Consider the following 72089-nt stretch of genomic DNA (forward strand, 5'->3'; position numbering starts at 1 on the left):
CACCTGGCTGGTGAAAGTTGGAGTTTCGCGTTTTCTTTTTTCCCGAAGGAGTCTTCTTCCAGGATTTTGCTGCTTGGTACTTATTTTGAGCCTGATCGATCTCAACTTCTTCAGCAAGCACCCCCCAGCTGTGTAGGGTCACAGCCACGCAGGCATTGTAAAGGTCATCATTCAACCTACCTTTGAAACAGCTGGTAAGGATGTCTTCTGGCCAATCATAGCGGCATGCCAGATCATGGAATTCCTCAGTGTATTCCACCACAGCTCTATGGTGCTGCCTCACGGTCTTAATGCAGTCTTTGGCTTTCTCTTCAGCCAGGAGGTCCACAAACCACGGTGGAGCATGGTCATAAAATGATTAAATTTAGGGTGGTTCGCGCCGGTGATGGTGGCTACTTTGTAGCCGTCCTCCTGGGAGAAGCATGAAAACCGCGGAGAACAGCAGACATCAGCTGTTCAGCGGTTTAAAATCTCCCTCCTGGGTGAAGGGGGGGAGAGGAGTATCACCTGAATAGAGGTAGAACCTCTTAACCCCCCCAGAATTTTTTTAGGGGGGGTGAAAAGAGAGTTCCCTCGGAGTTCGGGTGTCTCCGCCTCCCAGCTGTCTTTGATCCTTCGGGATCAAAGCAAAACGCTGCGGCCACCTCCGCGCTTAAAGGAGCCTGGTGAGTTATTTTAAAAGCGGACAGAGCTGGATAAAGGATTGGATTTATTGGACTTTAATTGGACTTTAGTTTGAAATGTGATCTTTTTACTTTTTTTGTCTTTTTTCTTTGTCTGGAGAGTGAAAGTAAAATGGCGATTTGAAGTGTTTTTTTTTTTTCTTTCCGGAAGAAAGTGACTGAAACGTTATGGATTAAACAGTTTTCTTTTAAAAAAAACTTTTTTTTTGAAGCTGGATTTGTGTTTGGTGTTTTTTTTTTCCTTTTAAACTCTCCTTTGTTTTTTTTTGAGGATTACTTTACTTTTATTTTTAAGAAGGAAGAAAGAAGAAATAAGACCTATTTGAAAATGGCTTCAAAGAGGCAAGCAGCTGCTACAGTTTCTAAGGTGGCCTCTTCTCCAGCGATCCTACCGGTACAACAACCTAAAGCTACATCACCACCTTCTCCTCCTCTGCCAGCAGTAACGGTACAAGATATGAAAGATATAATGGGAAGTGCTGTATCTCAAATCAGAGAGGAAGTGAAGGGGCTTTTAGATCAGAATAAAACTGAAATCAGGGGGGAAATGAAGGAGCTCTTAGATCAGAATAAAACTCAAATCAGAGGAGAAATGAAGAATCTTTTAGAACAGAATAATACTATTTTGAGGCAGGATATAGTTATGGCCTTAACAGGACTTGCTTCTGTGGTTGAGAAATTAGACTCTAGAGTTGAAGAAGTGGCAGAGAAGGCGGATATGTTGGAAGAAAAGTTTGAAGGCATGGAGAGAAAGATGGAAATGTCACAAGAGGATATTCTTATGTCCCAGTATAGAGAGATGGAACATGCATTAAGAATCAGGGACCTGAAAGAGGACAAGCAAGATCTGATTGAGATTCTTGTAAATGACTTTGCTGTTATTTTGAATAGAGAGAAAGAGGAAATATTCAGAGAAGTTGAAAAAATTTATAGAGTTAACTCCTGGATTGCTAAACAAAAAAATTTACCAAGAGATATGGTGATTTACTTTGCAAAGAGATCTCTGTGTAATGAAATCATACAAGCCTTCTATAATAAGAGGTTCCAGATTGCTGCCCAAGATGTCATTATTTTAAAGGAGATCCCATCTAAAATTTTAAGAAAGAGAAAAGAGTTTGCTTTTTTAGCTAATGAGCTTAAAAAAAGATTGATTCCATTTAGATGGGAAATTCCGATGGGTATTGTTGTGAGCCATGCGGGGACCCGTTACAGACTAAATAAAGTTTCTAAAGCAAAAGAATTTTATAGCTCGGTCCTGGGAGCAGGCTCACCATCATCCATGATGCAGAAAGTTTTGGATGGCAAAGAGGTGGAACAGCAGTCTGAAGGAGCAGGAGTGATGGTTGCTGGAAAGCTACAGCCACAGTGGTTGCAACAAACAGATCAAAGATCAAAGAATGACTCGTGCAGCACATAGACGCAAGGAAAAGGAACAACAGAAGAAAGAAGATAAAGAATCTCTTCAAGAAATTGTTTCGTTACCGGTGGGAGGAGCAAGACCCAAGAGTTCTGCAGTACATTCTTCAATGGCAGACCTCCAAGCAGTCTTCTCCAGGCTTCTGGTCAAGGGAGATGGTAAAGCTCCTGACTTGGAATGCTAATGGCCTCAATTCTCCCCAAAAGAGAAAGAAAATTTTCCATTATTTAAAGCAACATAATAATGATATTATTTGGTTGCAGGAAACACATATTATACCTAAAGATCAAAAATTTTCAATCCTTGTTTGGGATCGCATTTTGTATCTTCAGCTCCTGGGAAAAAAGGGGGAGTAGTTATCTATGTTAAGCAAAATTTAGTAGCCAGTTTTGTGGAATCTGATTCTCAAGGGAGATTTGTTATGATTGAAGTTGGTTTGTATGGAAAGAAAGTACTTATAGCGGGACTTTATGCACCAACAAACAACAGGGACAATTCTATAGATTGCTACATCAAAAATTAACTTTGTTGGATTATAGATCTGTTATATTAATGGGAGATTGGAATGGTGTTTTAGATACACAAAGGGACAAAAAAGGATCTTCTATTTCCTTTAAACAGGCTAAACTACCTAAAGCTTTTTTTGATTTGAAGGAAGACTGGGAGCTACGAGATTATTGGTGTGAACATAACCAGGAGGAGAGAGACTTCACCTTTTTTTCAGATAGACATAAATCTTTTTCAAGAATTGATTTTTTCTTGATTACAACTGATTTATACTTTAGGTAAAGAATGTTAAAATTTTTCCCAGGACATTGACAGATCACAGTCCAGTTTGAATGGAACTGGTTGGTGAAAAAGAGGAGAGGAGATCGTGGAGGATGAACGAAAATTTATTTAGACAAGAAAAGAATGTTCAAAAGTTAAAAGAGCATTTAAAGGATTATTTTGTTTTAAATATGCATAAGGGAACTTCAATGTCAATGGTATGGGATGCAGGTAAAGCTTTCATGCGAGGGATTTTGATACAAATGAATAATATTCATAGACAGAAGCAGACTCAGAAATGTAATGGATTGGAAGGCGAGATTAAATTAAAAGAAAAAATTTTGATTTCAAATCCTACAGATGAGAAGGTTAAAGAATCTATAAAATTGCTTAAATCACAATTTAATATGTTGATGGCTGATCAAACTGCAACTAATTTATTATATATGAAACAAAATACATTTTGTAATGCTAATAAACCAGGGAGATGATTGGCTTATCAATTGAGAAAGAAACAGAGACAGAGAATTATAGATAAAATAAACTATAATGGTAAATTGGTTTACCAGAAGAATTTGATTAAGAAATCTTTTTTAGAATATTATCAAAAATTATACAAGAGTACTAAGGTGCAGATTTTAGATATAGATAACTACTTAAATGGAGCCAATTTCCCCAAATTAACAGAACTTCAAAAACAAGAAATTAATGGTTTGATTACCAGTGCGGAAATTGAGAAGGTGATTAAAGAATTAAAATTAGGTAAAGCACCAGGTACAGATGGTTTGACATCTACTTTTTATAAAATTCCGGTACAAGAAATGATTCAACCTTTAACCGAGCTTTTTAATAACATACTACAGGGTTCTCAGATTCCCCCGTCACGGGGCAGAGCTTTTATATCTTTAATTCCAAAAGAGGATCAAGATCTTACCTTACCAAAGAATTACAGACCTATATCTCTCTTAAATGTAGATTACAAGATCTTTGCAAAAATTTTAGCTAATAGGCTTATGAGGGTTTTGCATCATGTTATACATACAGATCAAACAGGTTTTATAACTGGAAGGTATATGAAGAATAATGTTAGGCAAATTATTAATTTATTAGAATATTTAGACAAAAATAATCAAATTCCTGCAGGATTGATATTTTTAGATGCTGAAAAAGCTTTTGATCAATTGAATTGGAAATTTATGTTAAGATTAGTTGAGAAAATGAATTTTGGAGAAAACTTTTTACAAGCTCTCGGTGTTATTTATCAAAAACAAACGGCACAACTTATAGTCAATGGGGGTTTGTCAGAGGTGTTTACAATAGAGAAGGGGACTAGACAGGGTTGTCCACTGTCACCGTTGCTGTTTGTTTTAACTTTGGAAATATTGCTGATTAAAATTCGAGATTCACAGCAAATAAAAGGAATAGGAGTTAATAAAAAAGAATATAAACTAAGGGCTTTTGCAGATGATTTGGTGGTTACCTTATCTCAACCTACTTATTCTGTAATAGAGTTATTACAATTGATATATCAATATGGACGAGTTTCGGGTTTCAAAATTAATAATAATAAGACTAAAATATTGCCTAAAAATATGACTGATCTGGATAAGCAGATGTTGGTTAATCTGACAGATTTTGAGGTTGTTAATAAGGTAAAGTACCTGGAGGTTACTTTATCTGTTTCTAATGCAAAACTGTATAAAAATAATTATGAAAGGCTGTGGGTCAATATACAAAGAGACATGAAAAATTGGGAAAAGTTGCAATTATCTCTTTTGGGAAGAATTGCAGCGATTAAAATGAATGTGTTGCCAAAGTTTCTTTTTTTATTTCAAATGATACCCATTTTAAAGAATGAGGTTAACTTAGATGAATGGCAGAAAGGTATTAACAAATTTATCTGGGCAGGGAGGAAACCTAGAATAAAACTTAAAATTATACAAGATATTCGTGAGAGAGGTGGACTCAAGGTACCGAATTTGAAGTTGTATTATGATGCTGTGGTTTTAACATTAATAAGTATTGGGTTAATTTAACAAATGTGGAAATACTCCTCTTGGAGGGTTGGGATTTACTTTTTGGATGGCATGCCTATCTAATTTTTAATAAAAAGGTTGATAGGGCTTTTAAATCTCATATTATGAGGACTTCTTTACTTCGGGTTTGGAGGAAATATTATAGAAATGATTTTAAAATTCCATTATGGGCTATTCCATGGCATGCGATAGAAGGGATAAGGAGAGGGGTTAGGATGGATAGTTTCTTATGCACAATTACTTAGATGGGATGGTAAAAATTGGCAGTTAAAATCTATGGAAGATTTAGCACAGGAAAATATTATATATTCATGGTTTCAGTATAGACAAATAGTGGATAGGTGGAAGATAGATCGGAAGGTGGGTTTGCTTAGAGAAAATGAGAATTTGTTTAAACAAATAAAAGATCAAAGACGAACTCACATTAAGAGAATTTATGGGGTCCTAGTAGAATTGAACTCAGAAGCAGAGTTAGTCAAAGAATGTATGATCAAATGGGCACAAAACTTTGATGAACCGGTTCTACTAGATACCTGGAAACTATTTGGGTGAGGAATGTTAAATTTACGCAAGCCCAAAATTTAAGGGAGAATTTTTATAAAATGTTTTATAGATGGCACCTTGATCCACAAAAAATGTCTCGTATGTATCCCGATCTACAGCCTAAATGTTGGAGGTGCGGATGTTTGGATGCTACATACTATCATATCTGGTGGTTGTGTAAAAATATAAAAGTTTTTTGGATTAAGATATGGTGGAATATTCAAAGAATTTTTAGAAGAAGGGTAAAATTTACCCCACAATTGTTTTTATTAGGTATTGTTACTGATTGTGATACTAAAGATATTACATTGATGTTAAACTTAATTACAGCTGCAAGGTTGTTAGTAGCACAATGTTGGAAGAAGGAATCTTTGCCTACTTTGCAAGAGTGGCTTTTTAAAGTTTCTTATTTGGCAGAAATGGCAAAGATTTCGGCCTTCCTGAAGGATCAATCACAAGAGAAGTATGTTGTGGTATGGAGGAAATGGATAGACTTTATACAACATAAGATGGATATTAAAAAATATTATTTAGCTTTTTAATAATTTATATTGAAAAGTTAACTTTCTTGAAAAGCCAAATTTTTTTCTTTCTTATTTTTTTTTCTTCTTTCCCTTTTTCTATTTTTTTTCCTTTTTTTGTTTTTGTACTTATCTTTTTTATATATATATTTTACTCTTAATTATTTTATAATTTGTTTAAGTAATGTATTTAGATTTGTTTACAGTTTTATAACTTACATTGAAAAGTTAATCTCTTTCTTATGTTTTTCATGTATTTCTTTTTTTTTCCTTTTTTTTCTGGTATTTATGTTTTTTTTTGCTATATATATATTGTTGTTAATTATTTTGTAATTTGTTTAAGTAATGTATCTAGATTTACTTATATTTTATATTTTTCTTAAGACTTTTTGAAGAAATTTTAATTAAGCCTATATCCAGCTCTGGGATAGTCGGGGGAGGGAGGGGGAGGGTTGGGGAGGGATGGGGAAAATTGTTTTGTTTTTGTTATTGTAAAATCTTAAAAATTTTCAATAAAAAAAATGATTAAATTTACTCAGCTTGGAATCATTTGCATTGTGGAGGGTTACCATCCAGTGGGCAGCTGCCCCATCCAATGCCAGCATGACACACTTCACTTTAGTGCCTTTAGTGGGGTTGTCTGACCTCTACTCCTGCATGTAAGTTAGGATGTGGCCAGGAAAAATCCCAGCTACTGGGAATCCCCATCAAACATCACCCCTAGGGGCCTTCCTTCTATGGGCACCTCCTTTGCCACCTCCTGTTACATTGGTGGGATCCCTTTGTGTGGGTCCTGCCATTGCCTCTGCCCCAGCCGGGGTTGCTGGCATTCCTGCGGTGGTGTTTAATGGAGAAGCTCTCATGCTGTCATCTTCTTGGGTTTGATGAGCCTCCGCCGAGGTTTTCTTTGCCAGGGTTCCACTAACTTTAAGGCTCTGGAACACTTCCATGATGGTGTGCATAGCTTCCTTCGAGGACCCCCTGGGTGACCAGAAAGCCAGAGACCGCATTAAGACCATGAGGCAGGGCTAAGAACTGTGATGGAGTACATCGAGGAATTCTGTGATCTGGCATGCTGCCTTGACTGGCCTGAAGATATCCTCATCATGGTTGACCTTGCTACTTTCTTCCTCCTCAAATTGAAGTTCTTCTAGGTCTGTTTGCCATTCGCGCCCCTGGCTGCATTGGGTGAGAATCACTTTCTTAGTCCTCCCTTCCTAGTCATTCTTCCTGACATGAGTGGACCACCTGGGTTTCGATGAGTCCCCTAGGTTGGCGGCCTCTGTCCATTCGGAGAGGTCCGCTGTGGGGACTTCCCCCAGCACTCAGCTTCCTCTTGCTCTCTGCCTTGCACAGTTCCCACGGTAGAGGTAAAAGCCTCTCCATGTTGACCACTATTGCAGATTCTGGTTAATGTAGGGACCTGCCCGAGCAGCCCCCTCAGGAAACACGACTCTTGACTAGTTAATCAAAATAACTTTTACTGAGATGTAGTGGTTGCAGTAGAGCCAAGTGGAATCTAACATTCCCACACAAAGCAACAAGCTATTCTTCCCACAATGAAACCCTCACCAGTCCACCAGCAGCCAATACAGTGTTGCAAGGTTGTTTTGAGAACACCCAAGTACAGGATAGATAGTGGTTCATCTTCAGGGCAAAGCAACCTTCGTAGCATACTGAAACTAGGTGGGAAGGAGTCCGTCCCATCTCTGAAGGCGATCCCCCTCCCCATTTCCCAAATAAGTACAGCACTACAACAGAAGCAAATGTATGCAAAGAATGCCTCCCCAAAGTGGACCTCCTCCCCCTCCACCAGAATGGCAGGACACCTGAAAAAGGGGACCTGACAAGAACAAGCTGGATTTTACCCCCAAATGTGATTGTAGCAATCAAGTCATTGTATTAACTTCCTACCTGGAGAATGGATTCCAAGACAAAATGAAAAATGTCACTGTTTTTCTTGATGTCTCGTTGGCCTACAATACTGTCTGGAGAGAAGGACTTCTCCTCAAACTAATCAAGGTACCTTGTCGTAACTCCATTGCCTAGATTGACATGTTGAATAATAGGTTCTTTCAAGTTTTTCACAGAATTCAGTAGACATAGATATTTTCAGTTGAATAACACGACCTGCTTGAAACCGTTTCTTGGAAATTTATTTATGCCGATGATATCAATCTCACAGTCCAAAGAACAAACTTCAGTGATGCCGAGGACATCCTTTCTCAAGTTCTCCAGAAGCTGGATGACTTCTTCAAAAAATGCTGCCTCCAATCAAGCCTAACAAAAACAAAAGTAGCTACATTCCATGTCAGCAATAGGTATGCAAATTACTATCCTTCAGTGAAATTCCAGAACTGTATTTTACAATGTAATAATTATCCAAAGTACCTGGCATAACACTGGAGAGATCTGACAACACTTAGAAAAACAGCTGCGAAATTGAAAACCTGCAACAATTTACTGAACAGACTGGCTGGAACAGTGGTTCTCAACCTTTTTAATGTCGCGACCCCCACCCGGTCGTAAATCGAGGACTACCCAACCGGTCATAAGTCGGGGACTACCCAACCGGTCGTAAGTCGAGGACTTTCCCTGCCCGGGAGCACCGTGCATGCGTGGTGCCGCCCCCTGCGTCGGCCAAGGCGTAGCTGGCAAGCGGCAAAGACGGCGCAGGCCGACCACCGGCTGGGCCACCAGCTGGCCCAGCCCAAGGGAGGTAAGGCACCCGCCGGGCCCCACGTGCACCAGCAACCCTCCCTGCACCTGCCGGCCTCCCACCCCTGGCCCTCTTTTACTTACATTTTTAGTAGTCTCTCAGCAGGGAGGGGTGGAAACTTCCAGACAGCTCGCCTTCACTGCAGACAACTTGCAGCACCGTTTGCAGAATGTGACTTTTGGTGGGCTCAACAGGGTAGAGACAGCCTGGACAATTCCTATTGGCTTTTGAAAGCCAATGTGTAAGGACCCACCCCACTTTGCATCTTAAGAAGACAGAACTCTTGGAATAATTCTTCCAACAGGCATCCTTTATTAAAAGAAAATTGTTGCAAGCGTTCTAGACAGGACTTGGGGTCCAAGCTCTCCCATTCAAGGTTTTAAGGGGTTCCCCAGTAGCCCCACCCAATCACCCCCCTCTTCCAGCGACAGTCTCAGGCATTACACTCCCACCCCCTTTTCCTTACTGCCGGCTGGATGGAGACTTCAAAGAAAACTACATAAAAGGTAATAGCCCCATTCTTATGGTTAGCTCTTTTGGCAATACACACATCCAGTTCCTTTGAAGTGTACCGAAGGAAGTGAGGGCTATAAAGCCCCTTTGTTCACCCCCTTCCCTTCATCGTATGACAGAATCCATAGAAGGCAGAAATGAGTTTTTTATAATTGATAACTAGAGATGAAATATAATTGGATTCTGACACAATGGAATTAGACTCTATTCAAGAGAGTCTATTCTATTGGCTTTCAAAAGCCAATAGAATAAAAGGGAGTAGCACAGCTAAGGAAAAGGGGGAAAAGTGGCGGACTGCATTGTTTGGTGACCCCCGTGAAATGGTCGTTCGACCCCAAATGGGGTCCCGACCCACAGGTTGAGAACCACTGGGCTGGAACATCCTGGGGTGCTGATGCTAACAGCCTACAAACAACAGCCTTGGCTTTGGTTTATTCCACAGTTGAATATTGTGCCAGCTTGTAGCTTAACTGCCCACATCCAAATGGTTGCTGTCTAATTCCACCATCTCTCATCCCACTCCTATGCACTGGTTACCAGTACTTAGCAATATTAGAAGACAAGAAGCTCTCATTCGCCTGTGGTCAAGGATGTTGAATAACAAGGCCCTTCTTATTTACCAGGACATTGCATGACCCATCATAAGATTGAAATCCTGATGTTAAGCTATTCACTTAACATCTACTCAGCTTAACCCTGAGAATGCTTGGAGAGAGTATTACATATCTTCTGACTGTTAGTGATCCCTCTACCAAACCACCTGGTTTTGACCTGCCTTGCTTTATCTGGTCGAAATTGAATGGAATTAGGTGTGATGCTGGAAGAAGTGCTTCTGCCCTGGATCAGTGGGGATGGAAAGATTCCCTTTGTTGTGATGCCAGTATACAAACTATTAAACATATCGAGCAAGATTGCCCATAACATGCATTCTCTGATTCCCTAGAAAATCTGCATAAAGCAGTGCAGAGGCAATCGCCTGGATAGCTGAATTGGACATCCAGTTATGAGGCCACTGCCATACCCCCATAGAAGTTTTATTTATATATATGTTTACTTCTGTGTATATATGTTTACTTCTCTTCTGTCATGTTCTCATCATATGCATTATTATTATTACTATTATTATTGTGGATCATCGCACAGTCAGCCAGATGTTCAGATTGGATTTGGCATTTTGTCTACCTATCGAGTCCTTACCCAGGACCTGGGATAGGCAGATGTGGATGTTTGATGGTATTACAGATATCGTCGCAGGATGGAAGCAGTTCCTAGTAAGGCCGCCTTTTGCAATTGACTAATAGAGAATTTATCAATGCCAATGGTGTTCAAGTGGTGCTCCAGTTGTTTTGGGATTGCACCCAAGGAGTCTATTACTATTGGTACTACTCTTGCTTGCTTTTGCCACAGTCTTTCTATTTCTATTTGTAGGTCTTTGTATTTTGTTATCTTCTCCAGTTCTTTCTCGTCTATTCTGCTGTCTCCAGGCACTGTCACGTCCACTATCCAGACTTTTTTGTCTTTCTTATCGACAATTGTTAAGTCTGGGGTGTTACGTTGCAGGTGCTTGTCTGTTTGAATTCTGAAATCCCAGAGCAGTTTAATTTTATCATTTTCTATGACTTTCTCTATTTTATGATCCCACCAGTTTTTGCTTACAGGCACATGATATTTTTTGCAGATCTTCCAATGCACCATTGTTGCTACTTTGTCATGCCGCTGCTTGTAATCAGTTTGTGCAATCTTCTTGCAACAGCTTACCAAGTGGTCCACTGTTTCTTCCGCTTCTTTGCATAGGCGGCACTTACTGTCTGTTGCTGTCTTCTCAATTTTGACTTTGTATGCATTTGTCCTTAAGGCTTGGTCTTGTGCAGCCAGAATTAGTCCCTCGGTCTCTTTCTTCAATTTTCCTGCTCTTAGCTATTGCCAGGTTTTATTATTATCTGCTTTCCCAGCTATTTTTTTCATGTATTGGCCATGTAGTGCTTTGTCTTCCCATGCATCTATTCTGTTCTTCATTTGGTCTTTCCTGTAGGCCAGTTTGGTCTCTCCAGTAGTTAGTAAGCCTTCCTGATATACTAATTTCAGTGCATCTTCATCATTGTTCTTCAGATATTCTTCCAAAGCCATTTTTTCTTCTTCAACCATCTGATGTACTTGTAGCATTCCACGCCCACCTATTTGCCTTGGTAGATAAAGTCTATCAATGTCACTGCGTGGATGAAGGGCATGATTCATTGTCATTATTTTTCTGGTCTGCCTATCCATTGCTTTTAGTTCTGCTTGAGTCCAGTCCACTATTCCAGCTGTGTACCTAATGACTGGGATTGCCCAGGTGTTGATTGCCTTTATGGTATTTCCTCCATTGAGTTTGGATTTTAAGATCTTCTTCACTCTCTTGATATATTCACCTCTAATCTTTTTCTTGACTTCAGTGTGCTTGATGTTGTCAGCTTGAAGGATACCCAAGTATTTGTAGTATTCTTCCTCATCCAGACTCTTAATGTTATTTTCGTGGGGCATCTTGATTCCTTCAGTTTTCACTATTTTTCCTTGTTTGATAGTAAGTGTGGCACATTTGTCCAAGCCAAACTCCATTACAATATCTTGGCTATATATACGGACAGTGTTGAGCAGCGATTCTATTTCAGATGATGTTTTTTCCATACAGCTTCAGATCATCCATATAAAGGAGATGGGATAGTCTGGCAGATGTTTTTGATGTTTGATAGCCATGTCCTGAGTTATTCAGTATTGTTGACAGAGGAAACAGTGCAATAACAAATAGTAATGGTGATAATGAATCTCCTTGAAATATTCCTCTCTTGATATTAACCTCTCCCAGTCTCTCACCCTTGATCTGCAACTGTGTCTTCCATTGTGCCATCGATCTTTGCAACTATTATTACTATTATTATTATTATTATTATTATTTCTAATTGGGGGAATTCTTTTCGCAGATTCTCCAGGCATGCTAGCTGGCATTATTAGTTCTGTTGTAGTAGCAATAGCTGGAGCTCTTTCAAGTTTTATAGCATACCAGAAGAAGAAGCTTTGCTTCAAACCAAGTGGTAAGTTACAACAAACTAGACTTGAAACCCCAAAATTTGGGGTTGTAAGATCTCCTAAAATAATTGCTTTAACTACATTGACAATGGATGATTCCCGATGTAATTGAAAGCTCACAATTTGAAATAAACTTTGGATGTAGAATGTTACTCTGTTCAAGGTTGAGCTGAATATACATAAATATAAGGTATTTTAACTGTGTTTGTTTCTACAGATCAAGAAAACATTCCTGTGGAAAGCCAGCAAGGAGCACATGCAGCTCCATCTGGTAAGGTCATAAAGAGCTTTAAAAAATTACATATACACCTTTCTTCACCTGCAAAAGTGGCTTATATTTGTGATTTTGTGCAGCTTCCCACCTAGGTAGTTTTATCAAGTCACGCCTACAGTGCCTCATTTAAGAAAAACAAAACATGGTTTCTTCAGCCTTGTTGTTGTTGTTAGTTGCAAAGTCGTATCCGACCCATCGCAACCCCATGGACAACATTACTCCAGGCCTTCCTGTCCTCTACCATCTTCTGGAGTCCATTTAAGCTCACGCCTACTGCTTCAGTGACTCCATCCAGCAACCTCATTCTATGTCGTCCCCTTCTTCTATTGCCCTCAATCTTTCCCAGCATTAGGCTCTTCTCCAGTGAGTCCTTCCTTCTCATTAGGTGGCCAAAGTATTTGAGTTTCAACTTCAGGATCTGGCCTTCTAAAGAGCAGTCAGGGTTGATCTCCTCTAGGACTGACCGGTTTGATTGCCTTGCAGTTCAGGGGACTCGCAGGAGTCTTCTCCAGCACCATAGTTCAAAGGCCTCAATTCTTTGTCGCTCAGGCTTTCTTATGGTCCAACTTTCATAGCCATACATCGCAACTGGGAAAACCATAGCCTTGACTATACGTACTTTTGTTGGCAGGGTGATATCTCTAATTTTTGGTATGCCGTCTAAATTTGCCATAGCTTTCCTCCCCAGGAGCAAGCGTCTTTTAATTTCTTGGCTGCAGTCCCCATCTGGGGTGATCTTGGAGCCCAGGAAGATAAAGTCTGTCACTGTCTTCAATTTAAGCCTAAATTTTGCAACGAGAAACTCATGATCTGAGCCACAGTCAGCTCCTGGTCTTGTTTTTACTGACTGTATAGAGTTTCTCCATCTTTGGCTGCAGAGCACATAGTCAATCTTGATTTCTGTGTTGACCGTCTGGTGACGTCCATGTGTAGAGCCATCTCTTGGGTTGTTGGAAAAGAGTGTTTGCTATGACCATCCTATTCTCTTGACAAAATTCTATCAGCCTGTGCCCTGCTTCATTTTGTACTCCAAGGCCAAACTTGCTGTTATTCCAGTTATCTTTTGGCTTCCTACTTTAGCATTCCAATCCCCCATGATGATAAGGACATCATTTTTTGGGTGTTGATTCTATAAGGTGCTGTAGGGCTTCATAGAACCAGTCAATTTCATCCTCTTCAGCACCAGTGGTTGGGGCATAGATTTGGACTACTGTGATATTGAATGGTTTGCCTTGGATTCGAATTGAGATCATTCTGTCATTTTGGGGATTGTATCCCAGTATTGCTTTTCCTATTCTTTTATTGACTATGAAGGCTACTCCATTTCTTCTGAAGGATTCTTGCCCACAGTAATATACCTTATGGTCCTCTGAATTAAATTCACCCATTCCTGTCCATTTTAGTTTGCTGATTCCTAAGATGTCGATGTTCAGTCTTGTCATCTCTTGTTTGACCACATCCAGTTTGCCTTGATTCATGGATCTTACATTCCAGGTTCCTATGGAGAAAAGATCTTTACAGCATCGGACTTTCCTTTCACCATCAGATGCATCTACAGCTGAGCATTCTTTGGCTTTGGCCCAGTCACTTCACTCTTTCTGGCGCTACTAGTACTAACCCTCTGCTCTTCCCCAATAGCATATTGTACACCTTCCGACCTGAGGGGCTCATCTTCCAGCATCATATCTTTTTGCCTTTTAGTACTGTCCATGGGGTTTTCATGGCAAAGATACTGGAGTGGGTTGCCATTTCCTTCTCCAGTGGATCACATTTTGTCAGAACTCTCTGCTATGACCTGTCCGTCTTGGGTGGCCCTGCACGGCATAGCTCATAGCTTGATTGAGTTACACAAGCCCCTTCGCCACGACAAGGCAGTAATCCATGAAGGAGTCTTCAGCCTAGTGTCTTCATTTTATTTTATTGCTAATTTTTGTATTGTAGATTAGATACAGTTAGCTCAGTCAAGAGAACTGACTGGACCAAGACCATTGAAATAAACTTTTGGAAATAGGTGGGATTTGCATGGAACCATTTTAAGTTTTTTTGAATTTGATGGTAAATACTAAGCATAGATTTACCAGACATAATTACTACATATAAAACAAAGTTCATGCTATTAGGGTTCATTTTGTTCCTTCCACAGAAGACAGCAGGAATCTTTTTTCATTAGTTTGTCACTTTACAAAGTTTCAGACAATCTTCAATACTCATAGAAAGGCCAGGTTTATATATATGCATACTTGTCCTTTATCATTTTATTTTTACTTATAGTTTTTCTCTAGCATATTAAAAAAAGTCTAATATTGTTTTCAGTGTTTAATCAGAATCCTGAAATATGTCAGAAATTAGGAAAATATAAGTCATTTTAGGATTTTTTAATGAAGAAAATTTCCAAAATAAAAAGAATAATTGCCATAAGGAAATAATAGAACTGGGATGATAATGAAGCCCAAGTGGTTACATTTAATCTAAAGAAAAGAGAGGCAAAGCTGCCCTTTCTGTCTTGACTTTTTCTTTAATTTTAACTTTATAATAAGGAAAGTACCAGCCACCATCCTCTTCATTTCCAATTATGCCTCAGACTCACAAAGAGCCTTTAAAGGAAAGTGAGTGAGAGACTTTGGCAATATTTTAAAACCCATCTGGTTGAGGAAAAAAGGAAGAGAGAGAAAACCTTAGATGAGCATTTGCTCTTTCTTTAAATACTTTCTTAGGACAATCTGTTTAAATCTGATCAGAACCAAATGTATTTAGTGATGCTTACTTCCAAGTGTGTTCAGGATTACAACTTTAACTGGAAAAATTAATACTTGTAATTATATATACAATTATAAGTTGGCTATGGGTGAAATGAGTCAGAAACTTGACAGTATGTGTCGAAGGTGCTTTTTCAAGAGGTAACTGGACTTTCTTGTGCTTTTTTGAAGATGTTTTGTTCTCATCCAAGAAACTTCTTCAGCTCTGACTGGATGGTGGGGAATGGAAGGATTTATATTCCTTGCATTTTTTTAGAGAGTTGTTGAAACCACTTGGAGGTTTATTTATGTCTCTCACTCACTTTCCTTTAAAGACTCTTTGCGAGTCTGAGGCATAATTGGAAATGAAGAGGATGGTGGCTGGTACTTTCCTTATTTTAAAGTTAAAATTAAAGAAAAAGGCAAGATAGAAAGGGCAGCTTTGCCTCTCTTTTCTTTAGTGGTGCAAATGGGTGTGGAGCCTTCTTGGAATCGCTGAAAGGACTGTGTTGTAGACTGGTGTTACATGATGTCATATCCCTCCCCTTCTATTGAGAGAGGGCTGTTCAATTTTGACATGTCAAAATTGGCTATATCCCATAAATCTTACCACATGTGACCTTGAGGACACAGATAAACCTCCAAATGCCCTCAAAAACTCTCTAAAACAATGCAGGAGGTTTTTAAGTAATATTTAGCATGAGCTATAACAACTTTCAGTTATGGACTATATGTTTTTCATTTTCTGTCTGTTCAGGTAGTATACTGTAGTAGCAGAGAATATAACTTTTCTCATTATTTTTCCCCTTTTAGTTCAACATACACTTTTGCAGAAACAATAACAGAATTTGATATGAAGAGAAGACCAGAAACTGGATTTATAGCCTGCATAATTTCCTGAAGGAGCAAGGGAATGGAATTGCAAAGTAAATCTTTAAAATAGGCCTGTTGAAACATCTTCAGAAAGGGAGTGTGATGTTTTTAACCAATGAAAAATATTTTCCTCCACTATTTACCCTTTGAAGTTCAATTGTATGCAGGGTGATTATTGTTTTAAAATGTATTTTTATGGCATTTGTTGATTGGATTAAAGTTTTTTTTCTATTTTCTATTTTTTTTTTAGCAAGAACCTTGAAAAGGGAGATAGGTGTACTTGTAAAATACTTTCAGGCAGGTTGTTCACTAAGTAAAAGTATGTTGATTATAGATATCTCTAAGAAGTACAGTTTGTCTTTACATACTGATGCATATCATACTATATGGATAAGGCCAGCTATTTAGATATTGGGGCAAAGCACAAGTTTGCTCTTACCAGATGAGTAGCTCTTAATACAGTACAATTGCTCACTTCATAATTGAGGTTATGTATTATAAATATGTATGAATCGACTTAGGACTAAGTCCCCTTGTCCCTGAATCTCTAGTTCATAAATATTAACATTTTTGCTTCTACATGTTCTTGGTCACATTTAGAAATTGGACATGGAGTAAATGCCTTATCTGACTAGCAAATCTTTTGAAATTTTATCATTGTATACAAGTACATAGGAATTGAAGGCATTAAAAATCTAAGTTGCCTTAAGTTTTGACTCAAAAATAAACTTAAAATAATCCTTATCTTGAACATGTTTGCATCTGAAAATTTATTTCTTGTATGTAGTAAGGCTATATTTCTGAGCTGCATGATGCTGGAAATAAATATGATTTTATAGAACATACACCATGCTCCTACAGGCTTTCCAATACTTTCTTGAAATGGAATCCAAAACACTTTATAGCCTTAAGATGAATCTATCATTTTTACATCAAGTTTACTTAAGGTTAGTGTGGGAAATGTTTGATATGCTCTCCTGGTTCCTATTGCCAATATCTGCCATTGGTAGGCCTTAATTAAATGTGAGAACATAGCCAAGGTATATAATGGCTTAGGTTCTTAGGCCAATTATGACCAAATATGATGTGGATATGGATCCTGGATTTCAATAACATGTTATGTGCAACAATTATATTGGGACACAGCCTCCTCCCCCCTACACTGTCAGTTCAACAAGGAACCTCTTTGTATTGGGAGGTTAAGATTTTGGAGTGGTGATGGGAGAAACTCAATGGTCTAAGCTTGCTTAGGGTTAGCATTCTGTCTGGGAAATTTGGGGAGTTGAATTCCACACAAGTTGCCAAGTCTGAAAAACATTGGTCCAAATTAATTCTTCCAATTCTGGGATTTTTTTAAGAGTGATAAAATTGCACTATAATAATTCAGAGCTACCACAAAATTTTGGTGACATTTTGAGGGAGCTACTTTGGGGGAATCATACGCAGTGGATGCTACTTGGCCATTTTAAAGTAGCTTGTCGGAGCTGTTTACTATTCCTTTCAGACGGGGGAATAAAGGTGAGGAGCAGGCACATTCCTTGCTGAACTATAAACGTAAATAAGCATGTGAATTAGTCCATAATTAGGTCTTCTTTTGCCCTTTATTCCATAATAAAGTAACTTTTCAGTAACGGAGTTGCTGCTTAAAACTATTTAAAATTGCATGTGCCTCTATTTAAGAATTTACCTTACAGTTCATAAGTGCCCTACTAGTTCTGTGCTTTGCATTTCATAAAGACTTATTTGTGCAATATTCTTCAAAAAATAGATAATAAACTTCAGTTGCAGATGCCTTATGTACAATATCTTGAAGTGCCAATATATGAATTGAGTAGGAATGTGAGCTGAGTGTTTTATATTGTTTTATTAAAAGGAGGTTTGGAAATGCTCACTGAGACCATGTAAATTGAGTTAAATATCCTACTATAATTTAAATTGGTGATAAACTGAAAACAAAAATGTGGGTATCATGTTATTTAAGGGGAACTCACATAATTTCAAGTTAAGCATCATGCCAAAGTGAATTAAGTAAATGTTTGCATAATCTGATATGTGTATACATAGCCTTCTAGAAATGAATATCAGGCCAATTTCCAATTTAAATTAGATGCAAGTTAGCTGCATAAGTGATGCCTGGATTTCTAAGTTACCCTTTGCACTTCAATAAGTAAAATATCAGTTTTCTGTCATGTGAATCTAGCATACATTCAAAACCAAATCTTAATAAATTCAACAAGAACCTGCATTTTGAAGAAAAATGTGGCATGATTTAGATCAGGGCTTTTCAACCTTTTCACAGATTGTACCACTTTTAGGACATGACAATATTTGAGTACCACCAGTGGTTAGCAAGTTGTCAAAAAGGGGTGGGGAATTTTGGGTTTTACTGATTAGATTCATTTGTTGTTATAGAAATGGCTAGTTTATAATATTATGGAAAAGTAAAAAGTTGAGGTTCAATGTTAATGCTTCCTTCTACTGCAACAGAGGAAATATGTTCTTTTTCCCTTCCCCCTCACTTTCCCCCCTTTTTCTTCACGACTGTGTCCTACTATTTGCTTTTGTATTGTTGTATTTTATTCTATAATCTAATAAAATATTACAAACTGTAGAAAAAAAGTACCAATTTTAATTCCTTTTGTGGCTGTTCCTTTGCTGAATCACTTTCCCTTTGCAGTGACAAATGTATGATGAATTCAAACTTGGCACTTTTATGACTTGTGGACTTCAACTCCCAAAATTCCTCAGCCCTTATGGCTGGTTGAGGAATTCTGGGAGTTGAAGTCCACAGGTCTTAAAGTTGCTAAGTTTGTAGACTCCTGAGCTAGCTGGTTGGCCCTTCTGAGCTTTTCCAATTCCTTCCCTTAAAGACACAGGAATCAAGTGCAAAGCAAGAAAATAAAGAAACACAAACTCCAATTTTTTTTCTCTTTAAGCTGCCTCTGGTAATTGTGAAAAGCTTTAGCTTTAAATTAAGCCTGTTTACCTTCAAAGAAAACTTTCTAAAAGCCACAGACAGACTCAATTAAAGGGGGTAAAACTAATTACATTTGTTTAAAGGGATTAAACCTTTCCTGATGTCTTTTTTCCCCTTCCCCCACCCAAACCACATTCTTTTATAGCCTCTCCTCTCCTCCCCCCCCCCTTTTTTTTTTCTTCAGTTCACCTCCAGCTCCAAGCTGCTTCTGGAAGTGCCAATCAGCTGGAGCCAATCAACTGGAGCCCTGCCTGTTCCTGGGGCTTCTGCCAAGCCCAGACAGTCCTGCAGCTGCAGCTGCCTCTCCCTCAGCCTTGGCTCACTTTGGCTCATTCCCCTCCCCTGCTACACTTGGCTAGCAATCATGTACCAACTGCCATGTGTCAAAGTACCACAAGTGTACACGTATCACTGGTTGAAAAGCTCTGATTTAGATGATTGCAATTAGCAATTACAATATTTCTATATACCATGTTTCCCCGAAAATAAGATCTGGTCTTATTTATTTATTTTGCCTTCAAAAAAGGCACCAGGTCTTATTATGGGGGACTGTCTTTTCCACTCACCTCACGGCAGCAGTACTGACAGCCCCGCCCAGCCAGCACACTTCTTTTGTGACTGAAGGAGCAGCTTCATTGTGCAGCTGATAATGGAGCTCCAGCCTGCATTTTGCACTCAGAGGCCTTCTGGAAGAGCCTCTGTAGCTGAAAACCGAGCTACCAATTAAATCCATTAAAATCCATTAAATCCGGTGAGGCAAGTGTCGATCCATGGGAGGCCTGGCTGCAATGGTAAGATCCACCCACCCTCACCCTAACTTGATTTGTAGGCATGCACCTCACCCTAAAACTAGGCTTATTTTTGGGGTAGGGCTTATATTAGGCCCACCCCCAAAAATCAACCTAGGGCCTATTTCGGGGTAGGTCTTACTTTCAGGGAAACATGGTAATCCTTATTTTGTGAACCAGGACTGATGCAGAAAAAAGATTGCTATTGATAATATTGATATTTACATGTGTTACTGAACAGAAGGATTAGTTCAGACCATAAATACACTGAACTACTTGTGGCAAACTAAGCATGATTTATTGAATGAGCTGTCTTCATCTGTTTGTTCTTCCTCACCCACCAGTAGTGCAGAATTTAAATCAACAAATCCAGACATCTGTGAACTATTGAGGAAGAGAAGAATCAGCAGATGCAATAACAATACTTTAGCCAGGAGTTCTCATATTATTCCATTGTGTCCATACTTCGTTATAGAAATAATGAGAACATGTTTGGAATATGCATTTAATAGAGTATCCTATACATTTTTAAAAAATGGAATAAAGTTTCACATAGTACTGTACAGACAATTCCATGTAAATGTGCATGTGCAGAAGTGGCTGCTATTTTGCATGTATTTGGATGTAAATAACATTGAACTAGATCAGGGTAGGCAACCTTGGTTCTTTCATGCTGGCTCAGGAATTCTGGGAGTTGAAGTTCACGAGTCATAAAAGAGACAAGGTTGCCTACCCCTGAATTAGATGGTATTGTTCTTTGGGAAAAAATGCATATGATTAGGCCATTAACCTCTTTAAAGCAAATCATTACCATGGGTTGACAATATGATTCATGTACACTATATGAAATATATCATTCAATATGTTTAATTTTTAAATAGATTTATGGTTCTTTAGATTATGAGAATCTTTAAATATTTGGTAATTAAAACTTGTCATTTGTTTTTAATAAAGAAATCTAAAATTATTGTTTGCTTGATTATTTTGAGAAAATGTCATTGCAGGATAGAATTTTCTATTTTTAGAAGAGGATTTGAGATCTAGATCAAGTAGAAGTAGTTTATGAAATATGAACATCTATTTTTTGACCAGATAGATACCTGGATTCATTTTGAAGAAAAGATCAAAGGCACATAATGGAATATCCAGCACAAACATATTCCAAGATAAACACAGGCTAATTCAGATAGATTCAAGTCAAATATATTTTATAAATTCAGCTACATTAACACAATATGTTTCTTCTAGGAATGCCATATTGAACAACTTTGAACAATATTTTGTTTACAGTAGTGATTCCCTTAAGAAATTAGAAAATGGTGTTACTTCTCAAATGTATTCACACTTAGAGGATTGCAAAGGCTAAGCAATCCAAGACAAAGCAAGATATTTATTTTTCATTTGATCATCAGTTCAAGGAAATCCTCTTATAGAAGATAAAGCAATGCCATTCAAGAAAATAATTTTTGCAACAAAATGTAATGTTATATGCAAAAAAGCTAATTATATGACGATGCTTCAAATTTAGAGCTTCCAGAAAAGAAATACAAAATGGCAGCAAAGGGTTGGAACTTTCTTTACCTCTGCTGCCATTTAGTGGTCTAGGTTTCTGCAACCCAGGTGTAGTAGCCCTATTAAATTCTGCAGTTTATAAATCATGGAAACTTGGTTCATGTTTGTGCTATAAATACAAGTAGTCCTTGACATATGACCATAATTGAACCCAAAATTTCTGTTGCTCAGGAAGATGCCCCATTTCATGACCTTGCCACAGTTCTTAGCTAAATCACTGCAGTTGTTAAGTTGGTAATACAGTTGTTAAGTGACTCTGGCTTCCCCACTGACTTTGCTTCAGAAGATCACAAAAGATATCACATACCCTGGGACACTGCAATCATCATAAATACATGCCACTTGCAAGTATCCAAATTTTGATTATGTGACCATGGAAATATTGCAATGGTCATAAATGTGAAAATAGTCATAAGACATTTTTGGTGGCCATAACTTTGAATGGTCACTAAACAAATGGTTATATATCAAAGATTACTTGTACACCAAATAAGTATAAATTAGTAAAATACTGTCCGTTGTGCAGCTAAAACTGTCTATTTAACTCTGGGTTTAACTCCGGAAGCACTAACTAGGCCTGGAATCTTGCAAGTGCGGGATAATCCAGCAGCTCTGAAGTTCTATATCAAATTTCCATGGTCTGCCCTACAGATGTATGAGTCTGCAGCTGACTGGAAAGGTGGGAATTAAAAGTCTGGGAAAGATTCTGGCTTCTTGAAATTCAGCATTTTTCTTATGTATCTTTCAGCACTAATCAAACAACTTCACCTAGGGACATCCAGATATTTTACAATATTTAAAGACAGAAAATAGGTTTAATACTTGATTTAATGAATGAAAGAAGAAGCTCTTATTATTGAAGTATCAAAGTATTGAACAACACATTTCCAATAAAAACAAGAGTTTCTAATTTCCAGGGATTTGATAGCCAATAGAACATTATCCTCTTCAGGATGAATGCAAGGTATATGTATATTTTTATACCATATCAAGTTTGTCTGTATTGAGTCTTAAAAAACAAATTTGTAAAGGTTGGGAATTTTCTTTGAAGAGAGATGAGTAAAGAAAAAAATTGATCCAGGCCTCTTCAGGGCTGCCAGCAGTTTGATTCATCCCATTTTCTCAATGTAAATTCCTCTTACTACGTATTAGTTGAGGGATGATTCTTGCAACATCTATGTGTGGGTGTTGCATTAAACAGCTGCTAAATGTTGAACTAGTTTGTGACTGGATTGTGTTTTGTTCCCACCTTCCCTGTTAATTGGACATTTAAGGCATCTACAAGATTTGTGGTTGGAGAGGTACATACTTTACTAAGAATTTTTTTGTTTAATTCTAATACCTTTACTTCATGTTATAAAAATAAAAACCAAGACATGGTGAGGCTGCCAATTGCTTTTTTGTGCATTGGATACATTCTGTTAACTCTTGCAGGTAAGTTATTGGATTCTTTGGTTTTGGTGATGGATACTATGTGTAATATTGATATAATTCTAGTGTTTTTCTAAAACAAATTATTTTAGACTCAAGTTATATCAAAAGCCCACTTCTGTACTTCAGGGTTGATAGGAAACTGATGTACCAAGTCATATGTTAATTTATCTCAATAGCATATGACAATTGAACCTATGGCATGTGTTGATCACTGATCAATATTGAGCGAGACTTCAGATGTATGTATATGTTCAATTATATATAGGTGAAGCTGTGAATGAAAATCAGTAACACGAGTTATAAATTTTAAAAAGTGATCTGTCATTTGTTTCTAGTGTTTACACCATTACAGGACAATTTCTAATCTTCTAGTTCGAAGCAATTATTTAAAAAACTAGGAACTAGACAACTGCAGGTATAATTGGATGCTACTGATTTTTAAAATAGCTTTCACCTATATTTTAGATTTTTAGAATGAAAATTATCTTGGTTGCATAGACAATAAAGCTGTTCTAAAACAAAAGCCCTTCAATACTTAAAACTTTGCAACACTTTTGGTGGCAATGATCACAGTCTTGTTTCATATGAATACAATTTGCACTCATATTTTCCCCTGTAGAAATAAAAATCTCTAACCTGATGTTGGGATCATTTTATTTCCTTTTTGTACAAGTTTATTCAGGATAAGATTTTATGATGTTTTAACATGGCATGTCAGAGCATCTGCTAAATAGAAGATAAACTGAAATTATGAATATCTTTGAAATGAATTAAATCATCTTTGGAAACCTATATAGTACAGGCAATATTCATTTAGTTTTCACTGTAAACCTATCTACTGAAATATTCAAGCTGATACTGTATTTTACAATGCAAACAATCCCATCATGATATATTCATTATTTAAAATTATCAAGTTGATTCCCAAATTATAACAATACATTCATGTATAATTTACAAAATGATCTTAGTTTTTATTAGAACTTCGAAATAAAATCCAAGTTAATAGGCATAAACAAAAGTGCCAAAACAAATGTACCTTTCCAGATATTAAAGAACTTTAGTTCCCATAACTTTTACCTCAAGTAGGTGATCATGAGAGTTTTATTCAAATAATAACTTTTAACAGCTGTAGTATGTAGTATCTACATATTAATTGTAGCATCTTCTTCATTCACCAAAGCTACAGCTTTTCTACTAGCAATGATAGAAAAATAAATAATTCAAATCTGTCTTCTCTTGATTACAATTTGTAGTTATTTTTGTCAGACACGAATAACCAGGAATTCAAGCACTAAAAATTTATTACATGCTACCTATACATAAGAATCTGATCCACCAATGGTCAAGCCAAAATGGTGCTAAATAATGGTCAACGGAATTCACAGGGGGCTGGATGTAGTTTTTTTATGGGAGAGCAAAGATTCCAAACTGATGGAACTTGATTTCACTATTGGATCAGCCTGCTCATCTACAATTTTGTTAATGGAAGATATGACAAGTTTAGTAAATTATTAAAGACTCCAAAAAAGTCTCTGGATAAAAGGTAAACGCTTCTCAGTGCCCTCTGAATTTAAAAAGTGTTAACTTTGTGTAAATTTGTTGGTCTGTGACCATAATAAATATTGATAGATTGTATAAATTTGATTTCAGCATACAGCTTTGATTGGAAATCTGTCTGGTGTTTTTGATCAAATTCCTTTAACTACACAGTCTGAAACATATTTAATGACTAAGTTTAAATTACTAAAGGGTTTTGGAATTTCTTTCAACTTTTTTCTAAGTTTAAAGAAAAAAATATGGGAAAAGTATTGCAGCTGGTTCTCTTTATCTACAATGGATGAGAATGAGGAATGAGAATGTTAAAGAAAAGAAGATGGTTAATGTGAATTTGGTAAAAAGTAATCTGTGCAGCCAAATGAATCTAGATTCTTATTTCTAAATGTTTCAGCCTTTAAGCATAACACGCATTAAGTCAAGTATGTGGACTTTCTAGTTCCAAAATAATTGCATTGGGAGTTGCCTCTTTATGTAACTACAATTATGAATTTCACATGCAGAGACAGCTCTACATGCAGGCAGTGTGCTTTACAAGATGTATTCTTTGTTATACTTATTAATATAAAACATAATAAATGTTCCTTTTCTACACATGAGTCATACATCAAAAATACTTTTCATATTTGCTATATAGCTTGTATTTCCCACCCTCTATCGTTGATTCAGTCTTGACTGTAGAGATAATGCTAAAAGTATTCATTATCTCTCACAATAATACCTTAACGCAGGGTGTCAAACTGGTGGCACATGGGTCGGATGCATCATATACAGGCCACGCCCACCCTGGCTCCGCAAAGGCAAAAAAGTTGTGATATGTCACAATACATCATGTGATCAAGTTGACACCCGTGACTTTTAAAATGTTAATTATATTGTCATAAAATCACATTATTTCATTTTTATAGCTTCTATGCCATATTGATATGTTCACGACCCCTCCCCAAATCAGAATGAGGCATGACTCAGATAACATCATGCCGGTGTTATTAATAAATACTGTATGTTTAAGTATACACAGACATATTTCATTTGTGCCAAAGATTGCGCTAATAATTTCTAAATCTATTTAGAAATTTGATTTGCTTTCCCTCCAATTACACCAGTGGCCATTTATTCCTTCCACATTTCTATAATCTTTTTGAGTTTTGGTACCTGACAGCTTGATTGTTATTTTACTCCTGTTTTAATCCCACAGCTTTCTCTTAACTAAACCAATTTTTCACAGGGTCAGTGTTTTATAACAACTTTTTTTCATACTCATCATCAACTTTTTCTTCTTCCTCATTTCTTCCAGAGCCTATTATTTATTATTATTGTATTTGTCTCTCTCCATGCTGCAATTCTAGTCCATTACTGTTTTATAATAGGAAAGAACTGCACTGTTATTGGTGGTGTCCTATGCAGCAACTTTCCCCACAGTTATGAAGATTCAGTGACATTAGTTATTCATCTAACACTTTTTTCAAAGGTTCAATTCCAGATTATAGTGCTGCCCAACATTTTCTCAGTCCAGTAACCAATACTTTTTGCCTCTGCATTAGGTACAATTAAATAGGTCCCATTTTTGTCAATCCCATATTTTATGAGCTTTATTCACGCCATCTTGTGAGTGCTGTCACTTTGGTGCTGAATAAGCAGTCTAAATAGACCAATACATCATTCAACTAGCCAATAGGGGAACACTATATACATACATACATGCATGCATACATACATACATACATACATACATATCTCCAAACAGTATTTTCTTGGCCTATTTTAATCCTTGTCCTGCATTTGCTTTTGCAATAAGAAAACAATTTATTAAATAAGGACACTGGAGGAGGTAAAAAGGTAGCAAGTGTTTGGCAAATGGCAAAGAGTCAGACTGACTGGAAAAGAGGAGACAGTGGCAAAACACAATGGTGTCCTGACTTCAGTTTGGGGCAGAGGAACTTGGCAGAGGGAGTTGAAAAGAAGAGTAACTTTGACCCAATAGGATACCATCCATCCCCCAACTTCAGAAGTTTGCATTTTTTTTTTTTAGTGCAGCAGTTAACTGGCAAAGATGTTCATAGAACACTGGAGTCACACCTGACATGGTGGGGACATAGAAATAGGCCAGTCTCTGGTACAGTCTTTCTACATGTCCATAATATAACTGAAATCATTAGGCTGACAGATAACCATTGGAAATAGATATAATCTAGAATTTTAATGAGATTAAGGGATTCCCACAGAATCTTGAAAGCCTGCCAAAACCTCTCCTGACTTCAACTTATACTGTATTTAAGCCAGTTGAGAAATATTTCTTTGGAGTTTCTTTCACAAATCAGATTTTTTTTCCTTAATAGCTCTGCATACTCCTAACCTCAATAACACTGTTATTACAGAATACCATAATCTGGGTCCATTAATCATGTATATGACTTGTTACAAAAAATAAGAAATAATTCTTTTTGGAAAAACTATAGTGGATATTTGTTAGAGAACTTTAATTTCTCTAATTGGTGAAAAATAAATCAGAAGCTCTTACAGTTGACTGCATTTAGCTGATTCAAATAACTTTATATTTATATAAAAATATTTACAATACCATTCTTCTTTACAGCAACATAACTTAATGAAGATTTCTTACAGAGACAGACCAGAGATAAACCTTGAGACTGGAAATCCAGCTCCTAACTCAATACTCTTTTGCACAGACTCAGTAGCACTTTCTTCACATTGGCTGACTGAGTTACCACATGACTCTTCCTGCTCATGAATATTCCAACACTCCTCCCTTCATGACAGGAAGAGACATCAGACTTATTAACTTAATACATTTTCCATAGTGAACATTACCCAGTGGTTTAGTCATCATGTCTGCCAAATTATCCTCAGAAGAACAATGATGTAAACTAATCAATTTTCCTTTTACAGCTTCCCTGACATTACAATACTTAATGTCTACATGTTTACTTCTGTTCTTCACCCTGTCACCAGTTGCCATTTTTATACAGGCAGCATTGTCTTCAAATACCTTTACAGATTCTTTTACATTAATATTTAAATCTTGCAACAACTGTACGTACCATGTTACTTCAGAACACAATTCAGATAAAGCAATAAACTCTGCTTCCGCTGTTGAAATAGCAACAGTTGTTTGTTTTCTGGACTTCCATCCAATCAGAGTCCCTCCAAACAATATTATAATCCCAGAATTTGATTTCCTTGTGTTTATGTCATTTACATAGTCACTATTGACATAACACTTTAATTTCAATTCCTCAGTAATCTGTATTTGAAGACCCAAATTTATAGTTCCCTTTAAATATCTGAGAACCCTTTTTACACCCATCCAATGTAACTATGTAGGTGCAGCAGTAAAACGACTCAAAATGCTTACTGCGCAAGCTATGTCTGGTCTGGACCACTGTGATAGATATAACAAACTCCCTACTGCTGAGTGATATATCTCTTGATCACAAGTTTCACCTTTGTCCGCACTTAAACTATTATAAAAATCTGCACTCATGGGTGCAGTATTGCAATCTTTCATATTATATTTCTCTAATAACTTCTCAATTTTTCTCCTTTGACTGAGAATATAACCACCTTTTTCATTTTTCTGTATCCATACACCAAGATAACTTTTTTATTTCTCCCAAATTCTTTAATTCAAATTTCTTTCCTAATTTATCAGCAAATTCTTTGACTTGTGATGCATCCTTTGCGATGAAGCAAAGATCATCCACAAATGATAACAGTAGACAATTCCCTCCTTGTAACTGTCCAGTATATATACAGTTATCAGCTTTGCAACTTTTAAATCCAAGATCCTTTAAAGCAGTATCTAAACAGATATTCCAGTTTCTGGCTGACTGCTTCAGCCCATAAATAGCCTTGTTTAATTTATATACGATGTTAGGTTTTGCAATTTCATATCCTGGTGCTTGGATCATATAAATTTCTTCCTCTAACTCAGCATTGAGGAATGCAGTTGTGATATCAAAGTGCCAGATTTTATGCTTATATGCCGCTGCCAATGCCAGTGCTAATCTTATACTCTCACTTTTCACAGTTGGCGCAAATACTTCATCATAGTGCACATTCTTTAATTGTGAAAAACCTTGTGCCACTAACCTGGCCTTATACTGTATATCATTATTTGGCAATACCTTTTTCTTATATACCCATTTACAACCCACAGCTTTGGTTCCCTGTGGCAAAGTCACTGATTTAAATACTTCATGGTCTCCTATGGATTTCATCTCTTTATCCATGGCCTCCTTCCATTTTTCTTGTTCAGCTTGCCAACACTTCTTTATAACTTCTTGGCTCATACCACACATTACAAACCTTTACCTTGCTGGCAGAATACCTGTCAGGCGGAATTCCTTTATTACATCGCTCTGACCTACGAGGTATTAACTGCTCCTGTGTCTCAAGACTTTCTGGTTTCATGTCTTGTTCAGCCTCTCCTCCCTGAACATTGACATCTTCTATACTCATTTTTTCATCATTAGATGAATTATTGTCACTAAACAGATCACCGTCATTAAATGAGACATACCCAGAATTTGCATTAATTCTGTCCCAATTTTGTTCTGTTATTTCAAATTGTTGAAATAACAATTATTTTACTTCTATCGCTAAAGCAATACCCTTTTGACCCTGGCTCATAGCCCACAAACCTGAGCTTTCTTGCCTTTTGCTGTCCCTTTCTTCTGATTGCTTTCGGAATATGTACCCATGCAGTACTTCCAAAAATTCTCAAATGTGCCAGTGATGGCTTTCTCCCATATAGAATGACATATGGAGTATTATTAATGGAGGAACTCCACAGCCTGTTAACTATATAATTGGCAGTCAATATGGCTTCTCCCCAATATGAACTGCTCATACCAGAATCCTCTAATAATGAATCTTTCATTGTTTGCAAAACACCATTCCTTCTTTCAGCTCCACCATTCTCTGCTGCTGTGTAAGGATTTGTACGTCTGTGTCTTATCCCCAACTGCCCCAACCATTGTTGGAATTTAGTTGACATAAATTCAGTACCTCTGTCAGTTTGCAATTGACACACTTGTTGTCTGTACCTTCTCTCTACAAACTTACCCACTGTTTGAATTGTTGTAGCACCTCTGTCTTATCTCTAAGCAAGTAGCAAAACGAATACCTGCTATAATCATCAACAATTACCAGTGCATATTTTCCTCCTCCCAAACTGGATTGCATAGGTCCCACCAGATCTGCATGGACCAGCTCTAGAACTCTTTTTGTTTGTCTTGTGCTATATTTATTAACTGGGAATGCCTTTGACTTTGATGCTTTGCATATTGCACAGTCCAAATATGTTTTGCATCCCTTCAAATTTAACCCTTCTGCAAAATCTTGCATTTGCTGCAAAACTTTAAAGCTTGCATGGCCAAGTCTTCTATGCAGAAGATGAACACATGAATCATGCTCTGCAGCATTCTTAAATATATGGGAACATTGAACCCTTTTCCCTGCAATACATATAGATTATCTTCCTTTATGCCTTCTGCACAAATATTCCCATTCCTTTTGATGAGACACTTCCCATTTATAAAAATGATCTCAAAACCTTGTTTATCTAAATTAGACACACTTAACAAATTATGTTCCATCTCAGGTACACAAAGCACATTGGTAAACTTTGATTCCAAATATGGAATTTTTACATCGCCTTTTCCAATGACTTTTGCTTTCTGGCCATTTGCCAAAGCCACAGCTTCTTGTGCTACTGGAACAAACCTGCAACATAATTTAGAGTCATTAACAATTGTTTGACTTGCCCCACTATCAATTAGCCACTTGTCTCTGTTGTTGCTATTGCAAACTCTTGCAACACCAAAATGTTCCTTTTGCAAAGCAGTCCTTTTTCTTTGCACAAATGTCTTTTTCTGCAAATTGTAGCAAGTCTTTTCCCGCTGAGCAGCTCTCTGCTTGCAAAATCTCTCCTGTGTTGCAATTTGGTCCGGGTTTGATCTGCTTGTTTCTTCTCCTCTGGAGACTTGCAGTCTGGACCCCCTCCTCAGGAATTTCTCCTCCTCGTGGCTGCTTCTAAAATGGCATTTTTCTTCTTCATTAAGCAAACATGCCTTTAAAGCTTCAAAATTTAAGTCTTGGAGCTTCCGGTACGAGGCGACGGCGATGGCGGCTATCTTTTAGCCGTCCAGCTGGGGAAGTGTCAGAGCCGCGGAGCACAGCGCGCATCAGCTGGCCCGCGGCTCGGAATTCCCTTCCCGGGCAAAGGGAAGGGACAGAGAACGCAGGAATAGAGGTAGAACCCCTAAACCCCCTCTGGATTTATTTCTAGAGGGGGTGAAAGGAGTGTTCCCTCGGAGCTCCTGCTGATCTCCGCCTCCCAGCTGTTTTTGCTTCCTAGGAAGCAAAAGAAACCGCCGCTTCTATCTCCGTGTTTATAGTATTTTGGTGAGTAATTTTTAAACGGACGGAGCAGTTTAAAGGATTTTTGTTATATACTTTAGGTGTTTATTTTTTTTATTATTTGATTTTTACTATTTTTCCTCCTTTTCTTTGTTATATTAGTGAAAGGATTTAAGATGGCGTTTTGAAAGTGTCGGAGTTTTTTTTTCCTTTCCCTTTTGTTTTACTTTCCCTTTTTAAGGACTGGCTTTTGCTTTTGCTTTTGGCTTAGAATTTTTTCTTTTGAATTGTTTGCTCTTTTATCTTTTATTCTTTGGATTTTCTCTGGATTTTCAAGGACTATAGTTTGTCTCTTTTTAAATTCTTTTTCTTTTTCTTTCCTCCTCCCTTCTTGTGTGGAGGGGAAAGGGAAGTGAGAACTGCGCTTTTTAAAATGGCTTCAAAGAGACAGCAGCCTGCTTCAATACCTAAGGTTGTTTCTTCTCCTATAACTTCCACTGCACAATTACAACAACAATCTAAACATGTACCACCGGCTCAGCCACCACCCTCCCCCCCTCTGCCTGGACTTTCAGCACAAGAGGTCAGAGGCATAATGGGAGAGATTGTAGTTCAAATGAGAGAGGAAATGAAGCAATTTGCCTCACAGATTAAATCAGAAATTAAATCTGATCTTAAAGAAGAGATAACGGGGATAAAGACTAAATTGCAAGAAAATAATAATGATTTACGACAAGATATACTTGCAGCAGTTTCAGGCTTGGCTACTGTGGTGGTTAAGCTCGATGCAAGGCTTGAGGAAGTGGAAAACAAAGTTGATTCCTTTGATGATAAAATTCAAGATGTGGAAAGGAAGGTGGAGTCCTCACAAGAAGATATTTTGATGTTTCAGTACAGACAGATGGAGTATGCCCTGAGGATTAGAGGCCTCAAGGAAGATATGAATCAAGATTTGGTGGAGGTGGTCCTTACTGATCTGGCAGTGGCCTTGGATATGGATAAAGGAGAATTACATAGAGAAGTGGAAAAAATTTATAGACTTAACTCCTGGATTGCTAAGCAGAAGAATTTGCCTAGAGATGTGGTGATTTATTTTACAAAGAAGTCCCTGCGGAATGAGATTATACAAGCCTTTTACAATAAAAGATCTCAGATTGCTGCCCAAGATGTTATCATTCTAAAGGAAATCCCATCCAAAATTTTAAGAAGCAGGAAAGACTTCGCTTTTTTAACCAATGAGCTCAAAGCTAGATTGATGCCATTTAGATGGGAAATTCCGATGGGTATTGTTTTGAGCCATGCGGGGACACGTTATAGATTGAATACAGTTGACAAAGCTAGAGAGTTTTATACTTCGGTCCTGGGTGCAGGCTCAACTCTATCTGGTCAGAAATCTCCGAGTGGCAAGGAAGTCGAGCAGCAATCTGAGGCATTAGGTTTGGTTTCCGCTGAGATGATACAAGCTGAAAGGCAACGCCAGATGGAGGTTAAAGAGCAGAGGATGACTCGTGCAGCTTATAAGCGTAAAGAGAAGGAGCAACGTAAAAAAGAGCCTAAAGAGAATTCTTCTGGAAGTGCATCATCGCCGGTGGGAGGAGCAAGACCCAAGAGTTATGCAACACATGCAGCTCTTTCAGATCTTGATGGTGTCTTCTCCAGGCTGCGTGCCAAGGGAGATGGCAAAGTTTTTGACCTGGAATGTTAATGGATTGAATTCTCCTCAGAAACGGAAAAAAATCTTTTATTATTTGAAGCAACATACCAATGATGTTATTTGTTTACAGGAAACTCATATTTTACTTAAAGATCAGAAATATTTAGTTAATGCTCGTTTGGGATCTCATTTTATATCTTCTGCTCCTGGGAAGAAAGGGGGAGTTGTTATATATGTTAAACAAAACCTACCAGCTTGTCTGGTAGAATCAGATCCCCAGGGGAGATATGTGATGATTGAACTTGGTATATATGGTAAGAAAGTACTTATAGTGGGACTTTATGCTCCAAATCAACAACAGGAACAATTTTATAAGCAGTTACATCAAAAAATAACATTGCTTGACTATAGATCAGTGGTATTAATGGGTGATTGGAATGGCGTCTTAGATATACAAAGGGACAAGAAAGGTTCCTCTCCTTTTTTTAAACAAGCAAGGTTACCTAAAGTTTTTTTTGATATGAAGGAAGACTGGGAATTAAGGGATTATTGGCGGGAATGTAATCAAGAGGAGAGAGATTTCACTTTTTTTTCTGATAGACACCAATCTTTTTCAAGAATTGACTTTTTTTTGATTACTACGGATTTGTATAATAAAGTAAAGAATGTAAAGATTTTTCCTAGATCACTGACGGATCATAGCCCAGTTTGGATGGAGCTGACTCAAGAGAAAGAGGAAAGGAGATCCTGGAGAGTTAATGAAAATTTGTTCAGACAAGAGAAGAATGTTCAAAAGTTAAAGGAGTGTTTAAAGGACTATTTTGCTTTGAACATGTATAAGGGGACTTCAATGTCAATGGTATGGGATGCAGGTAAAGCATTTATGCGTGGTGTTTTGATAAAAATGAATAATTGTCATAAGCGGAAGCAGATGCAGAAACGTAGAGAACTTGAAGATGAAATTAAATCAAAAGAAATGGCCTTGAGTTTAAATCCTTCTGATGAAAGTATTAAAGAATCTGTAAAGTTACTAAGGTCACAATTTAATATGTTGATAGCAGATCAAGCGGCAACCAATTTATTGTTTATGAAACAAAATACATTTTGTAATGCTAATAAGCCTGGGAGATGGTTGGCTTATCAATTAAGAAAGAAACAGAGACAGAGAATAATAGAGAAAATAAATTACAAGGGTAAATTAGTTTCTCAGAAGGAATTGATTAAAAAATCTTTTTTGGATTATTATCAAAAGTTATACAAATCTACTAATGTGCAACTGCTAGATATAAATAAATATCTAGCTGAGGCAAGTTTTCCTAAACTGACTGAGGATCAGAAACATGAAATTAATGGTTTAATTACTAAGGAGGAAATTGCCTCAGCAATTCAACAATTGAAACTAGGGAAAGCACCGGGTACGGATGGGTTAACAGCTGTTTATTATAAAGCTTTAATGGAGGAGATGATCCAACCATTAAATGATCTTTTTAATGGTATCTTACAGGGTTTAGAGATTCCTCCTTCATGGCGTAGTGCTTTTATATCATTGATTCCAAAGGAGGATCAAGATCTTACTTTACCAAAAAAATTATAGGCCTATATCTCTTTTAAACGTGGATTATAAGATATTTGTAAAAATTTTGGTAAATAGGCTTATGAGGGTGGTGCATCATCTTGTGCATAAAGATCAATCAGGGTTTATAACAGGAAGGTATATGAAAAATAATGTTAGACAAATTATTAATCTATTAGAATATTTAGACAAGAACAACCAAGTTCCTGCAGGGCTCATATTTTTAGATGCTGAAAAAGCATTTGATCAATTGAATTGGCATTTTATGCTAAGAGTAATGGAAGAAATGAATTTTGGCGAAAAGATATTACAAGCTCTTACGGTAATATATCAAAAACAAATGGCACAACTTATTGTTAATGGAGGTTTGTCGGAGGTTTTTACAATAGAGAAAGGTACTAGACAGGGGTGTCCTTTATCGCCATTGTTGTTTGTTTTAACACTGGAAATATTATTGATCAAAATTCGAGAATCTCAGGAAATTAAAGGAATAGAAGTTAACAAAAAAGAATATAAGTTGAGAGCTTTTGCGGATGACTTGGTTGTTACTTTGTCGCAACCTGATTATTCTGCAGTAAACTTATTACAGTTGATTCACCATTATGGTTTGGTTTCGGGTTTCAAGATTAATGTAAATAAGACTAAAATCTTACCTAAAAATATGTCTAGTCAGGAGAAGCAGATTTTGGCTAACTTGACGGGTTTTGAGATTGTTAATAAGGTAAAATATTTGGGGGTGATGTTGTCTGTTTCTAATGTAAAATTATTTAAAAATAATTATGAAAGGTTGTGGGTCAGGGTACAGAAGGACTTGAAGAATTGGGAGAAGTTGCAATTATCCCTCATGGGAAGAATTGCAGTGATAAAAATGAATATTCTACCCAAGTTTCTTTTTTTGTTTCAAATGTTACCGATTTTGAAAAATGAGATTAATTTAAGTGAGTGGCAGAAGGGTCTTAATAAATTTATTTGGGCAGGGAAAAAGCCAAGGGTTAAGTTTAAAATTATGCAAGACTTCCGTGAGAGGGGTGGACTTAAGGTACCAAATTTGAAATTATATTACGATGCGGTGGTCTTAACACTAATCAGTGATTGGGTAAATTTGACAAATCCTGAGATACTTCATTTAGAGGGATGGGATTTACTTTATGGGTGGCATGCCTATTTAATATTTAATAAAAAAATGGACTGGGTCTTTAAATCTCATATTTTAAGAATTTCTTTACTTAGGATTTGGAGAAAATATTATAAAAGTGATTTTAAAGTTCCATTATGGGCTATACCTTGGCATGCGATAGAAGGAATAAAAAGAGGAGTAAAAATGGACATGGTGTCTTATAGTCAGTTACTTAGATGGGATGGGCAAAACTGGCAGTTAAGAATACGGGAAGATTTAGCGCAAGAAAATATTATTTATTCCTGGTTTCAATATAGGCAACTAGTAGATAAATGGAAGGTGGATTGTAAATTGGGTTTTCTTAGAGAAGATGGAAATCTTATTAAGCAAGTTAAGGATCAAAGACAAACCCATATCAAGAGAATTTATGGGGTATTAGTTGAAATGGACTCAGAAACGGAATTAATTAAAGATTGTATGATTAGATGGGCGCAGAATTTTGGTGTCCCAGTCTCATTGGACATTTGGGAAACCATTTGGGTGAGAAATGTCAAATTTACACAAGCACAGAACCTTAGGGAGAATTTTTATAAAATGTTTTATAGATGGCACCTTGATCCACAAAAAATGTCTCTTATGTACCCTGACGTGCAACCCAAATGTTGGAGATGTGGTTATAAGGATGCTTCCTATTATCATATTTGGTGGTCATGCAGAGAGATAAAAGCATTTTGGATCAAAATATGGTGGAATATCCAGAGAATTTTTAGAAGGAGGGTAAAATTTACTCCGCAATTATTTTTGTTAGGTATTGTTACAGATTGTGATACAAAGGAGGTTGTATTGATGTTAAATTTGATTACAGCCGCTAGGCTGTTAGTAGGACAATATTGGAAGAAGGAATCTTTGCCTACATTGCAGGAATGGTTTCTTAAAGTAGCTTATCTGGCGGAAATGGCAAAGATTTCGGCTTTCTTAAAGCAACAAACGCAAGAGAAGTTCCTTGCTGTTTGGGACAAATGGATAAAATTTATACAATTTAGATTGGGTATACAAAAATATCACATAGCTTTTTTATAAGTTTTATTTTTATATATATATATAGATATTTTTATATATATATATATAAATATAAATTTTTTAATTTAATTTTTTATTTTTATTTCTTAATTTTTAATTAAGCCTATATTCTGCTCTGGGAAGCTCAGGGGGGGGGAAGGGAGGGTTTTTGTGAGGGGTGGGGGATGGGTTTTTTTTTTTAATATATGTAATGTTTAGTTTCTTTTTTGTATATGTTGTCTTTTGTTTTGTATTGTTTTTGTTTTTTTGTAAAATTTATAAAACTTTCAATAAAAAAAAAATAATTATAGAAACACTAAAATTTAAGTCTTGCTCTTCTTTGCACTCAAATATTGCAGAAACTGTGTCCCAGGTTTTATCTAAACTGTTCAACACCAATAAAACCTTCTGGGACTCAGGGAATTTAATCCCACGTTGTTCTAAGTCCAAAAATAAACTTTGCATTTTATTTAAATGCTGTTCCACAGATTCACCTGGTTGCAAACAGGCTCTGTAAAGTTTTCTTGACAATTGCACTATGTTGCAAGCAGAAACATTCACGTGCACAGCTCTCAATTTCAACCATATTTCCTTTGCAGGCTTTAAATTTGCAACATTTAGAAATTGTGCATCATCTAAATTCAAGATGAGATAAGCCATAGCTTGATCATGGCTTTTCTGATCTGCAGCTGAAAATACTTGTGGTGGATTTTCAACAATATACCACAGCTCTTTAGCTTTCAGCAAACATTCCATTTTTGCAGCCCACACAATGTAATTCTTCTGGCCCAAACGAGGCACACAGCTTTCCTTAAATTCCATTGCAGACATTCTGCTAATTCTGCCTTGTTCTTATACTTTCTAAACACAGGCAATTTCTTCCAGCTTTAAATTACAATGCAGTCCTTAGTAAGTTCTGGGCCCATAACCTATTAGAGAATTTTAATTTCTCTAATTGGTGAAAAATAAATCAGAAGCTCTTACAGTTGACTGCATTTAGCTGATTCAAATAACTTTATATTTATATAAAAATATTTACAATACCATTCTTCTTTACAGCAACATAGCTTAATGAAGATTTCTTACAGAGACAGACCAGAGATAAACCTTGAGACTGGAAATCCAGCTCCTAACTCAATACTCTTTTGCACAGACTTAGTAGCACTTTCTTCACATCGGCTGACTGAGTTACTACATGACTCTTCCTGTTCATGAATATTCCAACAATATTTTCTCGCCAGCATCCATAATCAGAAAGTCTCTCTCTCTCCCTCTCTCTCTCTCTCTCTCTCTCTCTCTGCTTAGCAAAAGTGAATTTGCAGTGAATTTCAGCTGCTTATTTCAGATGTCTCAAATGTATTCTACATGATATACAGTATCTGTTCAATATTCATATAACTGAGTTGTTGGTTATTGAAAGCTCACTGAATGTGTTGTGAATTTATCTGCTATTGATCAAAAATCTTTTGGACATGAGATTTTAAGACTAGATTTTAAGATGGGCAAAAAAGGAACAGGATCCATCATAAAATATATTCAGGAACTGAGTAAACAATACATTTGCATTGTTCCTAGGATGCCGTCTCACTATGAGATATTACCATATATCATATGGTATACCATATATATACCATACAATATGGCAATATTTTTACAGGCCAGCCTAAACACAATGTTTGTGTTTCTTTTGATAGACAATGGCGATTTTGACTTAAAAGATGCTCTTGACCCAAGTAAGTATATTAGAAAATAAAAAATTCTTACTGAAAAGTCAAATGTTTTCATTAAACTGAATTTTGTTTCAGCTTATGTCAAAGGTAGGTAACATTATTCTCATGGCAACCAACAGATAGATACTTCTTTTCATGCCCACTAGACTTCCTGCATCACTTGATTTTTAAATGATTTTTTAATTTTTTTTAAAAAATGAATGGGATGTGACATGCTACAAATCCAACCCTTAGTGTTTAACATCCTAATAATTTTCAATACTGGTTCTCCACATGTGCGTCCCATAAGGATTCTTAGAAAATTAAAATGATGGATGACTACAACTAGACCTTTGTTTAAACAACGTATTCCCACCAAATCAGATATAGTAAATGGTATATACCATTAATGTGTCACAAAATTTTAAACGTGGCTGTGCATGCTGCCCTGAACAGCGAGTAATGCACTAATGCAGCCTCATAAGATTGTAAACTTTTAACATTATTATGTGATTTTAGCAATATTTATATACATTAACTTGGTTAAAGACCAGTGGAACAGCTTGCCTTCAGAAATCGTGGGAGCACCATCACTGGAGCTTTTTAAGAAGAGACTAGACCAGGGATCTCCAAACTTGGCCTTTTTATGACTTGTGGACTTCAACTCCCAGAATTCCTCAGTCAATGTGCCTGGCTGAGGAATTCTGGGAGTTCAGTCCACAAGTCATAAAAGAGCCAAGTTTGAAGACCCTGGACTAGACAGTCACTTATCTAAAATAGTATAAGTTTTCCTACTTGAGTACGGGGCTGGACTAGAAGACCTTGAAGGTCCCTTCCAGATTTCCTATTCTATTCTATTCTATTCTATTCTATTCTATTCTATTCTATTCTATTCTATTCTATTCTAATGTTTTTCAAATTTGGCAACTTTAAGCTATGTGGACTTCAGCTGCCAGAAGCCAGCTGCGGAATTCTGGGATTTGAAGTCCACACATTGTAAAATTGCCAAGTTTAGAAAACAGTGATCTAGCCTAAAGCTCTGCTTTTTCTTAGTGTGTTACCACATATGTACAGGCAAAAATGAACTATGGCTGACCCTATTTAAAATTTCAAGATCAGCCAATGTAAGCTGTACACACTTGCTTCCAAAGAATATAAATACATACCTCTTTATTAAAATATTATTTATTTATTCACGTTGTTGTTGTTATTATATTATTATTATTATTATTATTATTATTATTATTATTATTATTGATGGTGATGATGATGATGTTGGAAGTGACCTTGGAGGTCATCTAGTCCAGCCCCCTGCTCAGGCAGGAAACCCTATACCATTTCAGACAAATGGCTGTCCAATCTCTTCTTAAAGACTTCCAGTGTTGGAGCATTCACAGCTTCTGGAGGCACGTTGTTCCATTGATTAATTATTCTAACTGTCAGGAAGTTTCTCCTTAGTTCTAGGATGCTTCTCTCTTTGGTTAGTTTGCATACATTGCTTTTTGTCTTGCCTTCAGGTGCTTTGGAGAATACCTTGACTCCCTCTTCTTTGTGGCAACCCCTGAGATATTGGAAGACTGCTATCATGTCCCCCCCACTTGTCCTTCTCTTCATTAAACTAGACATACCCAATTCCAGCAACTGTTCCTTGTATGTTTTAGCTTCCAGTCCCCTAACCATCTTTGTTGCTCTTCTCTGTACTCTTTCTAGAGTCTTAACATCTTTTTTACATCGTGGTGACCAAAACTGGATGCAGTATTCCAAGTGTTCCCTTACCAAGGCATTGTAAAGTGGTATTAACACTTCACGTGATCTTGATTCTATCCCTCTATTAATGCAGCCTAGCACTGTGTTGGTTTTTTGGGCAGCTGCAGCACACTGCTGGCTTATATTTAAGTGATTGTCCACTAGGACTCTGAGATCCCCCTCACAGTTACTACTATTGAGCAAAGTACCTCCTAAGCTATACCTGTGCATTTGGTTTTTCTTGCCTAAATGTAGAACCTTACCTTTTTCACCATTGAATTTCATTTTGTTAGATCGTGCCCAATGTTCAAGTCTGTCAAGATCCTTCTGTATCTTACGCCTGTCTTCGGGAGTTCCCCATCTATCTATCCCCATATATTCATATGCATCTAATTAGAGTGTTAGCATATTTCATAACATTTTTTACTAAGCAATATTGCATACAATATATTAATTTAGAAATAATTATCAAATAAAAAAAAATATTCGTCCAGGCAATCTTAGAGGTAAAGTATTTGTGGAACTGAATATATCTTGAAGCTAAATTCCATTTGGTTGAACTTTGAGATATTCAGTATTTGTTTCTTGTCATTTTTTTAAATTGAGTCCTGAAAATTGCATCTCTTTGAAAGGAACTTTTTTCACAGGAAAATTATATAAATATTTTTAAAAACTTTATTTTTAAAAACTTTACCCAAGAGAGCAAAAGGGAACTGGCTTGATTTTCAGTCATTTTTAAGAATACTATTGATAAGTTTGTAAAGAATATTGGAAGCTTAAAATACCTCTTTTATTTTTGTTCCTCCTGAAAATAATGAATATAAATAGTATATTAATAGCAATTAGTAGACATGTGATATTGGGAATTAGGGGACCTTAAAAATGAAGAGTTCATTTGCTCAGCTTGTGCTAATTCTGAGGGTTTATAAAGAGAGGAGAAGATTGTGTTGTCAACATCACAATGAGTTTTAGAAATGACAACTAGCCTCCTTTTTGATAATCTTAATAATACAGTAATGTTCATTTACTTTGCTTAGATGATAAGAAGCCTTCTGAAGCAACCAAAAAGCCACCAGGGGGTAAGTATTAAATTGCAGCTGCTCAAATAAATACTACAGTGCTAAAGCTTTCTTTGTGCCAGATCTAAACTATAACTGAAATGTTCTCAATACTCTTTAAGGAGCTTTTCCTAATACTGTATACTGCTGGTTTGGACATTGTAACCTTTTTTGGAGTGGTTTTGTTTTTTTCCAGAGAGCAACTCCTGCTTAATTCTTAAAGATGAATGCCATTTTTTTTCCTGTCCCTTTCCATCAATTGCCCATTCCTAATGGTTATTGTAAAGAAAGATAAAAACAATCTTCCAGTATTGATAACAAGAATAATAATTGGCATTTATGGGCATTGTAATCCAAGGTGTTTTTCTGGAGAAGAATAGATTAAAGAAATGTTTATTGTTCCTAAAGAAATAAAATGTATGATAAGGAAATTTACTGTATATCTGGAAATATTTATTCTAGGTAACAAACCCCGACCTCTCTTATATCCTGACCTTAGACCATATTCAGATAATCATGGAAATGGCGGTAAGAAAGGAATATGTGTTATTTAGATCTATTCATAATATTTTTCCTTCCACTGGTTTGATTATGTTTATTGATTTGTAATATGTTGATTTAAGAAATTCCTTTAATGGTGGCAATGTCGGTGGCGGCACGATTGCAACTGGTAAGATTTGGTTTTGTTGTTAAGTTTTGAAATATTTAGCTACCTTTCTACTCTTTTCATTTAAATCAGTGGTTCTCAACCTTTTTAATGCCACGACCCCCAACTGGTCGTAAGTCGGGGACTACTCAACCGGTCGTAAGTCAAGGACTACTCAACTGGTGCAGCACTGTTTGCAGAATGGGACTTTTGGCAGGCTCAGCAGGGCAGAGACAGCCTGGATAATTCCTATCGGCTTTTGAAAGCCAATAGTATTAGACTCTATTCAAGAGAGTCTATTCTATTGGCTTTCAAAAGCCAATAGAATAAAAGGGAGTAGCACAGCTAAGGAAAAGGGGGAAAAAAATGGCCGACTGTGTTGTTTGGCGACCCCCGTGAAATGGTTGTTCGACCCCAAATAGGGTCCCGACCCACAGGTTGAGAACCACTGATTTAAATCCATGGATCAATATTACTGGAACATATTGATCAGCAGTTCTAATTTAATTTTTAGTACTTTAAAGAAAGTACTGTTCATATCATCTATATTAACTAGGCTGTAAAGTAGATGTATGTCATCAAATAAAGGGAATAGTATGTGAAATATGAATGTCTATACAAGAAAGCCTGAGTGGCAGTTGGCTGCAGGAATTTGCATGACCTTGAAAGACCAAGTTGTGTAACAAGGCCACAACAATTTCCTTTGGTGCTGCTTTCTTAATATTCCTCCTTACCTGTCTTTCATTTTAGTTATCATGCATAAGAATCTGCTTTGCTGTTCTGCATGATTGCTTAAGACTCTGCTTTTGACCATTTACATTTTTTAGATATCTGTAGTGTCAGCTCTGCCTGGCTTGGCTTGGGGGCTTCACAGGCATCCTGCCATTAAAAGAAGAGGGGGAGGAGGATGAAAGGAGGAAGAATGAAAGAACAATAAAGCTTTGTATACATGATAAGAAATTGGGGGGGGGAAATCACAGGTGAGAAGGACCAGATCCCATGGCCAGGCACCCTGAGAAATATGTGGATTACCCCCAAACATCTCAGAGTTCTCAAAACATCTTGGTGAGCTTCAGTTGGCTGGAAACGGTCTGATTATGGGGGGACTGAGGGCTGGGGCAAACCTACATCTCATTTTTGTATCCAGTGAGCATGCTAATTTCAGAGCAAGCTTGATTTTACTGCAACCAACACTCTTAGTAAAAGAACCCTTTGCTCTAACCAAATGGAGTCAAAGGCTTTTCTTTCCTAAGGGATCGGATTGGTGCAGGTCTGACAGGTAGTTTCACATCAAATACCATCAAACCATTTGCAAGACACTTCAAGATGCATTTTGGTACATCAGCTAATGTTTCAGATAGATTCTGAAATCCTCAAGATGGAGAAAATGAGAGTATGAAAGACAGGGAAAAGAGTAACAACATAATTAATTTTATTTTTTAGGTGCCTTTAATGACCTAGATCTCAATGATGGGAAATCTTTACCTCCACGCCCAGCAGGTAGCGTATAGATTCTTTTTCAGGTGATTCATGTTCCTCTACTTTAGCAATGTGGCAAAATAATTTAATTGGTAGATTTGCTTTTAACAAGCATTTTAATCCATTATAAGCAGTTTGAAATTCATACTTTAACTTTTATAGAAGTCTGTTATATAGGGGAAATTGCCAAGGTTCTCAATGTTATTTTATAGTCTACTATTTTTTTTTATTGAAATTTTTTTGAAAATTTTACAAAAAACAAAAAAAGACAACAACAAAAAACAAGACAACCCTCACCCAAACCCTCCCAAACCACCCCCCTCCCTCCCCCCGAGCTTCCCAGAGCTGAATATAGGCTTAATTAAAATTTTAAAAATTCTAAAAAAAATAATCAACTTATAAGATAATTAACAATAAAATATATATAACAATAAAAACATAAGCATTAAGAAAAAAATACTTAAAAAAGAAAAAAAAGAAAGAAAAAAAGATATAAAAGAAAAGAAAGAAAGAATACAATCTATAAAATACAAATTTAAATACAAATTATGAAAAAGCTAGATGGTATTTCTTTATAGCCAATTTGTATTGTATGAAATTTATCCATTTTTCCCATATGGCAAAAAATTTCTCTTGTGATTGATCCTTTAAGAAAGCCGAAATCTTTGCCATTTCCGCCAGATAAGAAACTTTTAAAAACCACTCTTGCAAAGTAGGCAAAGATTCCTTCTTCCAGTATTGCCCTACTAACAGCCTTGCGGCTGTAATGAAATTTAGCATCAATATAGTCTCTTGAGTATCACAATCGGTAACAATACCTAACAAAAATAATTGTGGGGTAAATTTTACCCTCCTTCTAAAAATTCTTTGAATATTCCACCATATCTTAATCCAAAAAGCTTTTATATTTTTACACGACCACCAGATATGATAGTAAGTAGCATTCAAACATCCACATCTCCAACATTTAGGCTGTAAGTCAGGAAACATACGAGACATTTTTTGTGGCTCAAGGTGCCATCTATAAAACATTTTATAAAAGTTCTCCCTTAGGTTCTGGGCTTGCGTAAATTTAACATTTCTCACCCAGATAATTTCCCAGGTGTCCAATAGAACTGGTTCACCAAAATTTTGTGCCCATTTAATCATACATTCTTTAATTAATTCTGATTCTGAATCCAGTTCCACTAGAACCCCATAAATTCTCTTAATATGAGTTCGCCTTTGATCTCTTACTTGTTTAAAGAGATTCTCATCTTCTCTAAGCAAGCCTGTACTATTATCCATCTTCCATCTATCCTGTCTATATTGAAACCATGAATAAGTAATATTTTCATATACTAAATCTTCCGAAGATTTTAACTGCCAATTTTGACCATCCCATTTAAGTAATTGTGTATAAGAAACCCTATCCATTTTAACTCCTCTCCTTATCCTCTCTATTGCATGCCCAGGTATAGCCCATAGTGGTATTTTAAAATCACTTTTATAATATTTCCTCCAAACCCGAAGTAGAGGAGTCCTTATAATATGAGATTTAAAAACCTGATCCACTTTTTTATTAAAAATTAGATAGGCATGCCATCCAAAAAGTAAGTCCCAACCCTCCAAGTGGAGTATTTCTACATTTGTTAAGTTTACCCAATCACTAATTAGTGTTAAAACCACGGCATCATAATATAATTTCAAATTCGGTACCTTGAGTCCACCTCTTTCATGGAAATCCTGCAAAATTTTGAGCTTTACCTTTGGTTTCTTCCCTGCCCAAATGAATTTATTAATACCTTTCTGCCATTCATTTAAATTAACCTCATTCTTTAAAATGGGTAACATTTGAAACAAAAAAAGAAATTTTGGTAAAACATTCATTTTAATCACTGCAATTCTTCCCATAAGAGATAACTGTAACTTCTCCCAATTCTTTAAGTCTTTCTGTACCCTGACCCACAGCCTTTCATAATTATATTTATACAATTTTGCATTAGAAACAGACAAAGTAACCCCCAAATATTTTGTCTTATCAACAACCTCAAAGTCAGTCAAATTAACCAAAATCTGCTTGTCCAAATTAGTCATATTTTTAGGTAATATTTTAGTCTTATTATTATTAATTTTAAAGCCCGAAACCCGTCCATATTGATAAATCAATTGTAGTAACTTTACTACAGAATAGGTAGGTTGAGACAAAGTAACCACCAAGTCATCTGCAAAAGCTCTTAACTTATATTCTTTTTTGTTTACTTCTATTCCCTTTATTTCCTGCGACTCTTGAATTTTAATCAGCAAAATTTCCAATGTTAAAACAAACAGTAACGGTGACAATGGACATCCCTGTCTTGTACCTTTTTCTATTGCAAAAACCTCTGACAAACCCCCATTGACAATAATTTGTGCCATTTGTTTTTGATATATAGAACCAAAAGCTTGTAATATTTTTTCTCTAAAGTTCATCTCCTCAATTACTCTTAACATAAACTGCCAGTTCAATTGGTCAAAAGCTTTTTCAGCATCTAAAAATATCAGCCCAGCAGAGATTTGGTTATTTTTATCTAAATATTCTAATAAATTAACAACTTGTCTAACATTATTTTTCATATACCTACCAGTTATAAAACCCGATTGATCCTTATGTATAAGCTGATACAAAACCCTCATGAGCCTATTTGCTAAAATTTTTGTAAAAATCTTATAATCTACATTTAAGAGAGATATAGGCCTATAATTCTTTGGTAAGGTAAGATCTTGATCCTCTTTTGGAATCAAAGATATAAAAGCACTGCGCCATGACGGAGGAATCTCTGAACCCTGTAATATGTTATTAAAAAGCTCACATAAAGGTTGGGTCATCTCTTCTACTAAAGTTTTGTAATAAATGGATGTCAAACCATCCGTACCCGGCACTTTGCCTAATTTTAATTGTTTAATAACTGTCACAATTTCCTCATTGGTAATTAACTCATTAATTTCTTGTTTCTGATCTTCTGTTAATTTAGGAAAATTGGCCTCACTTAAATAATTATTTATATCTAAAAATTGTACATTAGTACTCTTATATAATTTTTGGTAATAATCTAAAAAAGATTTCTTAATCAACTCCTTCTGATACACTAATTTGCCATTGTAATTTATTTTATCTATAGTTCTCCGTCTCTGTTTCTTTCTTAATTGATAGGCCAACCATCTCCCTGGTTTATTAGCATTACAAAATGTATTTTGTTTCATAAACAATAAGTTAGTTGCAGTTTGATCAGCCATCAGCATGTTAAATTGTGTTTTTAACAATTTTATAGATTCTTTAATCTTTTCATCTGTAGGATTTAGAATCAGAGACTTTTCTTTTAATTTAATCTCATCTTCCAATTCCTTATGTTTCTGGATCTGCTTTTGTCTATGGACATTATTCATTTTTATCAGAATCCCACACATAAAAGCTTTACCTGCGTCCCATACCATTGATATTGATGTTCCCTTGTGCATATTTAAAGCAAAATAATCCTTTAAACACTCCTTTAATTCTTGAACATTCCTTTCTTGTCTAAATAAGTTCTCATTCACCCTCCACGATCTCCTCTCCTCTTTTTCATGAACCAATTCCATCCAAACTGGACTATGATCCGTCAATGACCTAGGAAAGATTTTAACATTCTTTACCCTGTTATATAAATCAGTTGTAATCAAGAAAAAGTCAATTCTTGAAAAAGATTGATGTCTATCTGAGAAAAAAGTAAAGTCTCTCTCCTCTTGGTTACGTTCACGCCAGTAATCCCTCAGCTCCCAGTCCTCTTTCAGATCAAAAAAAGCTTTGGGTAATTTAGCCTGTTTAAAAAAAGTGGAAGAGCCTTTTTTGTCCCTTTGTGTATCTAAAACACCATTCCAATCTCCCATTAATATCACAGATCTATAGTCCAACGAAATTATTTTCTGATGTAACAGTCTGTAAAATTGTTCCTGTTGTTGGTTTGGTGCATACAATCCCACTATAAGTATTTTCTTACCATATAAACCCAGTTCAATCATAACATATCTTCCTTGAAGATCTGATTCTACCAGACGAACTGGTAGATTTTGCTTGACATAAATAACCACACCCCCTTTTTTCCCAGGGGCAGGAGATACAAAGTGAGATCCCAGACGAGCGTTGAGTAAATACTTTTGATCTTTAAGTTGAATATGAGTTTCCTGCAAACAAATAATGTCATTATTATGTTGCTTTAAATAGTAAAATATTTTCTTTCTTTTCTGGGGAGAATTAAGGCCGTTAACATTCCAGGTCAGGAACTTTGCCATCTCCCTTAACCAAAAGCCTGGAGAAGACTGCCTGAAGCTCTGCCATTGAGGAATGTGTTGCAGAACTCTTGGGTCTTGCTCCTCCCACTGGCATTGAGACACTTTCATGAGAAGATTCTTTAACTTCTTTCTTCTGTTGTTCCTTTTCCTTACGTCTATATGCAGCACGAGTCATTCTTTGCTCTTTGACCTCTTTGACCTCTGTTTGGCGCAGCCATTCCACCTGTGATTTTCCAGCAACCATCAAACCTAATCCTTCAGACTGCTGTTCCACCTCCTTGCCGCCCAGAGCTTTCTGAGTCATAGATGAAGATGAGCCTGCTCCCAGGACCGTATTATAGAACTCTTTAGCTTTGGCAACTGTATTAAGTCTGTAACGTGTCCCCGCATGGCTCAAAACAATACCCATCGGGATCTCCCATCTGAATGGCATCAATCTTGTTTTAAGCTCATTAGCTAGAAAGGCAAAATCTTTTCTATTTCTTAAAATTTTAGATGGGATTTCTTTTAAAATGATAACATCTTGGGCAGCAATCTGGAATCTCTTGTTATAAAAAGCTTGTATGATTTCATTACGCAGAGATCTCTTTACAAAGTAGATCACCACATCTCTTGGCAAGTTCTTTTGTTTCGCAATCCAGGAATTAACTCTGTAAATTTTTTCCACTTCTCTACGTAATTCATCTTTATCCCTATTCAAAACAACAGCTAGATCATTAATCACCATCTCCATCAGATCTTGGTTCATATCTTCTTTGAGACCCCTGATTCTCAAAGCATATTCCATTTGCCTATAGTGAGACATAAGAATATCCTCTTGTGAAGTTTCCATCTTTTTTTCCATATCTTGGAATTTATCCTCAAGGAAATCTACTTTTCCTGCAACTTCTTCAACTCTGGAATCCAATTTCACAACCACAGAAGCCAATCCTGATAAAGCTGCAACTATGTCTTGCCTCAAAATAATATTATTCTCCACTAAAAGCTCCTTCATTTCCTCTTTAGTTTCAGATTTATTCTGTTCAAAAAGATCTTTCATTTCCTCTTTACTTTCAGATTTGTTCTGTTTAAGAAGGTCCTTCATTTCCTCTTTGCTTTCAGACTTGCTCTGTTCCAAAAGTTGCTTCATTTCCTCCCTGATTTGGGATACAGCATTTCCCATTATATCTTTAATGTCTTGTGCAGATAAGCCTGGCAAGGGAGGAGAAGGTGGAGGTGTAACCTTAGGTTGCAGCACTGGTAGTGTAGCTTTAAGTTGTTGTTGTACAGTTGCAATTGCAGGAGAGGAAACCACCTTAGAAACTATAGAAGCTGGTTGTCTCTTTGAAGCCATTTTTAAAAATCTTATTTTCTCTTTCTTTCTTCTTAAAAAAAAAGAAAAATACTAAAATCCTTAAGATTAAGAAAAAAGACCAGGGAGAGTGCAAGAAAAAAAACTTCAAAACCTCCAAAACCCTTTAAAAGAGAGAAAAAAAAACTTGAAAGAAAAAGGGACTGTTTTAAGTCCGTTCTTTCTTTCCGGAAGGAAAAAAAAAAGCACTTTCAAAACGCCATCTTACTTTCACTCTCACTCTCCACCCAAAAACAAAAAAAACAAAAAGAGAATCAGCATAAACTAAAAGAGAAATAAAAAGAAATAAAACTCTACACTCTAAGTAAAATCCTTTAAACAGTTCTGTCCACTTTAAAAATCACTCACCAGAAAACTTTAAGCATGGAGATGGTAGCGGCGTTTCGCTTTGTTTCCGAAGAAACAGACAGCTGGGAGGCGGAGAAAGCACGAACTCCGAGGGAACACTCTTTCTACCTCCCCAAAAAAGAAATCCAGGGGGGGTTAAGAGGTTCTACCTCTATTCGTGTAATCTCTACCCCTTCCCTTCGCCCGGGAAGGGGATTTCGAGCCGCGGGCCAGCTGGTGTGCGCTGTGCTCCGCAGATCTGATGCCGTCCCTGGAGGACGGCTACAGAGTAGCCGCCATCATCGTCGCTGACCACCGGAAGCTCCCAGTCTACTATTTAATATATAAACAGATGATAACATATTATGGTATCAATAGAATAACATCCTGATGAAATGGAAAGCTCAGAAGTGATGTCCAGTATCGTTGAAATAACACACATGCATGCTTATATTGCTACATGAATGCTGCACTTATGTCCTTAGGTCCCAATCTCTGACACAGGTTAGAGCGCCCCCATTAATTGTTTTTTATTCCCTCAACTTTCTTTATTCTCTGTTTGAGGATATATTTTCTGTAATATTTTTTTGAATATTTTTGATATTTGGTACTTTTAGTACTTTGGTAGTGTGATTTGTTTGGTTATTTTTTAATGCTTCTGTTCCTGAAATAACCATGTTATTGACTCTATTTTAGGTGAGAGAGAGCAAACTTCAGATCAGGGTGGAAATATGGGTAAGACTTCGTATTTGTTTTGTTTTGCTTTTGTGTCTCTGTAATTATTTAGAGTCAAAATGAGTAAATAGCAAATACTGTATATTTTTAAAGTATATTTTATATTTTAAAAGAAAAGATAACTGGGGATTCCTAGTCTGGAAGTAGCAGAGGACCACTTATTTGGAATAAGATTATTTTTTTATAAATGTTTTATTAATTTTCTATTTTCATAAACAAGTGCTCAATTGACAACATGATGATTGAGTTCTTTAATAATTCAGTGATACATATAAGTTTTTTCAACTAAGTCCAATGTTACACCCACCAGTACATTCTCTTTTCTTCTGGTAATAACAATTTTTCCACATTAAGCAAATACAATTCTTATTATTGTTAGTAAACATACAATTGCATATCAACATTTGTTACATTTTTCTAATAATACCAATAATATCAGTTTAGAATAGCTTTCCTAGCCAAAACATATCTTAATTGCATTTGCATTCAATTTCCACTCATTTAATCCATATCCTATTTTTACTTTTTTTCAATTTTAGTTTCCCATCCATGTTCAAAATGTCGCAATCATTTATAATTTCAAAACAAGTTGTATTTGGGCAATCAAAAGAATCCCTTATTCAAAGTTCTTAACATATTCTTATTTCCCTTTTCATACCAAGATATAATATTCTGATTACAAATCCTAGCTATCTATTTATAAAAATGCTTCTATTTCTAACAATCTATTCTTAACAATATTCAAACCTCTAATCAATAATATAGCATCCCCTCTATTAGGTCAAAGCTTTTGTTTCTTTCAATCTTACTCTAGCTTTCTTTCTTTGTCAATTAACTTTCCAAGTCAGTACATTTGGATCATCAAATAATTCTTCCTCTATTTTTGTATATATTATTTGAAACAAGAGAAACAATTTGATTAAAGTGTTTTTGGAAGAGCTAGCCCATTGGTATTCATTAAACCACCTCCCTCCTTCTCTGGTTCCCCACAGTTCTATTAGCGACTTTTCTTCCATTCCATCAGCTCTCCTTCCTTCCAGTATGTTCTGAAACCTTGGTTTATAAAATGTCTTTTCCATTTCCATTTCCATTTATATCTTCTGAGTTTTCATTTGTTTCCTCCTTTGGATCATCAATATTTGTGTCAGCATTTTCTAGTTTTCCTTCTATTTTCTGGGTTGCTGGTTCCTTCTCTGTAGTTATCTTCTGAGTTTGTAGATTTGAATTAGAAAATTGTTCTTTTATCTCCTTTGTGTTATTAGTAACCTGCTCACAAGCTAGAATAATTGTTTTTTGTATTACTTTCAGCATGGAGAGAATTTCTTTCTGTGTTTTATCAGTATTTTCTTGATGATATGGCAAGTTAAGGCTGCTGGGAACAGATGTTAAAGATGATGTTTTACTATTTAATGCTGAATATAAAACATCCATTGTTAAAGATGATGTTTTACTATTTAACGCTGAATATGAAACATCCATGGAAGAAGATTAATTTTTGATGAAAATAGTTGAAATGATCAGATATGGAAACAATCTATATTGTTGCTGCTACTCCTCAAGCCTTATCCCAACGTATTTCCTTAATTTTTTTCAAAACTACTATGCTTGCAAAATTAAGTTCAGTCCTTTCACTAAGCAGATAAGCAGCACCATATTTATTTCATTTTATTTCAGTCTCCAGTTGAAGTCCAGCCAACACCCAAGATTTTGCTGTTTGTTTGTTTTAATGCAGGAAGAAAGAAAGATCAGGACATATCTTTTGGATAGGTTGAGAAACCAAATTCCAAACTTCTGATCCTCTGATTTCTCACATATTGTTTCCAAAAGAAAAGAAATTATCAGGGAAAAATGGGTTTGAGTTGCAGACAAAGTAATTTCTTGCCACTAGACCTAGTCAAACATTTGGGTTGTAAGGTTCTTCTGTTTTTCATTCTGTCCATCCCAAATGGCAACATCATTCTAATTTATTGATATTTATATGATTTGGGTAATGATGATGAAATTTCATTGTAATACATGTAAGTCCTCAACTTACAACCATTCATTTAATGACCGTTCAAAGTTACAATGGCACTGAAAAATGATTTATGATCATTTTTCACATTATGACCATTGCAGTATCCCCATGGTCACATGATCAAAATTTGGATGCTTGGCAACTGGCTCATATTTATGACAGTTGCAGTGTCCCAGAATCATGTGATCACCTTTTGCGACCTTCTGATAAGCAAAGTCAATGAAAAGCCAGATTCATTTAACAAGCATGTTACTAACTTAACAACTGCAGTGATTCACTTACAGCTGTGGCAATAAAGATCATACAGTGGGGTAAAGCATACTTAATAACTGAAATACTTAGCAACAGAAATCTTGGATTGAATTGTGATCATAAGTTGAGGACTACTTGTGGTGGTATTCTTATTTTTTTTGAAACACATTTTATTGTTTTTTTTAATTCTTAAGAAAAAGTACTCAGGAAACACCGTGGTGTTTGGGTAATCAAACATTCAAAAGTAAAAACATATATAAATATCTCAACTCAATACATTCACTGTCCCCTCTCTATTTCCCTCAAATAACATAATACGTTTAAAATATTCCATTTCTAATTTAAATTTCTATAACTGCTCAACCTGTTTTAAAACTTTGTAAATTTACAATTACCATAATCAAATTTAACTTTAAATCAACAAATTATCAATTCAGGTATCCCTTCCAGATATATTCTAATTCTTAATCTCTCACATCCCTCATTTTATCACAAATCTCATTTATTTCTTTTTCCACTACACACTACATATCCTAATTAGAATAAAATATTAATTTACCCTATATATATATAATCCCACAATCGATCAATCTCTTTAAGATAACAAAATAATGTTAAACCTTAAATCATTTCAGTTCATTAAACAAAATTCAAATTTCATCCAATTGATTATCATGCCTTATCACATCTATGTTATCATACAAAAAGATCACCTTACTAATTTAAAACACTCAGTTAATTATTGAAACCATCCAAATCTAAAAAGCCAACATTTTTTCAATTCTAATGCATAATAATTTTCATCAAAATAAACCTATTATTCCAAAAGGTACATTCTTAACCTATTTAAAATATCTGTTCTAATAATCACCCTCCTATTTTTTTCTTACTTCTAACTCTAAATCTTAATCCTTAAAACAATCCATAAATCAAACATTGCCTTTTAATCCATTACACAATTTTAAATTTCTCGTTTTAGTCTTATTCTGGCTTTTTTTCTGTGCCAGACAGGTTTCCATAACCAAGCTTCCCTTTCAGACAGTAGATCTCTTTTTGTTGCTTGCAGTGCCCTTTGAAAGGATAGGAATCCCATCCTCTGCATTAGGCATCTATTTCTCTCATCCTTAAAGCATCATTGCTTTGTAGTTTCAAGTCTCAATCTTTGCTTCTTCTGTTCCCCAAAGTTATAGATGGAGCGTTTATAAGATAGAATAAGTTCCTCTTTTATCTCTGTTGATTCCTCTTCTAGTATGTTTTGATTTATAGAATGGTCAGATGTAGTCTGGGCATCAGTTTGAAGATTTGAAGTGAGATCTTAATTCTGTAGTAAACTCTTTCATTGTAGCACATATTTCTGCAGTAGCCTCATAAATCTTTTCCAATATAAATTTGCAGTTTAATTGTAAATGAGATTTCTCCATTTTGATAGTAATTAAAAAGAATCTCTTTTTTCTTTTTTGTGGAGGTTATATTTAATAAAAGTTAAGCAGTGTCCTCCCCCACAGTTTCCACAGCTGCATCAGCTTATCTTTTCTCTTCAAAAGTATTTTGAAGGTCAGGTCTATTCCATCTTCAAAGAATAACCAGAAGTTGCAGTATTAAGTTTTCGCCACTAGATGTCCTCTGTAGGTTAAAAAAATCTTTTCCAGACACCATTTGCCCCCCTTTTTTCTGTCTTTTAAAGTATAATGTGAAAAAAGAAATAGTCTTTCAGCATAAAATGATAGTACAGCTCTTAGAGAATTTTTTTTTCTGTACCCCCAAAAAATATAGAAATAAAATATAGTCTTTAAAATTTTAAAATTCTATTCTTTTGTACAACGCCTTTCTTCCCAAACATGTAGAAGCTGCTTTTTCAAGCCAGGGAAATAATTCCAACAAGGCTCTTACAGGCAAAAAAACAACAACAACAAAAAACCAAGATAGAATAGAGAGAGTAACAAGGAAAAGTCTCACCCGGATTCAGGTGGTATTCTTAACTGATTTTCCCCCCCTCCTTAGTTGACTCTGCTACGACAGCTCAGATTACATCTCCTGTTGTTGCTATAGCTGTGATGCTGACCTTTGGGGCCATAGCTGGCTATACTGCTTATAAGCAGAAAAGATACTGTTTTAAACCAAGAGGTAAGACTGATTGCTATAAAGTCTCAGTAAAATCAATACTGGATGACATAGCTTAGATAAGACTTGAGGATGTCTTAATTATATATGGGACATGTTATATTAGAGACTGGTCTCTTCTCACAACAATTAGGGAAAACTTACGGTATTTCCAATGGGATCAATCAATCATTTTTAGTGAGTCTTACTTTTATGATGGAAGGGATAAAAGAAAAGAAAAAGCTAGCCTTTTTCTATGAATGTTTTCTAGAAGAAAAAAATACCAAGATTCTATGCTAATACTATTATTTTTTAGTCTGCTGCTATAGAAACAAATAATAAAATTTCATTCAGTAACATCACAACATTAAGAAAAAATAAAAGCTTCATTTTTAAGATCCACCTATAAAGAATGTTGTTTTGTTCTTTCTGTAAATTATATTTTGAATACTTTTGTCCAGTTAAAATTTCTGTCTAGTCCATTTGAATAGTGTTTTATATGCCTCCTTAAAGAACTGAGAGGTGTCAGAAATATGCTTTAGATAGGAACCATTAATAAGGACATTTGACTGAATTTGTGGCTAAGCTTCTTGAGCATGTGTTCTCTCTCAGGTGCTCTCTTAGATTGAAATCCAAGGCAAACCTATTTTACCCTTCCCCATCTTGCATGGATCTAATCCCTAAAGCTATTGGAACAATCCTATGCCTTTACTCTGAAGTAAGATCCACTATATCAATGCTACTTATTCTCTTTTATGTTTATATTAGAGTGCATTTTTACTCAAGAGTGAAAGTGTTTTGTAGAAAAGCCTCTTACAATGCACTTAGTCTATCTCATTCACAAAATTTTATAAATGCCAGACTTAATTACCGTCCATCCCATTCCATTATTTTTTCCATTTGTTTTCTTACCAAGAAATTATATTTTTGATTGAACTAGCACACTAGAAGCATCCAAGGATAAATTTTGCATATTATTTGTAATGTGTTGCACTATTTGTAACATAGTACCTTTTTTTTACATGCACACTTATGTTTTAGATGGAGCAGTTGCCTAAACGATTCAAAAATGATCCAAGAAATATTGTTCCACAAAATCATCAACAAATGAACGAACTGCATACTGTAATATCTATGATGCTGTTGCTAAGATTTTATGTAATGTGGCATTTTGTTTTTGTTTATAAAAACTAAAGAACAAACTTTCAAAACAAGAGATTGGTTAATGATACACACTGCTTCTATACTTTGTATGATTTTTTTTCAGTTCATACAGTTTAGAAACATTTTATGTTTTGTTTATTTAAGATCATTGGATCCAATTGTTCAGAATCTCAATTTCACTCTTAGTATACAGGCATTGGTTTATAGTTAAGGCTCTTTATGTACCCTTTTTCAGATCTTCAGGACTACTTAAAAATCTATGGGGTGATAGTTGCACTGAAATGTTGAAAGATGCACATCATGTCCTTTCTCTAATTTAGTTATTACTGCATCAATGTTCAGGGAAACATTGTACTTCTCTTACTTTATAAATTAAATTTCATTGAAACAAATGTAATTGGTTATCTTCCTACATTAGCTACTTGATACCAGCAACAAAGTCAGGCTTATGCATCCAAATTCCTTTTAGCATTTAACCTTATATGGAAATTGATACTATTGCTATATTGTTTAAAAGTCAAGGAATAGTTCACCTATTTTGGAGTGTGACTAGCTTAAATATTAATTTGGTGATAAAATACCAGGTACTGAGAAATAAACATAGATTGTGGTCATCTTCATGAAGTTCCAAATAAGAGTTATTATATTTAAAGGAGATGGTCAGGAAAGAGAGAGTCAGGAATACATTGGAATATGTATATGGTTTTTCCTCTTTAATTAAGGGAATTTTTCCCTTCTTTCTTCAATTCTAATATAAAATATATTGCCATGTATATTAATTTTCCAAAGACAAATGGATTAATGGGAAAATACTGTATGTGGTTAGAAGGATTGAAAATTATATTATAATTCTAATTTAGAAGATATTTTTTCCAAAATTATATTTATTTATTTATTATTATTTTTACACACTACCATCTCATGTAAATGACTCTAAGTGATCAATGATGTATTGGTATCTGTCACTAAAAAAATGTCTAAAATGTATAAAGGTATTTTGAATCTTTGTTTGAAATGAGAACAATATGAAGGGGACATTTTATCATATTTGTGGACATGTAAAAAGATTAGAAAATTGAGGATACAAATACATGCATATACATTAAATAAAAATATTTTAAAGACTAAAGGACAATTGAAAACAGAGGCTTTTCTTTTGGGAATGATAGACAAGCAACTAGAAAAAATGTATGGTGCTTTGTTTCTGTATATGACAATTTCACTGAGATGATTGTATGCTCCAAAATGGAAAGGTTCTACACTATCTACAATGAAGGAATGGTTGGTGAAGATGATGGACCTAACAGAAATAGCTAAAATAACTTCTTGATTGGAGAAAAGACAATATCTACTGACTAGAAAACCCCTATAGACTCTTTAAAAAGTTTAATAAAATTTATGTATATAAAAAAATGAAATTGACTCCAAGTGACTTATATGGACATATCCATGCCATGGAAGCAGTTTGCCTTTGCTTGTTTTCATAATGTTTTATCAACTTCTTTTTTTTACGTATTTTATTAATTTTCTAGTTTTATAATCATAAATACTTAATAAACAACGTGTTGTCTGGGTCCATTAGTAATTCAGTGGTACATATTAACTTCCTCAATCTAGGTACAATACTACACTATCCAGTGCTTCCTCTCTTCTTCCGGTGGTATACATTTTCCATACTGGGCAAATACAATTCTTATTGCTGTTAATACATATACAATTGAATATCAGCATCTTTATTACATTTTGTACTGTTTTTCCCACTTTTTAAAAATTGTTGATTTCCCATCAGTGTTCAGAGTGTCTAATTGCTTATAATTTTCTCATAATAAATTATATTTGGGCAAACAAAGGCTTCCCTTGTTCAAACTCTCTTAACATTTTCATATTTCCCTTCTCATACCAAAATATAAAATTCTAGTTATAAATTCTATCTTTCTAGTTCTAATAATACTTCTATTATTAACTACAGTTTCAAAGGCAGAAGAATTTTACAACTCTGTTTTGAAGGCAAGTTCCTCCTTATCTTTACAAGCTAGTAAAATTGAAGAAGAGCAGATAATTGGAGGAGCAACTTCAGTGATTGTTAGAGAAGTACAAGGTCAATATAATGTACAGAATTTGGAGATAAAAGAACAAAGGATGACAAGAGCTGCGCACAAACGTAGAGAGAAGCAGCAGAAGAATAGTGAAACAACAGCTCCTACAGAGCCTGTGGGAGGAGCAAGACCAAAAAGATCCTCAACAATTGATCTTCAAGCTATGCTCCAGAGGCTTCAGGTCAGTAAGGATGGCAAAGCTCCTGACATGGAATGTTAATGGCTTGAACTCACCGCAGAAAAGGAAAAAAGTTTTTCATTACCTGAAGCAATATAATAATGACATAATATGTTTGCAAGAAACTCATATAACTTTAAAAGATTCTAAATATTTGACTAATTCTCATTTGGGATCACATTTTATCGGCTGAATTAATAGAACCTGATCCTCAAGGAAGATATGTTTTTATAGATTTACTACTACGAAGCAAGAGATTTCTTATTGGGGCATAAGATTATATGCCCCTAATCAACAACAGAAGCAATTTTACAAGATTCTGCATGGAAAAATAACTCAGTTGGATTATAAATCTGTAATTATGATGGGAGACTGGAATGGAGTTCTGGATTCAAGAAAGAATAAAAGGGTACTTTTTTTACCCAATCTAAAGCCTTTTTTGATATGAAAGATGAGTTGGAACTTATTGATGTTTGGCATGAAAGGAATATAAATGACAGAGATTACACTTTTTATTCGGACAGACATAAATCATTTTCAAGGATTGAATTTATTTTAATTTCCAATGATCTTTTTTCCAGGGTCAAGAAGGTTAAGATTTTTCCTAGGACATTGTTGGATCATAGTCCTGTATGGTTGGAGTTATTTGTTGAAGATGGGAATAGAAGATCCTGGAGATTGAATGAGAATTTGTTCACTCGGGAGGAGTTTGTTCAAAAATGTAAAGAACATTTGAAGGAATTTTTTGTTTTAAACATGAATAAGGGAACATCAATGCCTATGGTGTGGGATGTTAGTAAAGCTTATATGAGGAGTATTTTGATTCATATGAATAATGTTTTTAGGGGTAACTTGACACAAAAACGTAAAGAATTAGAAGAAGAGATTAAATTAAAAGAAGAAGCTTTTGTTCTGAATCCGATGGATAATAGGTTAAAGGTTGCAATAAATACGCTTAGGGCACAATTCAACATGTTGATGTCAGATCAGGTGGCGACAAATTTGCGCTATATGAAATATAATACTTTTTGTAATGCAAATAAGCCTGGGAGATGGTTAGCTTATCAATTACGTAAGAAACAGAAAGCAAGAATTATAGAGAAAGTAAAATATAAAGGCACTGAGGTTTTTCAACATAATTTGATTAAAAAGAGTTTTTTAGATTTTTATACAAAATTATATGCTAGTGATAACATACATGTTGCAGAAGTAGAAAAGTATTTACAATCAGTGCATTTTCCTAAACTTTCTAATGATCAACAAATTATGATGAATTCTCCAATCACTTCAGAGGAAATTGGTTTAGCCATTAAGCAGTTAAAAGTGGAAAAGTCTCCAGGTACAGATGGATTGACGACAATGTATTATAAAATTTTATCTGAGGAAATGATGGAGCCGTTAAAGGAGCTTTTTAATAGTATTTTGTTGGGAGCTCAAGTTCCCCCTTCATGGAGAAGCGCGTTTATATCATTGATCCTGAAGGAAGATCAAGATCTTACTGAACCTAGGAATTATAGACCTATATCTCTTTTAAATGTGGATTACAAGATTTTTTCAAAAATTTTGGCAAATAGATTAATGGAGGTAATGAAGGACTTGATTCATTGTGATCAATCAGGATTTATAACAGGAAGATATATGAAATATAATGTAAGGCAGATTCTTAATTTAATAGAGTATTTGGATAAGAATAATCAGATCCCTGCAGCCTTTATATTTCTAGATGCTGAGAAAGCTTTTGATCAACTAGATTGGAAATTTTTATTTTTATTGATAGAGAAAATGAATTTTGGAGATAAGTTTTTACATGTTATTAAGGCTATATATCAGCAACAGTCTGCTCAAATTATTATCAATGGGGGTTTGACTGAGACTTTTAAAATTGAAAAGGGAACAAGACAAGGATGTCCATTATCTCCATTGTTATTTGTTCTAACAATGGAGATTTTGTTAATTCAGATTAGAGAGTCAATGGTAATTAAGGGAATAAAAGTAAACAGAAATGGGTATAAATTGAGAGCTTTTGCAGATGATTTGGTTTTAACTTTAGTGCAACCTACTCAAGTAGCTGGTCATTTGTTGGAAATTATATCTCAGTATGGAAAAGTTTCTGGTTTTAAAATAAATAATAATAAAACTAAAATGTTATCTAAAAATATGTCTAATAAGGAAAATGAAATTTTAGTTAAACTTACAGGTTTTCAGATGGTGAAAAAGGTTAAATATTTGGGAGTATATATAACAGCTTCTAATGGTAAATTATATAAGAATAATTATGAATTATTATATGGGCAAAAGTACAAAAGGATCTAAATGATTGGAAAAAGTTGCAATTGTCGTTGTTGGGGAGAATATCAGCAGTAAAAATGAATGTTCTACCAAAGTTTCTTTTTTTGTTTCAAATGTTACCTATTCTAAAAAAAGATGCAAATTTGGATGAGTGGCAAAAGGGTATTAACAAATTTATCTGGGCTGGGAAAAAACCAAGGGTAAAGTTTAAGATTTTGCAGGATGCTCGAGAAAAAGGTGGGCTTAAAGCACCCAATTTGAAATTATATTATGGTGCAGCCATCTTAACTTCGATAAGTGATTGGCTTAATTTAACAAATAAAGATGTTCTTTCTATTGAAGGGTGGGATTTACTGTATGGTTGGCATGCATATTTGATTTTTAATAAGAATGTTGATCGGGATTTTAAATCACATATTTTAAGGAATGCTTTTCTTCGAGTTTGGAAGAAGTAGTATTATAGGTTCAATTATAAAATACCTATTTGTGGGATTCCTGGACATGTAATTGAGGGTGTTTCTAAGGGAATGAATTTTGATAAAATTTCGTATAAGGAGTTATTAATTTGGTCAGGTAAAGATTGGCAGTTAAAATCTTTAGACAAGAAAGTTGGAATAACATTAGGAGATGAAAATCTGATCATTCAGATTAAAGATCAGAATCATGCTCATATTAAAAGAATCTATGATGAGTTAATAAAATTGGATTCGGAAACAGAGTTAGTAAAAGATTGTATGATTAAATGGGCTCAGAATATCCAGGAACCAATCTTATTGGATCAATGGGAGAATATTTGGATTAGAAATGTTAAATTTACACAGGCCCCAAATTTGAGGGAAAATTTTTATAAAATGTTTTATAGGTGGCATTTGGATCCCAAAAAATTGGCTTGTATGTATCCTAACTTCGTCATCTTCAGGCTGGTGTTTTCAGCTTCGTGCTTTGAGCAGCAAAGACCTACATACAAATATCCACAAAAACCTCAGAAAACAAATATCGAACCTCTACGGGGAGGAAATCCACCATCTGACCAGGACCTATGAAAAACTTGAAGTCCAAAGAGCTTCCATTTTATGCGACCTCACATTCCTACGCAACTGCCGAGATCAAAATCTAATCCCCACATGTTTCCAACTGAAATTCCACTCCAACTCTGCAGCCACCAAACGGATCCTGAAAAGAACAGAATTGGCCCTAATCAGAAATGAACTTCACACAAAAAGATTCCTCCTAGACCGAATTAACAAAGATCTCCTCACACTCCACCTCAAACTCAGCAACAAGATCCACCCCGCACTTTGGGACAAATCCAAACAACTCGCCGTCTGGAGAGCCGAAACACAGACCACCCTCAAGACAGATACACACACCAGCAAACTCCGAAGACTACAAGAACACCAGAAACAAACCCCTCCTCCCTCACAGCCACACATGAAACAAACAGTGCATAACATCTCAGAAAGGATCCTCACCAAAGCTGAAACCAATGTCCTTTCCAAAGGATTCAACTTTGCAGTCGCTCCCAAACACATCCCCACTGAAATCATTATATGTGGAGTTGAAACCAGCCTGACCAAAATCAACCCCGACGCTGCTAACAGAATCAGACTCGAAATCACCAACATCCTCTGCACCAGCAAGCCACCCAAAAGCAACTTACCCAAAGAGGAACAGACAGCACTACGTAACCTGAAAGAAGACACCAGCATAATAATCCTACCAGCAGACAAGGGCAACGCCACGGTGGTTATGAACACATCTGACTACCAAACCAAATTAACCAACCTACTCCAAGACTCCACATACAAACCCCTAAATACAGATCCCACCACCTACCTGGAAAAAACCACCAGATCCAAAATAAAAGCCTCCCCCATTAGCGAAGAGATCCAGCAAAGAATCATTCCCAGAGAGAAATCATCCAGATGCCCCAAACTCTATGGTCTCTCCAAGATACACAAAGAAGGAACCCCACTCAGACCTATAGTCAGCTCCGTAGGCTCACCTCTACAAAACCTAGCCAAATTTCTCGCCAAACAATTACAGCCCTATGCAGAATCCATCACCTCACACGTAAAAAACTCATTCCAGTTTATAGAGATCATAAAGAAACAAAACTTACAGCCCAGCGACCTACTAGTGAGCTTCGATGTCATATCCCTCTTCACCCAAGTGCCTATCAAAGAAGCCTTGACAGCTATTCAAAACAAATATAACCCCCCCAAACACATCTTAGATCTGACCAACCACTGCCTATCCAACACATACTTCATCTATAATGGACAAAAATACAAACAAACAGAAGGAGCACCCATGGGATCACCCCTCTCACCTGTCATTGCCAACCTCTACATGGAACACTTTGAAACCCAAGCTCTAGAAAAATCGGATCACAAACCCAAACTCTGGCTCAGATACGTAGACGACACCTTCATAATCTGGCCACATGGGAAAGAAAAACTGGACAACTTCCTCACACACCTCAACAGCCTACACCCCAAAATACAGTTCACCATGGAAACAGAAGCTAACAACCAACTTCCCTTCCTGGATGTCTTAGTCTACAAGAAATCCAATGGCTCCCTAGGACACACCATCTACCAGAAGAAAACACACACAAACCGCTATCTGCACGCTCTCTCACACCACCACCCAGCACAGATCAACTCTGTAGCCAAGACACTCATCTCCAGAACAAAACGCTTAGCTGACGAACAACACCTAAAACCCGAACTACACACTCTCACCAATGTACTAACATCCAATGGATTCCATAGAAATAAGATTACAAACCTAATCCAAAAAGAAACCCCCACTAAAATCCAAGACAAAGAACAAGAAAACGGCAAAGCCCTCCTCCCATACATAAAAGGCACCACAGACAGAATCAGTAAGATCCTCCATAAACACAACATCAAAACAGCATTCTGCACAAACAGAAAAATATCCACCATCCTTAGAAACCCCAAAGATAAAATTGAATTAGAAAATCAAGGAGTATACGAAATCCCATGCACCACTTGTCCCACCACATACATCGGACAAACCAACAGAAGAATAAGTGCACGCATTGAAGAACATAAGAACTCAGTCAAAAAAGAGGAACCAACATCTTCCCTGGTCCAACACCTTAAAGCCACAGGACATGAAATTGACTTTAAAAATACCAGAACCATTGCCAAAAGTGAACATTTTAATAACAGAATAATCAGAGAAGCCATCGAGATAGAAAAACGCCCACACAGCATGAACAAGCGAGATGATACCTCCCGCCTACCAGCCATTTGGAAACCCGCCCTTATTGACAAACGACTCCTAACACAAAAAATGATACCAGACCCACACTCACAAAAACCACACAGGATGTCACCACCACACATCCACGCAAAAAACAAACCCAAAGCCACACCGATGACGAGGCACGACCACAAACCAGAAGCCAGACCACAGCTGCATCATTAGCCACTTTTAAACCCCTCCAATCCATACATGAAGCAAACTGACACCCTCCATGAAGAGGAGGCACGACCACGAACACGAAGCCAAAAAATAGCAAGGCAGCCCAAAATCTTAAACCCCTCTGCAACTCAGACTAACCTGAGCACAACCAAACAGAACACTCCCCTAGCCAATCAGAGCACAGCCAAGCCCCTAACCATTCAGAACACACCTCCACCCAATCAGAACACAGCCAAGCTCCCACCCAATCAGTTCATACCCCCACTGGCAGTTAAAAGGAAGAAACAGCTAAGACCACACATTGCTGCTCAAAGCACGAAGCTGAAAACACCAGCCTGAAGATGACGAATGGGACTTCGTCGAAACGTCGCCAAGACACTTCCAATTTTACGCGGGAGAAAACCCGAACAACCAAAGACCTACATACAAATACCCGCGAAAACCTCAGAAAACAAATATCAAACCTCTACGGGGAGGAAATCCACCATCTGACCAGGACCTATGAAAAACTTGAAGTCCAAAGAGCTTCCATTTTATGCGACCTCGCATTCCTACGCAACTGCCGAGATCAAAATCTAATCCCCACATGTTTCCAACTGAAATTCCACTCCAACTCTGCAGCCACCAAACGGATCCTGAAAAGAACAGAATTGGCCCTAATCAGAAATGAACTTCACAAAAAAAGATTCCTCCTAGACCGAATTAACAAAGATCTCCTCACACTCCACCTCAAACTCAGCAACAAGATCCACCCCGCACTTTGGGACAAATCCAAACAACTCGCCGTCTGGAGAGCCGGAACACAGACCACCCTCAAGACAGATACACTCACCAACAAACTCCGAAGACTACAAGAATGCCAGAACCAAACCCCTCCTCCCTCACAGCCCCACATGAAACAAACAGTGCATTACATCTCAGATAGGATCCTCACCAAAGCCGAAACCAATGTCCTTTCCAAAGGATTCAACTTTGCAGTCGCTCCCAAACACATCCCCACTGAAACCATTATATGTGGAGTTGAAACCAGCCTGACCAAAATCAACCCGACGCCGCTAACAGAATCAGACTCGAAATCACCAACATCCTCCTGCACCAGCAAGCCACCCAAAACAACTTACCCAAAGGAACAGACAGCACTACGTAACCTGAAAGAAGACACCAGCATAATAATCCTACCAGCATACAAGGGCAACGCCACGGTGGTTATGAACACATCTGACTACCAAACCAAATTAACCAACCTACTCCAAGACTCCACATACAAACCCCTAAATACAGATCCCACCACCTACCTGGAAAAAACCACCAGATCCAAATAAAAGCCTCCCCCATTAGCGAAGAGATCCAGCAAAGAATCATTCCCAGAGAGAAATCATCCAGATGCCCCAAACTCTATGGTCTCCCCAAGATACACAAGGAAGGAACCCCACTCAGACCTATAGTCAGCTCCATAGGCTCACCTCTACAAACCTAGCCAAATTTCTCGCCAAACAACTACAGCCCTATGCAGAATCCATTACCTCACACGTAAAAAAACTCATTCCAGTTTATAGAGATCATAAAGAAACAAAACTTACAGCCCAGCGACCTACTAGTGAGCTTCGATGTCATATCCCTCTTCACACAAGTGCCTATCAAAGAAGCCTTGACAGCTATCCAAAACAAATATAACCCCCCCAAGCACATCTTAGATCTGACCAACCACTGCCTATCCAACACATACTTCATCTATAATGGACAAAAATACAAACAAACAGAAGGAGCACCCATGGGATCACCCCTCTCACCTGTCATTGCCAACCTCTACATGGAACACTTTGAAACCCAAGCTCTAGAAAAATCGGATCACAAACCCAAACTCTGGCTCAGATACGTAGACGACACCCTCATAATCTGGCCACATGGGAAAGAAAAACTGGACAACTTCCTCACACACCTCAACAGCCTACACCCCACAATACAGTTCACCATGGAAACAGAAGCTAACAACCAACTTCCCTTCCTGGATGTCTTAGTCTACAAGAAATCCAATGGCTCCCTAGGACACACCATCTACCAGAAGAAAACACACACAAACCGCTATCTGCACGCTCTCTCACACCACCACCCAGCACAGATCACCTCTGTAGCCAAGACACTCATCTCCAGAACAAAACGCTTAGCTGACGAACAACACCTAAAACCCGAACTACACACTCTCACCAATGTACTAACATCCAATGGATTCCATAGAAATAAGATTACAAACCTAATCCAAAAAGAAACCCCCACTAAATCCAAGACAAAGAACAAGAAAACGGCAAAGCCCTCCTCCCATACATAAAAGGCACCACAGACAGAATCAGTAAGATCCTCCATAAACACAACATCAAAACAGCATTCTGCACAAACAGAAAAATATCCACCATCCTTAGAAACCCCAAAGATAAAATTGAATTAGAAAATCAAGAGTATACGAAATCCCATGCACCACTTGTCCCACCACATACATCGGACAAACCAACAGAAGAATAAGTGCACGCATTGAAGAACATAAGAACTCAGTCAAAAAAGAGGAACCAACATCTTCCCTGGTCCAACACCTTAAAGCCACAGGACATGAAATTGACTTTAAAAATACCAGAACCATTGCCAAAAGTGAACATTTTAATAACAGAATAATCAGAGAAGCCATCGAGATAGAAAAACGCCCACACAGCATGAACAAGCGAGATGATACCTCCCGCCTACCAGCCATTTGGAAACCCGCCCTTATTGACAAACGACTCCCTAACACAAAAAATGATACCAGACCCACACTCACAAAAACCACACAGGATGTCACCACCACACATCCACGCAAAAAGCAAACCCAAAGCCACACCGATGATGAGGCACGACCACAAACCAGAAGCCAGACCACAGCTGCATCATTAGCCACTTTAAACCCCTCCAATCCATACATGAAGCAAACTGACACCCTCCATGAAGAGGAGACACAACCACAAACGAGAAGCCAAAAAATAGCAAGGCAGCCCAAAATCTTAAACCCCTCTGCAACTCAGACTAACCTGAGCACAACCAAACAGAACACTCCCCCAGCCAATCAGAGCACAGCCAAGCCCCTAACCATTCAGAACACACCTCCACCCAATCAGAACACAGCCAAGCTCCCACCCAATCAGTTCATACCCCCACTGGCAGTTAAAAGGAAGAAACAGCTAAGACCACACATTGCTGCTCAAAGCACGAAGCTGAAAACACCAGCCTGAAGATGACGAATGGACTTCGTCGAAACGTTGCCAAGACACTTCCAATTTTACGCGGGAGAAAACCCGAACAACCAAAGACCTACATATATATATATATATATATATATATATATATATATATATATATATATATATATATATATATCGCTGGGGGAACTCCCCAGCATCGTCAGGGCTAAAAGGCCATTACAATAAAGGTGGTTTAAGTAGGTTCAAGTAACGTTTGCGCATGGCTCCTAGACCGTGTTACTGGCCCTGATTGGCCAGCTGATAATCAAGATGTGTCTATAACGTTATGTTCTTTTCTTCGGATGCCCTTCCCTATCCCTCCACTATTGGGGATGCAAGGTTACTAACGCCTCCAAAATTATATATATATATATATAATTTTCCAATTTTGCATTTAAGTATTTAAAAAGCAATGCGATGGATGGATTTGATAAAAAAATCTTTACTACAAATCTCAAGTTACAACATCAAATATTTACTCTCTTTTTCCCTTAACATTTACTGTCTCATATTTAAGCTAATACAGTTCTTATTATATCAACTCAGTAAAAACATCATTATTACATTTATCAATAAATTTTAGCTTATTCGTATCTTAATTATTTTTTACATTCAATCTTCATAAACAATCCATATCCTGTTATTAATTTTTTCCCAATTTTTAGTTTCCCATCAACATTCCAATTTAACCTTTAATATTTATAATTTTCAGGCTTTAGGTAACCAAGATTTCTCTATCTCAATTCATAATAGAATCTAATATCCAAAATACACATTTTATCTGTTTGAACATAATCTTGTTCTATTTCCTAAAAGTTAGCTATTTCCTACCATATTAAATCATCTACTTAATAATACAATATCCCCTTTAATAGATCAAAACCATTTTATATATATATTGCCTGGGTTAATCAATAAATCAAACATATTCATAATAATTAGGTCTAATTTTTATTAAAAAGATAAAATCTTTATTTTCAACTAATTTCCAAATATTTTAAATTTAATGACCAGAATTCCCCTTATCTCAACTTCTCCCTTTAACTCTCTAATTAATAATATGAAATCCCTGCTAATAAATCAAAACCCCGATTTTCTTCAGCTTTATTCTGGCTGTCTTCCTTTGCCAACTAGGCTTCCATATCAGAGCTTTCAGATCGTCAAATAGATCTCCCTCTATTATTATATATGTTATTTGAAATAAAGGAGACAATTTAATTGCCATTTTTTTGGAAGGACTAGCTCATTTGTATTCATTAAGTTGTCTCCCTATTATTCCAATTTCCCATGATTGTCTGATATGTTTATCTTCCATTCAATCTGTTCTTCTTTCTCAATTTTCTTCTGATTTATATAGAAAGTGTTTTCCATTTTCAGTGTTGTCACTCCCTTTTCTGGATTTTCCATTAACTGTATTTGTTGGTCAATTGAGTCCTCTGTCTTAATATTTGATTGTTCCACTTCTTCTGTTATCTTCTGCATTGTTAGTTCTTTGGTTGTAGTCAAAGTTTGGGTTTGTGTATCTAAGCTGGCGTCTTGATCTTTTCTGTTAGGTCTTATTTTATTACAAGCTGAAAGAATGGTTTCATGTATTGCTTTTAACATGGAAAGGATCTTTTCCTGGTCTTCATCCATCTCTTTCATGTGTTTATAAATAGTCTTTATAGTAGAAATTGTTTGTCAAGCAAGATTTTATAGTTTAAAATATTTCATCATCTCATATAGTAACCAATATTCCTCAAATAAGGAGATAGGAAGGCAATTCCCCACATAAAATTCTGAAAGTCAGTAAAGGTTTATATTCACAGTTCAAGTAGACCCCAGTTTTTTTTATGCTTGCCCCCAGCTGTTTTATTCTCCTTACAGCCTTGAGTTGTTTCTCACAGGTTGGTTGCCCAAAGGGTCAGAAGAGTCCCCCCTTATCTAAGGTCCCCCCTGGCTTTGTCGAGCCCAAGTCTCTTTTTTTAGGAAAATAGCAGTTTTTAAATACCACCCTTCCCCCACCACAGATTGGTACCCACCAATTGCCATTTTAAAGGTTTTTTTTTTTTTAAGTCCCCCCCAAAATTTGTTTTAATAATCCCTTTTTTTTTCTCCCCAATTTTATTTCTTTTTTGTAGATAAAAGCAAAAGTCTCCAATAAAAATAAGAAAAATTTTGGTCCCCAAGTTTCAGGAACATATAAATCCAATTAGATTAAAGTTGTTCTTTTAGTGCTTTAATTCCCCTGGGTAGTAGTCGCTGCTATTCTTAGAGGGTGGGATAGAAATTCCCTTCCCTCTCTCCTCGCGGCGGGAAAAATATTTCAGGCAGCTTTTACAGGAAAAGAAAGTACTTAGGGTAAAGAGAAGATCGGATCTCACCCAATTTCATCTGCGCTGCTTTTGAAGTGCTTGGTGGTAAGTTTGACTTCGGCTGTCTACAGCCTAGTGGCCGGTCTTTCCTCCACCAGTTTGGAGGGCTGCCCCAGATCGATTGGAAAAAGGCTACCACCCTCCCCCGATCAAACAGGGGTCCCTTCCTTGCTTGATGCCCCTACAGGGCGACTTTCAACCCTTTCCAGGGTCCCCCAGTGGAGCAAAACTGAATGCGGAAGTCAGAACTCGCCTTCCGGCAGCCATAGTAGCCACAATGGCAAACCAGAAGTTCCTGGTTGCTTTCTTAACCCCAGGACTGTGCAGGTCTTTATGGGAGGACCTCATGTGACTATGACTAAAAGAACTACAGGTGGAGGGTAGAGGTGCCAAAAGGGGGCGCTATGAAGCACAGGTGAGCAATTTTGCAGGTAGGCACTACACAGCACAAGCGCCATGGAACACAGGGGAAGGTAGATACTATGGATGGGCAAAAAAACAGAGGGAATGGGAGGGACTTGTAACCTCCTACTGACTTCCCCATTGAGTTACCTCGTGGGAAGCTAGTAGAGAAAGTAACAAATAACAATCACATGACTACAACCATTGTGTTGCAATTGTTGTAATTGCAAGCCCATTGCCAAGTGCTGGAATTGTAATCATGTGATTGCAGGGAATCTTCAACAGTTACAACTTTACAGATCAGTCATAATTCACCCTTGCTCCACACTGTTGTAGCTTTGAGTAATCACTGAATGAGTAGTCATAACCCAAGGACTACCTGTGCTCTGTAACTACCATGCATTGGATTAAACACAATATAATAAAAATGAAACAAGTTGGTGATATTATTTAACTTACTTATAGAACTGAAACAATTGCTAATATAACCAGAAATCAAAAAAATCTTCTACTGCTAGACAGAACAAGTTTAGAGCATTCCAGTCCCCAAAACCTAATGGAATAATTTTGATGTAATAGCTTTTCTGAGGGAAAAACAAAACAGGAAGGAAAGAACCATCTGGGGGAATATTTTTCCATAGAAATGGGGCAGTGATTGGGAAAGGCAGGCTTCTGTGGGCTGTAGAAATGGCACAGCTTGAATGAAAGGGCCACTCTGCCTTGTTGGATAAGGAGATATCAACTGGAATTCAGAGTCCCACAGATGTCCAAATATGAAGAGCTTTAAAGATCACAATCAGTACTCAAATTGCTGTCAAAGTACTGGTGTTCTATGGGCAAATCAAGGAATGCTTGTAATTATTCAAGCTGTCATATTCTGCGCTAACTGTACCTTCTCCGTGTTCTTCAAGAGCAGCCCAATGTAAACCAGAGTAGAATAACCCGATTGAGGCTAACATTGCTGCCACCCTATGATCATTAAGATAGAAGGAGAAAGTCCTTTGGAAAAAAATGAATATGACTAGGCGGCAGATCTAGACCATATAGTGCCTGCCCTAGGATTCTTTCTGTATGGCAATTGATGGTGGCTCTTCCTATGATTGATTATATTCAAACCTCATTTAAGAGCAACTATTAATCACTCCCCTTATAGCATCATGCATTATAACTGCATGGACAGCAATAGAGCTGCTAGTTCTTAGTAAGGTGTGCGGTGATGCAGCAAGATTTAAGACAACAGGAGACTTTTCTAGCTCTGGGATACAAGGAAAGTATTATGAAAGTTGTTATGTAGATCAACCTTAGAAAGCTTAATCAGGATGGATGTCTTTGTGGTGTTTTTTTGCATGTATGGTTCTAATTAGAGTGAATACATCTCTGTTGCACCTCTGTTTGAGTGTACTAGGAAGAACAGAGTGGATTCATATGTTCTGGACCAGGTCATGTGACCAGCAGGGTGGACTTGGAAAAGTGGTGGTAAACTTTTGGGCTTAGTCTGTCAAAAATTTGAAAAAAAGCCTAACTTCACTCTCCTTCTCCCCCCCCCCACGCACACACACACACACACACACACACACACACACACACACACACAAACCAAATAAAAGATATTATCTTCTCCCTGCTCTAGATCACCTTAAACAATGCACTTGACAGCTGCAATGAGGCAGCAATGAGGAAATAGAAGCTTTGAGTTCATCCCAAGTGCCACCATTGCCACTCAAAAAGTAGTACTTCAGGAGGACACATCCCTTTCTTGGGTGGCCTTTGCAGCTTCCAAAAAGTGCACAAGAATGGGGCAAGCTTTTGGGAATAGTTGGTGTGAGCTATTGGTGAATGCTGCCATATCACTCAAATCATTATGGCATATCACCTTTGACACGTATGTCATAGGTTCACCATCACTCGCTTAGAATGAAGCCATCAGCAACATTCCATGCTCCTACTCATTTGCATTTCCCAAAGGGAGTGAAAATTGTATTTTTTTTTCTTTGAAGCATCTGGATGGATTTTGCCAATTTTTAAACTTAAAACTGCATCCAGTTTTGGTCACCACGATGTAAAAAAGATGTTGAGACTCTAGAAAGAGTCTAGAAAGAATACAGAGTACAGAGAAGAGCAACTAAGATGATTAGGGGACTGGAGGCTAAAACATATAAGGAAGGGTTGCTGGAATTGGGTATGTCTAGTTTAACGAAGAGAAAGACGAGGGGGGACATGATAGCAGTGTTCCAATATCTCAGGGGCTGCCACAAAGAAGAGGGAGTCAAGCTATTCTCCAAAGCGCCTGAAGGCAGAAGAAGAAGCAATGGACGGAAACTAATCAAGGAGAGAAGCAACCTAGAACTAAAGAGAAACTTCCTGACAGTTAGAACAATTAACTAGTGGAACAACCTGCCTCCAGAAGAGGTGAATGCTCCAACACTGGAAGTTTTTAAGAAGAGACTGGTCAGCCATTTGTCCGAAATGGTATAGGGTTTCCTGCCTGACTAGGGGGCTGGACTAGGTAACCTCCAAGGTCCCTTCGAACTTTTTATTATTATTATTATTATTATTATTATTATTATTATTATTATTATTATTATTATAAATTATTATTATGATTATATTATTATTATGGATTCATCGCACAAAAAAACAGGTCCCCCACCCAGAATGGTTTTTCAGAACTTGGATTTTTGGCATTTTTGGTCCCTCCTATCCCGAAGTCCCTGTTACCCAAGGAACCCTGGGATGTAGGCGATGGTGGAAATGTTTTGATGGTCAATTTAACAGGTATATGTCCGCAGGATGGAAGCAGTTCCTAGTAAGGCCGCCTTTTGCAATTGACTAATGGCGAATTTGTCAATGCCAATGGTGTTCAAGTGGTGCTCCCGTTGTTTTGGGATTGCACCCAAGGAGCCTATTACTATTGGTA

The 72089-nt window shown here is 36.5% G+C and overlaps 1 protein-coding gene and 1 long non-coding RNA gene across 3 annotated transcripts; both read left to right on the forward strand.

Annotated features, from left to right (window-relative positions):
- Nucleotides 1–8159: 8159 nt before the first annotated feature.
- LOC120310417 lies at nt 8160–16990 on the forward strand. The gene is made up of 4 exons (XR_005557345.1): nt 8160–8289; nt 12158–12268; nt 12481–12534; nt 16086–16990. It is a non-coding gene; the product is annotated as an uncharacterized LOC120310417 (long non-coding RNA).
- A 5428-nt stretch (nt 16991–22418) lies between these two features.
- LOC120310416 (glycoprotein Xg-like) lies at nt 22419–56260 on the forward strand. 2 transcript variants are annotated; one of them, XM_039348797.1, is made up of 8 exons: nt 22419–22916; nt 37955–37993; nt 40753–40794; nt 41236–41301; nt 42863–42919; nt 49560–49598; nt 53869–53991; nt 55009–56260. In XM_039348797.1, exons 1-8 carry the CDS (start codon nt 22859–22861, stop codon nt 55023–55025), a joined length of 441 nt encoding a protein of 146 aa, XP_039204731.1. In that variant the 5' UTR covers nt 22419–22858; the 3' UTR covers nt 55026–56260. The 2 variants fall into 2 exon arrangements, with proteins under 2 accessions (XP_039204731.1, XP_039204732.1); XM_039348798.1 differs by lacking the exon at nt 53869–53991 and having other exon boundaries at nt 22422–22916.
- Nucleotides 56261–72089: the final 15829 nt, after the last annotated feature.

This window comes from Crotalus tigris, unplaced genomic scaffold (genome assembly GCF_016545835.1).
Source record: "Crotalus tigris isolate CLP2741 ecotype Arizona unplaced genomic scaffold, ASM1654583v1 scf7180000018174.72280, whole genome shotgun sequence".
In the NCBI taxonomy this organism is placed as follows: Eukaryota; Metazoa; Chordata; class Lepidosauria; order Squamata; family Viperidae; genus Crotalus; species Crotalus tigris.

Bases quoted from the DNA above. Each gene is read 5' to 3' on its own strand.
- LOC120310416 (XM_039348797.1), top strand. From the start codon at position 22,859: ATGGTGAGGCTGCCAATTGCTTTTTTGTGCATTGGATACATTCTGTTA. The intron at 40,795-41,235 runs GTAAGTATTAAA...TATTTATTCTAG, and splicing joins AACCAAAAAGCCACCAGGGG to GTAACAAACCCCGACCTCTC. The intron at 49,599-53,868 runs GTAAGACTTCGT...CCCCCTCCTTAG, and splicing joins AGATCAGGGTGGAAATATGG to TTGACTCTGCTACGACAGCT.